Source organism: Apium graveolens, chromosome 5 (assembly GCF_009905375.1).
Source record: "Apium graveolens cultivar Ventura chromosome 5, ASM990537v1, whole genome shotgun sequence".
Lineage (NCBI taxonomy): Eukaryota > Viridiplantae > Streptophyta > Magnoliopsida > Apiales > Apiaceae > Apium > Apium graveolens.
The window spans coordinates 132,512,210-132,584,298 of NC_133651.1; the positions used below are offsets into that span (position 1 = coordinate 132,512,210).

Genomic DNA, 72,089 nt, shown 5'->3' on the forward strand with positions numbered 1-72,089 from the left:
ATTCATTTTGAGTGTCTTTCCTTGTTTTAACACCACAATCAGGATTTCCAATGATTAAGTCAGATGTATATGACTTAGTCCATTTTCTTGTTGAAGGAAGTTGACTTCTTGAAGTAGTGTGACAACCTCAACCTCGGGGTCAAGAGTTGACGTCACGAACATTAATTAAACAGAAATATAATATAACCAAACTCATAATAATTCAAATCCACGACCCCCTTACCAAAATCTTTTCCAGGTTTAAGTATGAATTAGGCTACCCAATTATTACACCACTAATTACTTAAATAAGTCTGATAAAATATAATCTTATTGTAACTCAACAGATAACATCTGGTCTGACTTAAACTACCGCATATGATCCTGATAGAGGAGGAGCGGATACTCTGTCCTGGCTACGGTGAACATGTCTTCTAGGCATCTGGAATATATATATATATATATATATATATAGAGAGAGAGAGAGAGAGAGACAGAGAGAGAGAATTTTGCAAGGGTGAGCAATCAATTGCTCAGCAGTACCAATATATGAATAACAGAATATAAAACTTTATGCTAAAAAGTTAGAGGAACATAAATCATAAATTTTTCACGTTTGAAACCAAGGAAAAACAGAAAAACTGGATATCATCAAAACAAGCATGCTCTTTAAACGTAACATCAATCATGTGCAGTTTAAATACCATAATCCAATTTTAGCATGCTATTTTAATTTCCAAATCATATGTTCCATTACAGGAACCAAAACCATTTGTTCTGTCATGGGAACCACAAAACATAATCAGATACATTGGACATTCACATATGAAGATAGCTGATCAGTTTATCAACACCGGACGACTCTAGACGGCCATCCAGAATAGGTGTTCCGGAACTTAGAGAGGAGCTAGGTCCCTATTACACTGGACTAATCGGTTTAAATAGTGTGCACAATTGACATAGCCTTTTACGCTTCCACGCTGGGCTATTACCGAATAACGGGCCTCTTACGCAACTTCAATATCTGATCCCTTTTATCCAGTTTTCAAATCCATTTATACCTATCTCTTTTAAAACAATCTTTAACACAAAATTGAACAACAAATTTTTAAACATTTTCCAATATCAATCGCAATTTAGAGATAGGTATTTCAGTAAGTTACTTTCCCCTAAAACATGATTTAAAGAGAAACATTTATAATAACAGGGGATACGTAACTCAAAACGTTCTGTTCCAGTACAAAATTTAAATCAACAGTTTATTAATATATATTATTGAACCATAAAAGATATGGTCAGAGGTACTTTCCTTGCTGAGCTTTACCTACGGAATCACTAGGTTATCCTTAGACCGACCTCGAGGCTTGGGTCTTTCGACTGGAACCTACAAAATCGAAATACCCTAAATTAGACAATCATTTATGCTTGACATATCCTCACTATCAATTCTACCCCTACGATATCAAATCTTGACCCGTATTTATACGTACTATCACAATACACAAAACAGATAGGGCTCACATTCTTGAAATTCGGTTCTATAGTTATTTTCAGAAAATGCGAAATACCGTCATTACAGAAAATAGAGTCACCGAACTCTTTTTGCAAAATATTTCACCATGATACGAAAATAGTTTTTGTAAAATATTTTATCAATATAATATTATATAATCGATTGGTATTCCCGATAATTACAGGATGCGTTCCCATATTTCAGAAATTAATTTCTCGCAAATCGAGCAGCGTTTCCTCTATTTATCGGACTACCAGTCGATATCATATCAACACAAACCAATCACAATTCACAATCCAATCATCCACTATGATTTTAATAACTATGCCCGACTAATTTACGTTTCGAAAATAATTGTATAAAATAATACTTTTATAATTGTAGGACTCCAAATAATCATCACGGTCCACCGTCAGCTCACCGAAGCTCATTGCTGATGGCGGTAAAATTCGGTGGTACCCGTTTATTTCGGGCGTCCAACACGAATTCCACCGATAAATTTCTAAATACGCAAGAAAATTAATAGTTCGAACAATCACAAAAGTTCATTTAAAATTTTCACCAAATAAAACCAATAATTCGAACTCCCAAAGGAAATGAAACAATCGAATTACATAATTCAACAACCAATAATAGCATACACACAAACGTATATACATATAAATACATGCCTGAAAAATCAAAAAATGGACAAGGCAGCAGTGATATCGGGAAGCACCGGAAAAAAAACAGTGGCAGTAACCCCAGGAACAGGAAACAAGCGGGGAAGAGGAGAAGAGGAAGAGGGAGAAATAAGGGGAGATATATAACAGAGAGAGAAAGGAGAGAATCGAGAGAGAATGCAGAGAGATTGAGATGAAGTCGCGAGGGAGAACAACAGGGGAGGGTGTTTGTGATGTGTTTTGTTTTGTTTTGTTTTTATTTATTTATATATAATCGCAGCTCAAGCCACGTATAAGATAAGTGGACACACATCAAACAGGTATTCTAAAAATCAAACACGTGTCCGAAAGGATTGATATGAACCCCCATGCAACCCACTTTCATCTCGCAATTTGCGTTTTAACGAACCAACTTACGGGTGAAAATAACCGGAAAGTTTACCAAAATAATTTTAAAATTCTCGGAATATTTAATAACTAGTAAAATAAAAATTTCAGAATTTTTGAAATATTTTTGGATTTAACATTGGACCCGCAATTAAATACAATCTGAAAATCATTTAGGGATAAATAATTGACGAAATATTATTTTATAAAATTTATAAATTCCTATAAATAATTATTAAAATTATAAAGCCATAATTTTTTTAAAGATAATTTCAATATTTATGAAAATAAATCTTCAATAAAATCCCTTTTAAAAGCACAAACAAATTAATACGACTCAGTTAATAATAAGATAAATAATTCTCGAACACAACTGAATCACACATAATTAATATTAACACAACACATAGCTGACATAATCATATCATATTTTTTTTATTTAATATTTACATTTTAATAATATAAAAATACAGATCATTATAAGTAGAACCTCCCCATGATTCATGAAGTCTCTTGTTTCATTTTTCCTTGTACCACTATTAATTCTTGATGCTCCCCTTGAATCAGTATTTCCAGTGTGCTATCAGTATTTGCTTCATCAGTATTTGAGGAATCAGAGTCTAATGGAGTATCTACTGATGTTCCTTGATTTGAATCACTTGACTCTTGATGTAAATCTTGTTGCTCCCCATTAACTTGTACTTCAATTCTCGCAGAGTTTCCAATTACACGTGGCTCATCAGAGTTTTGAGTGATGTCAGGATTTGATGTATCAAGATTTATCAGATTATCAGGATCTGACTGACTGTCAGGATTTGTCAGATTATCAGGATCTGACTGACCGTCAGGATTTAACTGTTCAACATATAATACTTTATTTTCAAATCTTAACTCTTCATGGTCATCTGCATCCTCTAGACATGTAATCTTCTTATCATCAAAAGACACATGAATATATTCCATGACCACCCTTGTTCTTAGATTATAAACTCTAAAAGCTTTTATTGATAGTGGATATTTAACACAAATGCCTTCATCAGCTTTTAGATTAAATTTTATAAGTTATTTAGTATAAGTTTTGAGAATAAAACATTTACAGCCAAAAATGTGAAAGTACTTCAAATTTGGCTTCTTTCCTATTACCATCTCAAATGGTGTTTTGTGATGCTTGTTGATCAATGTTACATTTTGTGTGAAGTAAGCAGTTTGCACAGCCTCAGCCCAGAAGTAGGTTGGCAATTTTGCTTCATCAAGCATGGTTCTTGCAGCTTCCATGAGAGTTCTATTCTTTCTTTCAACAACTCCATTTTGTTGTGGAGTTTTAGGGGCAAAAAATTCATGTTTGATCCCCTTGTATTTGCAGAATTCTTACATAGTGTTGTTTTTGAATTCAGTTCCATTATCACTTCTAATGATCTTTACTTTGTAATTTGATCCTTTTTCCAGCTCTCATACATGATCAAGAAGAATGGATGGTGTCTCATCCTTGGTGTATAGAAAATACACCCATGTGTATTTTGTATACTCATCAACAATAACAAGTGCATACCTCTTCTTTGCAATCGAAATTACATTGACCGGACCAAAGATATCAATATGAAGCAATTGATATGGTTCAACAATTGAGGATTTGGTTTTACTCTTGAAAGATTATTTCATTAACTTGGATTTCTGGCATGAGTCACATAAGCCATCATAAGTAAATATTGCATTGGGTAATCCTCTCACAAGATCTTTCTTTACAAGTTCATTGATGTTGTTGAAATTGAGATGAGAAAGTCTTTTATGCCAGTTCCAGTTGTCTTCCATATATGATATACTAAGTAGACAAATTTTTGAATTTTCAGTATTTGTAGAGACCCTGGCTTCATATAAGTTACCATGTCTGACACCAGTCATTGCAACCTTTCTATATATTTTTCTGACAATTTCATAATGTTCAGCATAAAAATTCACATGGTAACCGCTACCACGGATTTGACTCATACTGATCAGATTATGCTTGAGTCCTGCAACTAGAGCTACATTCTCAATGATGACATTTCCAAGCTTAATCTTGCCATATCCCAAAGTCTTTCCTAAATTGCCATCTCCATAAGAAACATTTAGGCCAGCTTCCTCCTTAAACTCTGATAGAAGGAATTTATTTCCAGTCAAATGTCTTGAGCATCTACTGTCCAAGACTAAAGAATTTTTTATGTTACCCTGCAATCATATTTAACAATTAATTAGTGTTTTTAAGGACCCGAACTTGCTTGGATCCTTTGGCCTTTTTAAGTTTGTTAACATTTGCAATAGAAGACTTTGAATCAGAGTTTATGCTAACATTCTTAATATCATATTTTACACATGCAGAAACAACTTGTGATTTAATTAAAGAGGGTATCAGTTCAGAGTAATCATATTACAAACTGTGATACTTTTTACATGTGTAAATTGAATGCAAAACACTACTTCAATGAAAATATGGATTTTGTTGTTTATATCTAATTGTCTATTCCTAAACTATGACTTATGAGGAACAGTATTTATCCTTTTTTTCTTCTTGCAAGCAACATCAAGATGATTAGCACTACCACAGTTAAAATAGATCTTTATAGGTGCACTAGAGATGGGTTTATATTTTTTCTCTTTATTAACACCTTTTCCATTCATATTCTTTCTAGTATGTTTTTTCTTATTTTTCATTTTAACATCCTTCAGCTTTTGCTTAAGCTGCTTCTGAGTCATTAAACCAATGTTTACTGATTTTATATGAACTGGTTCAAACTTATCAGTTTTTAAGTTTGACTTAGATGTTGATGTTGACTCTTTTTCATTAATTGACTTAACAACATCAACATTTAAGTTAAACTTAATAGGTCTTAACTCAGACTGGTTCAGTTTTACCTTCTCATCAATATTTACTGGTTTAACTTTCTCAATTTCCTACTTGTTACACTTATCATAATTAGTTTAATCATCATATCCTAATCCTGATCCCCAACAGCCATTTTCTATTAAACCCTGAGTTGTTTTTCCTGAACTAGTCCAAAGCTTAATTACATCCCTTTCTTTAGCTAGTTCCTTTTCAAGGTAAGAGTGCTTCTCTAACAGTTTCTCTTTAACATACAAAGCATCATCTCTTTCCTTTTAAGTTTCTAGCATTAAAATCAACTCAGCTTCTAGGTGATCATTTCTTTTCTTAAGATCAAGGTTTTCATTCTTAATCCTAGTATTTTCAAGAGTTTGATCCCTATAACTAACATGCGGAGATTTAAGAAACAACCTTAGTTCACAAATATTATCAATATCAAAAGCAAGTGTGGTGTGAGGTACCTTTAATTCAACAGTGTCAGCCTCAATATCGGCATTTGCCATAAGAGCATAATTAACTTCATCATCTGATTCTGATGTATCATCTCAGTTCTTCTTAATTGTAATCAAGGCTTGTTTCTTCTTAGCCCTTGACTTTATGCAGTCAGCTGCAAAGTGTCCTACTTCATCACAGTTGTAGCACTTTTCCTTTGACTTATCATATTTTCCAGACTTTGAATCCTTCTCATCAGAATTTCTCCTGTAGTTCCTCCTATCAGAGTTTGAGGAACTAGATCCTTTTCTAGAAAACTTCTTGTTCTTGAAGTTCTTATAGGCCATTTTCTTGAAGCTTTTAACCAAAAGAGCAGCCATTTGCTCAGTATCTTCACTGTTATCATAATCATCTTCAATGTCTGATTCACTTTCAGAGTTTGAGTCATTATAAGAGTTTGATGACTCAGTATTAGAATTTGCAATCATGACTTTGCCTATGGAGTGGCTTTTTCTCCTAGCTTTCTCCCTTGGTTTCTCTTCAACATTCAATGCAAGTTGTCTTGCTTTTGGTCCTTTCCTCTTGCTTCTTTGCTCCATCTCCAGTTCATGAGTTTTCAGTATGCCATAGATCTCATCCAGAGATGTATCATCAAGATCATAGTTATCCCTTATAGATGTGACTTTCAAGTCCCACTTTTCAAGGAGTGCAAGAAGAAAGTTAGAATCATCTGGATTATATTCTTTTTCTACCATTGACAGGTCATTCATTAGCTTTTGAAACTTATAATAGATTTCAGTCAAGGACTCATCAGCTTTTAAGTCAAAGTGTTCATACTCCTGAGTAAGTACGGATCTGTTGTTCTTCTTGATAGCATTGGTGCCTTGACACTTTACCTCCAAAGTGTCCCAAATTTCTTTGGCATTTTTGCATCCAATAACTCTATTGGACATTACACTGTCAAGAATGACATGCAAAATATGTCTTACTTTTGCATCTTTCATAATAGATGAAAGATCCTCAAGAGAATAGACCTTTTTATCTTTATCAATCATCTTTTCTTCTTGTCCTGGAACAACAACGACTAGTTTCATTGGCCTATGAGGACCATCATAAATCATGTTCAAATGTTTAGTGTTTGTTGCTTCCGTTATGACCATCTTTACCTTCTAAATTAGATATTTATGAATCTTCAGAATTGGAACCTTGATAGCCTCATATCTGTCCATATTGTGATTGATAGTTTGATTGGATGGTGGTGGAGGTGGGGGATTTTGTTGAGGTTCTTTGTCTTCCATCGTTAATTGACTTTAGATCTTAAACTATTTGTATATCAACAACAAGCTCTGTTACCAATTGTTAGATCCTTAATACAACTGTAGAGGGGGGGTGAATACAGTTTATGCAGACAAATCAAATTAAGTACTCAACAGATTGAAACAGTTTTGTATTGACTGATAAAAACTGATTACAAAACTACTCTCTCAAAGGATGAACAATAATCCTTGAGAGCTTCTAGATTACATGAAAGATATATCAATTCATGACACACATAGTGTAAACCTAATCTGTGCTTATATACTGCACAACTACACAATCAATAAGGAATTTAATTCTATTATAATAAGGAATCCTAAAACATATCCATGTATTGATTGCTACAAGAAGTAAAGTCCTACACCGAAATATATTATTCATATATATCCTCCTTGATATCTCCTGATTTCCATCTTGACAGATACTGATATAAGTAAATCCTGATGATAAAAACTGATCAGCAAATACTGATAGTAAATGCTGATGATATCATCACTGTCAAATACTGATATCAAATGCTAATCAATAAACTCTAATAGTTTAAATACTGATATCATCAATTTCTTCCAACAAAATCCATATAAAATATATACTAAATAATCAAAAGAGTATAAGGAAGTACCTCAAACTTATATTATTGAAGAACAAGTATCCAAGCTAAACAAAGGTATGAAAAAGATGCACCAAACCCTTGATCCCAATAAAAATGTATGTAAGTCTCTGTCTTTTCTCTACGTCGCAAACTAATAATGAACTAATAAAATCTCCTAAAATATGATGTTATATCTAATAATAAAAGTATTTTTTTATTCTAATAAAATTACAAAGGAGACTTCTAAACCGAATAGAATTCCTTTGTAAAAATTCACAGCTCTCAGCTTTTTCTTGTTTCTGGGCTGCTCCAGCTGCATTCTCCATACTGGACCATCTATGAATTAAAGAGAATTCTGTGGGATTCGCATGGATTGTAAAATCATCAAAATCGGACTTCTGGATCTCTAAAATATGGCCCAAATAGTATTTGTAGCCTATGTAGGACAAATAATACAAAATTTTCTTCTATTTTCACCCAAATTAGGAATTTTTGCTCCAAATCCTCCCAAGTATAGAATTTCCTTGTAACCTATAATAAAACATCAAAACCTATTAAATAAATATCCAAATCAATGTAAAACACAATAAATATGAGGACAAAAATAATCTAAAAATATATAAAAATACATTCTATCAACCATCCTCTTACTAAGCATTAGCACGTCCTCGGAAAAATAAGAGAAATAAAAACTAAATCCTAACTAACTAACATCACTTTTGTGGATGACATGATTGCATTGAGTATATGCAAAAAGCCATTAAACCCCTAAGCAGCCCTAGTAGGACGAGTTTTATCTCGTAAAGGTTTATAGTGAATTTACCTACAAAATTCATTTTTTCTGCTAAGTCTCAAGTATACAACCTATCATAGTACTCCACATATGTAAACTGCAATTATATAATTTTGACAGTCTTTCTAATTTGCATGTTATTTGTACACAACTATCCAAGTACACACATATTGTCTAGATAGATAAAAAATAACAAGAAATAAACATCAAAGTCACCTTTAGTAAGTAACATGCTATTGAGAGTAAAAACTCACATAACTCTCAAATCACATAAGTGTATATGTGAAGTGTATTCGCTCAACTTCAATTAATGAAGTTACACACTACCATAAGCTTGGTTGTCTACCAAATCTTCACTACTTTGAATATATGCATGTGTAAATCAAAAGGTTTCTGTTAAAGGTTGTAACGTGGCTAAAATGAAGGTTAGAAAATAAATAAATAATCTCACAAACGGCTAACTTGATAAACTAATAGAACATTATGATCATTTTTAATTAAGCACTCAATATGAAATCAGATCATGTAAAAGCTGAGCGAACTTTACAAGCACTAAGTCAAAGCACATATTACCATGTACTTTCCCATTTCATATTGTATAAAGCAATGAACACATACTCTACTTCATCTTCTCTTTTCTTATTTTTTCAAGGTCAAGTATTTCTCCAATAACTAAGGGCGGTGAAAACTCACCAAGATAAATAGAAAGTATTAAGTCAACCCTCTTAATTTCTAGTACAATGCACTTAATACCAACACATACACATAGATCGTCCCTTTCATATGATATTACACTTGTCACCCATTAGTCTCAAAGGAGTACTTGTTTTTTTCTTTTTTTTCATTCATTTTTTAGAAAACTTCACTTTTTTTCTTTCTTCATCTTCCTACAGACTTATTAAAAATGAAGTAACAAGCCAACCATGCTAATTCCCATCAAACTAACACACTGTAACAAAGATATCCCCACACTATGTATCAACCAACCCTGAAATGAATCAAAATACTCTACAAGTAAATCATGGAAAGAATAAATAAGTAGGCTCAAGCATTTAAATTGGCGATATATTAAAAAAACATGTAAAAGGCTCAAGGGGTTTCTCTAGAGATAATTCAAGAGTACTATTTGGGATAAAATGGGGTTAAATCCTAGTGCTTTTATCATTTTCATGCACAAACATATCATCTAGTTTCAATAAGGTTAAGGCAGCAACAGGGTGTTAACGAGGATAAATACACATCTTGTGAGCTTCTTTTGCATGATTAGTTGATATGTCATATCTTTATAAAATCATTTGTTGCATGATAACTCATTGTATGTGCTTGCAAAAATTCTAAACTTGAAATGCGTCTTTGCCAATGTTAGTAAGTATTGAAGCATGATTTCACCTTATGAGAATTTGAGCCTAATTTGTGGTTAGTACATCTTATATCAATCGGATTTTGTTGTTGTGTGTTGTTTATCATAAACTATGTGGTTCTAGAACTTGTTTTATAAAATTAGTCGTGTAATGATCAAAAATATTTAGTAGCTCAGAAATACGAGTGACAAATCCCCCAATGATCACAGCACTTGTACTTGTCCAATCTAGTGGAAGCTTTGCATCAAATTAGTACAACAAACAGTATTTGTAGCCCGTGTATGACAAATAATACGAATTTTCTTCTATTTTCACTCCAAAATAGGACTTTGTGCTCCAAATCCTCCCAAGTCTAGAATTTCCTTCTAACCTATAATAAAATATCAAAACCTATTAAATAAATATCCAAATTAATGCAAAACACAATAAATATGAGGACAAAAATTATCTAATATATATATATAAATACATTCCATCATCTATTAATTTGTAATATTTAAACGGTCGAATTATATATTATTTTTAGTTTACATATTATTGCCATTTTGATAGCCACAAATTAGGTAGTTAGTAAATACTTTCTTCAGGTAACTCCCTTGATGAATTTTCATAAATATATTTATTTAATGTGCATAAAAAAATTTAGTTACTCTTCTTTAATTTTGTTAAGTGGTTACATTGTTATGTATTTAATTTAATCTTAATAGTATATACTTAAAGTTGGAAGACAATTTTTTGTTGATTGCTTAATTTAAGGTTTCACATAGTTAAATGTTATTTACCTTAATTAAACATCATAAATATTGTGCTTTTTTGGTAACATTTGATTTGATTTTGATTGTTTTAATTGCTTATGTTACATTTATAAATCTATACTAAATTATGTTAGCATGTTTTGTATCTTAAAATTCATTTGTTTCCATCATAGTTGCACATGAGATATATATGAGAGGTGGGGTGAGAAGGAAAATGAGAAGGAAAAGAAGATGATGGAATATTTTGACAGAATATTATTGTACCAATTATTGGTGGCCTGTTATGGCATAAATTCTCAATTTTAGATTCAATTATATACCGTCTTATTGGCTTGTTTTGTGTTTTTATTAAATTATTTTATATATTATTTTCTTTTTTGGGGTCTAACTAAAGTTTTTCTTAGTTATATCTTATTTTCTTTTTTAACTACTTATTATATATACATTCTTCTTTCTTCTAAGAAATTATTATCATATGTAATTTCTTTTTACTACTCTTAATTTATTTATTTTTATTTTATTTGTTTTTATTTTCAGGATGGTTGGAACAATAATGCATAATTATATAACCTGGGACTAAGAGTACAAGACAACTTAATTACATACGATGGACTTTTTACAACTATTGGGAAGACAATAGATTTTATTAGGTTTGTATTGAATGCAATTTTGTAGGTTACTCTCTTTTTTTCCTCCAGTTGATTGTTGCAAGATTTTAACAAGACTTTTTTTGTGGGTTATTTTTAGGACTTTAAGTTTTTATTAAAATAAGCTTCTGAGATCATCCATGCATGACCTTTTGTTAAATGATAGACTTTGTAAATGCAAGATATGCTCTATTAATGATTATTGTATTTTCGATATAATTCGATAATTAAAATGTTGTTTCTTGTAAAAATAATAATTGCATATTTCTTTCTAACAAAATATTCTTTATGTACGTATAAATTTGTATATATATTTTGCTAAAACAATTATATAGGTATACATCTAAAAATTACAATGTAAATATAATTCCAATTATTTTATTAAAATAAATACATAAATTTCAGATTAGAAGAAATAATTAATTATTTTTTTTACTATTTTTGTATTTGAAAAATCAGTACAACAATTTTATTAAACTTGTCGATCATTCTATTAAAACTATTTTGGTGTAAATTTAATTTGAGATTATAATCGTTTTATTAATTACAGCTCATATTAAACAAAGTCGATTAAAGTAATTAATGTATGTTTCCAATCTATAAAAGTAATATAAATATAAGGCATATAAGGATTAAAAAAATGGGTAAAAGTAATACTTATATAATATAAGCTACGTAGGTTTGAAAAGAGAATATAGAATTATATATCATATAGGAATAAAAAAGAATACAAATAATATATTTGAAGTTATAATGTGATTCGAAAAGTGGTGAAATCAAAAATTGGTTAATTCAAAAACGTGAAAAAAGTACCATCGAAAAGATGTTTGCTTATCAAAAAAATATTATTATTTAATTTTTTAGTTTTTAATATTAACGTATTTGAACAATAGGTGCAATTATTCAATTAAATTTGTCATGATCATCCTATTAAACCTATTTTGGTGTAGATTTAATTTGAGATAATAATTGAATTATTAATTTTAGCCACTATTACGCAAAGTCAAAATAATTAAGGTAGGATTCGAATCTATAAAAAATAATATAAATGTAAGGCATGTAAGAATTTAAAAATAGAGAATATATATAGAATTATAAGGTGTATAGGAATTAAAAAAGAATAAATAATTATATATCATATAGGAATCAAAAAATAAAATTTTGTTTTTTAGAGTTATAAGAAGATTAAAAAATGGGTGAATTCAAAAATTAATAAAACCAAAATTTAGTGAAACTAGTATCACAAAAAAAAAGTTTCTTTTATTAATAAAAGTTATTAATTTTATTTTCGTATTGTAAAACCAAATTTTGCTTAATTAAACCAAATTTTGCGACAAGATTAAGCAGAGGTATACATTTATATCTTGTGTAAATGTAATTTTATGTTACAATATTTAACTGTCAACATCCCATATCCTTTACAAGTATATGAAGCATTCAAAGAAAAATTATTAAAAAACAATTAGTAGGGTATTCTTGATCAATGGGGTTGCAATTATATAATATATATATATATAATTGGGGTAAAAGTTATTAAAGTCAAAATTAAAAAAAAATATAATAATAACTAAATACATAAATATTAAGTATAATTATTTGGAAAATATGTTATTAAAGAAAAATATAAAATTTATTTAGGGATAAAATAATCATATTTAAATTTAATTAAATAAAGAATAAAATTTTTAAAAATTTCATATAAAAAATGATAATCACAGTTAGGGGTGAAAAGAAAACCGCACAACCAGCAAAAACCGCCCGCACCGCATCAATCCGCACCGCAAAATCTAATTTTCGTGGTGCAGTTACAGTTTGAATTTTTAATAAACCGCGCGGTGCGGTGCGGGTTATGTTTTTAAATTTTTGAAATGCGGTTCAAACCGCACCGCAATATTTAATATATATATATATAATAGTTATATTTCATGATTCCATTTATTAAGTTTGATTACATTTAACATACTAGGAGTGCTTGCGTAGTGATCATCTTGTTTCTACAAGATCAATTGTTGCGTGGTGATCATCCTATTTGTATTTCTTCAAAAATAATGAGACACATGCTACAAAACCACCTATTTAAAGTGAACTCATTTAATTGCCGAGCCAAACTTCTACATTAAATTTTACAATGAGGAATTTCTAATTTATATTATTGAAAAATATTGGCGACTTTGTTATATTATTTAGAAATTTAATTAATTTAAGTTTTGTATTAATTTAAAATTTTCGAATTTGTAATGTACAAACCGCAGTGAACCGCACCACATCGCACCGCATTTTTGTTGTGTGGTTTATGCAGTTTTTGAGGGTACGCGGTGCGGTTACGGTTTGGAAATTTGATCAAACCGCATGTGCGATTGGGTTTGCCGAGAAAAAAACCGCAACTCCCGCACGACGCTCACCCCTACTCACAGTGCATAGTACAAGTACAAATACAGTAGAATTTAAAATAAGCATTAAGCATGTTGTATACTCTGGCATGGCATGTTACAAGTAAAACATACCCCATACTGCCCATTTAACTTCACTATAGTACTAGACAGACTGGTGGTGTTATCTTAACTTTAACCCCACGAGTTGGAAAGAAAAACACACGTGGTTTCAAACCAAAATATACACCCCCACACCGCGTATATCAATCTAAGCAATATCACCCTTCTCACTAGGCCACGTCTGCTTTCTTCTTCTACCATCTCATCTGATCAACACGTCCTGTTGACCCCCCTCCCTCAATCGTCTTCCTCTCACTTTCCCCTTCACTCCTCTCACTACTACCTCTAATGCACATATATATATATATATATTCTTCCTCCAAGCCGCCATTCTCTTCATCAAACAAACAAAACATCTTATATTTAATTACAAACACCAAACAACTATATACTATCACTCCCCACTTTATCCTTGAATACTTCACTATCATATTTCTTTTACTATGGTAAAACCTATGAATACGGAATCGAGCAGCAACGATGCTGTTGCTGCTGCTCGACACAGTCATCACCGTATTACTAAATCAGCTGACTCATCCTCCTCGTCCTCGTGTAAATACACGGGGGTAAGGAAGAGGAAATGGGGCAAGTTTGTTTCCGAAATTAGGCTCCCCAATAGCCGGGAGAGAATTTGGTTAGGTTCTTATGACTCCGCTTTTAAGGCAGCAAGGGCATTCGACGCTGCCCTTTACTGCCTTCGTGGCCCCAGTGCTAAATTTAATTTTCCCGATAATCCTCCCGAGATTGCTAACGGGAGGTCACTCACTCCAGCTCAAATACAAGTTGAGGCTGCCAAGTTTGCTCATTCGGGTCCTCGAGTCGCGTCGGATCATGACAGTTCGAGCTCGTCAGGGTCAGACGAGCTACAACAGGTGGATTCCCCGTCGGCATCAGACGGGGCAACACAAGGGACCATGGAGACAGGAGTAGATAACATGTTACTGGATCAGTTCAAGACCATGGGTTGGGAAAGTAATTACAGTGTTCCGGAGTTTAGTTATTTTCCGAGTTTGGAGGATTTTCAAGATGATTTGTTTTTGAGACCAGTAACAGGTCCGATTGATAACGAAGTTGAAGAACCTTGTGATGAGTTTGGGTCGTTTCTTTGGACTTTCTAAACCAAGGAACTGCAAAAACATTTCGGAGTCATGAATTATTCCAGATCTTTTTGTTGCTGGGATAATTCACATAGTATGAGATTAGTTATTATTGTTCAGCAATAGTAGTAAATCTTACTGAATGGACAACTTTTTGTGCTGCCATTCTCATATATTATTGTTGCCAAGTCATCAAAGATTCGATTCTTTATTCTGTTATTAATGAAGATTATGACAATTATAAAAAACCACTGGGCGCTTAATACATGATACATGTGTTGGTGAAAAATGGCCGTTTATTAGTAAAATATGAACCCACATGGATCATGCTTCATTTAAAATTGAGAGGAATATATGTCAACTACCACAAGGAAAAACAACAAACAGACAAAAGAGTGTAAAACAAAAGGCTATCTGAACTTCTTTGGCCTCCTCCTTCCGTTTCCTGCATTAGTAGGTAAATAGATTTAGGTGCTGGTATTTTCAAATTTCAAATTTCAAATTTCAGTTGGTGTCTCCAATTTATTGGTGCCAAATTTCAGAAAGTTTCAGAGAAATGATGTTTTCCTACTAGATGTCTACCCTGACTGTATCAAGAAAAGACTTGAGTTTGGTAATGAAAAAGTTGTCAAGGAATTTGTAACAGCACTAACTGTTAATTGGGGGACGAAGATAATGCTCCAGAAGCTCATGGAATTCGAGCTTTGACTATGGTGGAAATGCAGAGCCGTGTACATCCGCTATTTAAATTTTGAATATGCAATTCATTGCTTCAAGTCTTCCCCAGAGACACTCTTCTGTGTTCCAAGTGTTAATGGTCTTCCTGTCATTGTTATACATCTCTTTAGCAAGAACAATACATTTCTCCTCCCTGCTTTTGGCCAGATCAAAGTTTGAGCTTTGTAAAACATCTTTATCTCTGGGAGGGCCACTACTACATGTCTAGTAACTATAGTTTTGAGGTTAAACTTGTACGCATTACCTTGAACAAGGCAAAAGATTTCGGTTAATTACGCAACAGATTGTGGGTTCCGGCATAGTTGAGAAGAGAGAACTGTTTCCATGTCAAGATTTAGTTTTGATTAAAACAAAACTGGCATAGGTTACCTGGCTGCTAAAATTCAAAATGACCCAAACATATTCATAATGTGAATTGGCAGAGCTTGGGCTCAAAGTTCCTGGGGTCAAGGAGATGGTAGAACTAGAACCTACTGATGCTTTCTCTTCTAAGAGACACGAGCAATTTAAATGTGCGATTTGCAAAATATTCTTATCAAGTGTGATTTGCTATGTCTCCTCTACGTCTTACAAGTAGCAAGAGAGATTCTGGTGATGGTTCTAGGAAAATGAAATTTAGCAAGACCCTTAATTCGTTGTCACTGTTGAATGAAGGATGGTACCAGTTAGCTACAAGAAGGCAAGATTAAATGGAATCATCACAAGTTTTAGAAAGTTTCTACGACCTACGTGATGAAGCCAACCATGACTTCATTGATGTTTCTGATCAAGCCATAAGCTCAGGACATTATCAATGGGAAGTTCGATGCTGAGAGTATCACTATATCATAATTGTGTGCAGAGAACAAATTTAACTCTACTTGAAAATGTACAAAAAAGAAAACACTTAGGTGAACAGTTTTTAGCCTAACACAAAATTTGGAGCATTAGCTCTCCGGAATCATGAAATGGAAAGTGATACACCAACAAACCACAAGAAGGTTTCAAATTCAAGACATATCAGAACATCGCCAATTTCACTGAACAAAATAAGAGTAAATTACGCACAACTGAATGTCAATTAACAAAATATCTTAAGGTCCTAATAGTAACATGTAACCCAAAGCAAAATTCAAACTAAGATCTCACTAACTAGTTGAATGAAACTAAGCCATATCTACGATATCCAATCCATAACCAAACATTCTGGAAAAAAGATCAAATTGCACATGTAGCTTCAACTAGAAGCTTCTTCGAAGCATTGTCACAAGAAGTTGGTCCAAATATATTTTCATTGGCTACGAGAGAACACGTTTCTTTTCCAACACAAGCCTACAAAATAATAAACACTCAAAGTAAGTGTTCGACATAAACAGCTTAAAACAAAATTAATTAAGGTAGGAAAGGAGACAACAATAATAATAATAATAATAATAATAATACCTTTTGGAGGATTGATATTGCATCTTTTGATCCTTCACAAGTGCCTTTGGTAAAAGAACCACAAGTACCTGTAGGATTACCGAAACTAGCAAACTTGATTTGGGAGATGGAACGACCTTGACATGATAATTCCATTGTTTTATGTTCGTAAGCACTACCACAAGCAGATCCTACTACAACTGTTTTCAAGTTTACTTGCGATGGATTTCCTCCAAATTCTTCAAACAACACCAACTCATTTACACCTGTAGCCGACAAAAAATCACGAGGCACGTGATACCTACAACAATTAAACAACAATACGCGAAACATAATTAGATACAAGTTAACATAAAAAATCACACAAACTTGTGAGAAAATAACAAAATTGAAATCAATACCATCTCTGTGTAGGCTCTCCACAACCGTAGTTACATTGGCTAGCATCATAAGTAGCACGATAATCACACACATCATCGCACCCATCTTCTGGTGCTATGAAACTTGGCCAATATCTCCCTAGATTATTGCCATTCACCCATGCATAACCTTTACCCAAACCCAACAGATCTAAAACAACCGGATCCTTTCCCAGTGGAGCTTTGAAAGTAGTCTACCATAAGAAGAGTATGTACAAACATTAATTCATCTAAAAATAAAGACAAAACAATTAAATAAGACTTGATGTACATATGAAACAATTGTTTGTAGTACCTTGTACCAAGTCATTGATCTATTTATTGGAAGAAATCCTGATTGCCATTGAGAAGCAAATTTAGATTGTTGACTATAAAGTTGATTATCAAGTCCATGCAAATTGTCTTTGTAAATCCACTGATTGTTTGACAAATCCTTGGTAATTGTTTCATCACCATTCCTTCCAACTATATACACATAACCACATACTCCAGCTCTATAATCATCAAAAAATGCCCCATAGTTCTGTATCAAAACAGAGGTATCATACACTCAGCAAAATATGAATTATAGGCATTCAACTAAATAAGGATAGTATAACAAGATTACCTTTAATCCCACGAGGGCACTAAGTAAACTAATTTGATTCTTTCCCAGCTTAAGCTTTATTGGAGTCTCAAATGCATAATTATGAATATCGTATTTACCCCATTTTGAACCTATATTAGATTGAAAATATTTCAATAAAAACTGATAACATTATCAACCATATACAACTTTCTCCAAAAGAAATTTATCACTAACCAACATATTCTCCATTGACGTATGCGTGTAATACGTGTCCAGTACCGTTGATCTTAATGCTCATATTATTGCTCCAAACGGGGTCTTTCTCATCAATGTTCACGCTTTTAAAATGTATATATTTAGGTTAGTTTATAGAAAAAATAGGGAAAGTCATATCACATTTCATAGAGCAAAAACATACTATTTTTTTTACCTTGTCATATACCACAAATAGTCACTCGCATCATTCAGAACCTTTTGATCAAGAATTTCACTAGCGTGCATTGACCCTTTTCCTTGAACAACTGCAACATCAAGATTCTCTGGTCTCCAGGCCCATTTTAAGGCACTTGGTTCATCCTCTGCTCCATTTTCTCTTTGCACCATCATTGATGTTTGAGTATTTATCTAAACAAAAAAAAATATAATATGCATTTGACAAATTGCATATATGTGAAATATTATTCAACAATCTAGGATACAAATTTTATCAAAATATTTATTTACCTTTGCAGTGTTATAAGCTTCTGTTTGACAGTCTGGGAAAATACTAACTGACCAAGCTGGAACCGTGATTTCCATATCTTCATACTTAATGGTAGCATCAGATGAAGTATTTTTATTACTAAAGAAGCAACTTGTGGTTTGGCCATTAACAAAAACGGTTCCCTGAATAAAAAAAAAATTATATACAATTATTGTAAAACTCAAGGATTCATAAAAATGTGTAACTCCTTGTAATCGAAAAGTACCTCAGCACCGTTGCCAAAATCTATCTCAGTGACATTACCCTCTGTTAGGGTCTTCTCCATTGACATCAATAAGTTGTGCAATTGCGTCGAATGCCCATATTTTGGTTGATTGAGATTGCCTAAAAATAATAAATATGAAATAGTTATACGTGTAAATGGTAATATAAACATAGAGGAGACATTTACATATATTTTTCAAATATTTTGTTGTAAAACCCTACCGTATTCATCAAGAGGAGCATCGTAGTCATAGGATGTGGTGATATAAGGTCCACCGGCAGTTCTTCCAAAGTTAGTTCCCCCGTGATACTATCATCAGATTAATTACATTAGTAAGTTTACGCAAGGAGATTAAAAACAAAGACGATGTACAGAGAACGAAAGGAGATTAAAGAAAAAAAAACAATACCATATAATAGTTCTGCAATGAGCCGCCCCTTTGATAAAAGCGAGCAACTGCAAATGCAACATCCTCTGCAGCTCGTTTTGGTCGCACGCTTCCCCAACTCATAAACCTATAAATTTATTTGCAAGTCAATCATAATTTTATTTATAAATAACATAAAAAATATAAGAAAATATAGTGATACTAACCATCCAGCCCAATTTTCGGTCCATATCTTTGGACTACTAGCATTGTTTGGGGTGAAGTCGTCACAATACCATCCATTGCATGTATTTATCTGTTTAAAATGTATACAGTTAATTTATAAGAGATATTTATCATTCTTCAACAAATGTTTTGTAAAATTATATAAAAATATAATTGAGAGGTGATGATAAAACTTACAACTATGGATGGAGCATCTTTTTGTTGACACATAATCCATGGGCTTCCGGTATCCAAAGATACTGCCATATTTGCAGCCCAATTTATGTAAACTTTTCCTGCATCTCCGTAAGGCTCCTCCACATTGCCAAATTCATTTTCTATCTGAAATGATATATGGATATCATTGACAAGTTATATACCATGATTCACAGCATACAAGTATAAGACTAGAATGCACTGTAGTTTAGTTTTTATCTAAATGTAATATAGTAGAGTTGTGCCAGATTGTTGTTCCTCTTATAACCTGTTGTAGTGCATCATTAGCTTGAATGAAATGAGCAAAGTTTGTGGATAGGAGTGTGATTGCAGCATATACTTATGGAAGTAACATTAATATTTTGCAAACCCGGAGAAGCTATACATAAATATGAGTATAAGAATGACTTGGATCTACAAAAGATTTGGAATGACAGAATATGTAGTTATAGTTGTTTATACCAAGGATGATTTGCTATGGTGCCTTCTAGTATCTAGTTTGAAAAAAGCATATTATGTTGTTGATGTTATTTGCTCATTCAATCTGAAGCTAAGGAAAGAAAAAGCAACTTCATTGAACTATCAAAGTTACTGTACTTGAGGATTTGCATTATATGTGTAGCTTCAATCTTACTTATATGATGTCAGACAAACTTCCTAAATATTAAGACAGAGGCTATTGTGAATATTGGGACAGCGGCCAGCATTGTCTTGTCATTGACGATCAGGTGGAATTTAACAGTGGAATTCCGGTGTATTTTGATGACTGAAAAATAGTTACAGGTGCTCAAAAGTGATAAAAAAACAACCAAACCAAAACTTCTCATCAAATCAAACTTTCATATATTTCATCTTTTATTAATTATAATGCACACTTTAAAAATGATTAACACTTAACTTTCGATTACTACTCATCTACTACAATCGATATAATGCATAGAACCAAGTAGCACTACATGACCAACTGTTAGCTACTACATGATATATCAAATTTAATCTTAACGAACACTGTTAGTGAAGTTAAACAAGAACAAAAAAATATTAGAAAAGAGATCGAGAAGGAGAAAAGAACCTGTGTGATAATAATAGGTCCACCTTGCCGGGCAAAGAGTTTTTCCGTTTTGGCCATATCAACTATCAAAGTTGTAAAATTTTGCATCTCGTTCTGAACAAACAAATAAAAATTAAAAATCAAGGCCTGTGGTAATAAAATACACAAATTTAAGCAGAGGCCAACAAAGAACGATACAATACCATAAATACAGCGTTGGCAGTCCTAAACTTAACCCCTTCCAAGTTATGCAGCCACACAGGAAATCCACTTAAATCATAAAAACCAAAAAAAAAACAGTTAAATTCTTGCATGAAGCAGCTACTATACATCAATAGAAACAAACATATATAAAAGTTATAAAGTAATACCCAAAATTCCATTCTGCACAAACATATGGTCCGATCCTCAGAATAATGTACATTCCTTCGTCTCGTATAGTTTTCAGAAATCTCATGAGATCCAAATTTCCTGTAAAATCATACTCACGTTGTTGAGGTTCATGAGCATTCCAGAAAACGTAAGTTTCAATTGTATTTAGACCTCCCGCTTTCGCTTTCTTAATCAAATCCGGCCACATCTACACGTACAAAATTATAAAACAACATTAAATTCTTGTTAATATCTTAAGTTAGACAGGATAAATATCATCAACACTACAAGAAAAAAGTGATATAAACAACCGACTTAGGACTAAAATACGTAAATAGTATAAAACGAACATAATACCTCAGGTGTGCTCCTTGGGTAGTGAATTGAACCTGAGATGAGCAATTTTCTTTCACCATCAATGATAAAGGATCGTGAATCATATGTAACCTCAATGCAATTACAAATACTAAGTAGAGATAGTAAGACAAGAATTAAAGTTCTTCCACCCATTTTTACACTACTCAAGAATAAACTACACGTACATATGTTTTGTAACGAGTTTATGTGAATATATATATGGCCGGATAAATGTATTGCTTGCGGTTTAGTCTTTTGTGGATAATGATAAGGATTAATTAAGAACATAGATTATCTAGTTAGTTTTGGATTGTAACTATAATTGCAGATATTTTGGAGCTTCAAGTCCGTATAATGTGTTATCAGTATCTACTATCTACAGATATTTTCGTATACTCGCAGTCTGATACAACTAGAACTAATATCTTAGAAACCTAGTTTGGATCAGTGTAGAACTTACTATTGAAACTATATATATAATTCTAATTATTATAAATCTAATTTGAAATATTATGAAGTGATGTTCAAAACAAAGAATCTAAGCTGACATGTTAGCCCTACGAGAACTATCAGTACCCTTACTTAATTATAAATTTTATTAAAACAAATTTTATATTTAAAAGATAAATTTATGGGTTTAATTTTTTCCTAACGATACCTTTTTCAATTCTGATAGACTGACACAGCCCCGATCCGTACATATCTTCTCACCGCCATTCAACGATATAATCCATCCAAACTAGGGAGTTATATATACATCCATACTCATATACACTTTTCTAAAACCACAATAAAAATAATTCGTCAAATATATCAATGCATCTAATGGGCCAAAATAAAATGTGTTGCTTTAGGATTAAATTAAACATCTATAGTATCGATATCATATTATACTATATTATAATAAAAAAATTAAAATTTTGATAGTTCGGTTAGTTAATTTTAAATTTCAATTAACATTGAAGTCAACATTCAATTATAATTATAATTAATATTGAAATCAACTTTCTCTATTAATTTAATATCAAACTCTAATACTATTCTAAATGAATTCAACTTCTTCTACCAATTGAAATTTTAATTGATATATTGAGATCTATATTATTCATTGATTTTGAAGTCAACTTATTTAATTTTTATTTATTAAATTTTAAAATCATCTTTACTATAACAACCAACTTAATCTTTATTTAATCAAGCTATGAAATAAATATTATAATATCTATTTTATATATATATATATAGATACACACACTACCATAAGATAACATAAGATAATCTATTGCTCGGTATAATTGTCTCAAGATTAAAAAAAATATATTTTTCATCACGGTTAAAAAAAAATTATATTATTTATTCAGACTAAAATAAAATTTAGAGAAAACTAAATATAATTAGTTGAATTTAGTTGGTATAATGTGTTTCACGTTAAGAGAAAAAAATTTCTATTGATCCGGGAAAAATAAAATAATATATATTATTTCATTCAGGCTATAAAAAGAATTAAACAATTAATCAAAATTAAAATCAAAGTATAATTCTGTCAATTAGAACAAAATCATGTAAACTATTATCACGCTTAAAAGAAAATTATCATATTGATCCAAGTTACAAAAAGTCAAAATTAAACTAAAAATAGTTAAACAAATTTTGTCGGTATAATGGATCTCGGGTTGAAAACATGATTATGTAGATTAATGGTCCGGTATAAATCAAAATTAATATCAGATTTAACATAATTCGTATACTATAATTTTAACTAAAACTTAAATTTTAATTAAAATATAATTATCTTTTATAAACACACATTAAAATATTAATACAGTTTACCTTCTTCTCCGATCAGCCTAAACCCTTCACAATTAATTTAAACAATCGGCGACTTATACAATTTGACATTGATCGAATAGCTCATGCACGCTTAAGTTTGAACTCCGATTATTTACTAATTATTTATGTTATTTTTTACTTAATTATTTTGTAACACATATTTACCTTAAAAACAAAGATTATTTTTTACTAAAAAACAAATTATATATTTCATATTTTTTCAATTAGAACACCCGTGTTTTCAAATATGTTAAATGGCGTTTTTAATTCTAATTACTAACTAACAAACATAATTTGTATAGTCATAACAACAACTTTGTTTTCGAACATATTTATTATAATTACTAACAACTCCTATATTTTTATTTTAATTAGCGTATGATTAATTAACTTTTTCAACTAAAATAGTAATTTTTATTTTTTTTCAATAAAAACATCTCATTTCAATAAATCTCGCATTATTCTCCATATAAATAATGTCTTCAAATCTTCAAAACAAATACTATGCCTGCTAGCTCCAATGAAAGAGATGTGTCCTAAGTCAAATCATGTATGAGGATTTAGGAATAACTTTTATGTAATATATTTTGATTTCATTGATATTAATAAAAGACTTGTTTTGTTTTTATTGCGGGCTTTATCTATTTTAAGTGTTTAAATAAGATATACCACAGTTTAGAGTAAAACTTTTTATGGATTGTGATGAGATCATAATAATGAGACCTAAAAGATGATAATTCTAAACTTAAATAGTTCCTGGTCGTAGAATTACTAACTGGTAATTAATAATCTGTAAAGATCGGTACATATTATGTTTGCTTCATTATGAAGGCTGTCTGTTCTCATAGATATTTGTGTGGTGACACTATAGCTAGTATGTAGGTGCTTATTATAAAATAAGTTCACTGAACATGACTCACACAGCTGAACAACTGATGGAGTTCACTCATGTATCAGCAGTTGTTCACATAGTGATAGTTGTACAAGTATCCTTAGACTTGAGGTCATCATAGTCATCTTGTGTACACTGAACTATATTTTGGTTTAGTACTTAGTCTCTTGGGACAATTATAAGGGCTCTACTGGGTATAAGGATTTGTACACGAAGATAGTGTATGATCAATAAAGGATCTACCTCTTCCAGTGAAGGAAGAGAATGTTCAATACTGATCCACTTATGCTAGTTCAGGAATTTCTGGCCATAGTGAATGAAATTAGAGAGGAGTTTCTAATTTACATTAATTAGAACTAAGCATAGTGAATGGGAAAGCATATGATTAAATAAGATAGGCTTGACACAAGTTCCATGCCTTGTATTTAATCGTGACATTGCAGGGTAGAAGGAATTGATTGTACAGTAACTATTCACTGAATGGGTTCTTGGTATTCTAAGCAGTGAATTCGTATTATCCGGATAGTCGCGATATGCTGAGAAGTATCTCTCACGATGTAGAATAAATATGATTAATTAATTAATCATATTTAATGAATTAGAGAATTTATATAAATAATGATAAAATAGTTTTATTATTATTTATTTCTACTACCGGCTTAATATTGAACCTACAGGGTCACACCATAAAAGAGAATGATTTAATGGTGGAGGAATTAATTAAATTATGGCTGATAATTATTTATTTATGTAATAAATAATTAATTGGCAAATTTAATAATTGATTAAATGAGATTTAATTAATTATAAATTAATTAAGAAAAAGTTCTTAATATTATTAATTAAGAATTTAATTTTTCGAAATTAAATCAAGTGAGAGAATTATTTCTAAAGTGTTTAGAAAAAGGATTAATAATTAAAAGGTATTTTAATTATTAGTTAATTGGTTAATAAGAATAAAGGGTTAATAATAATAATATTTTATGGGAAAATTTTCAGCTGAAAATTTTGCCTATAAATATACTATTATAAACCCTAATTTTGCCTCAACCTAAAAAAGTTAAGAAAACCCTAATTCTCCCACCCCTTCCTCCTCCATCACATTGATCTCTTGGTGGATACCGGTGGAGTGCTTCACACTTGAGGAGCAGCTCTCGGGATCTCCGCTCGTCGTTCTTGGATCGCTTTTAAAGGTTAGAAACGATCCCATATGATTTAATCACGATTTGTATGCCTTTATATGGATTTTATATCAAGAAAATTGTTTTACCATGCTTCCGTGATGTATAAAATCCTACATCCAAGTCATGAGTAGGGTACTTTTGTTCATGTGGTTTCAATTGTTTTGACGCATACGCAATAACCTTATCGTGCTGCATCAGAACGCATCTGAGTCCTTTATGAGAAGCATCGCTATAGATTACGAAATTCCCTTGATCATCTGGAAGTGACAAAACAGGTGTCGTGATTAATCTTCGCTTCAATTCCTGAAAACTTTCATCACATTTATCATTCCATATAAACTTTTCATTCTTCCGTGTAAGCTTCGTCAATGGTGTTGCAATCCTTGAGAAATTTTGAACAAATCGGCGATAATATCCCGCTAATCCCAAGAAACTTCTTACCTCTGTTGATGTTCTCGGTCTTTCCCAATTTGTAATTGCTTCAATCTTCGCTGGGTCCACTTTGATCCCTTCATTACTAACTATGTGTCCTAAGAACTGAACTTCCTGTAACCAAAACTCACACTTTGAAAATTTAGCGTATAACTTTTTCTTCCTCAAAATCTTCAAAGTGGTCCTCAAATATTCTGCATGATCCTCTTCTGTCTTTGAATAAATCAAAATATCGTCTATGAACACAATAACAAACTTATCCAAGTATTCCTTGAAAATTTTGTTCATCAGGTCCATGAATGTTGCCGGGACATGGGTCAATCCAAATGACATCACTAAGAATTCATAATGTCCATACCTTGTCCTGAAAGCTGTCTTTGGTATATCTTCTGCCTTAATCTTTAGTTGATGATATCCCAATCTCAAATCGATCTTGGAGAAGTACTTGGCTCCTTTCAATAGGTCAAAAAAATCATCAATCCTTGGCAATGGATACTTGTTCTTGACTGTAAGCTTGTTAAGCTCCCGATAGTCGATACACAGTCTCATGCTTCCATCCTTCTTTTTGACAAATAGCACTGGTGCACCCCACGGGGATACAATGGGTCTGATTACTCCTTTTTCCAACAACTCTTGTAATTGCTTTGCTAGTTCCTTCATCTCAACGGGCGCCATTCTGTACAGGGCCTTGGATACCGGTTCCGTTCCAGGTGCTAAGTCGATCGCAAACTCAATTTCTCTGTCTGGAGGAAGTCCTGGTAACTTATCGGGAAATACATCTGGAAATTCATTGACTACTGGAATATCTTCAAGTTTTGCTGGCTCCTGACTTCTATCAATCACATATGCAACGAAATGCTCGCATCCCTGTCGTAGTAACTTTTTGGCTTGGATCATCGTTAAGAACTTCTTTGCTTGCTTCTGGCCCTTAAACGTTACTATTATTTCGTCTGGCGTCTTCACCATTACCTTCTTATTTCGACAATCTATCTGGGCATCGTGCTTAGATAACCAATACATTCCTAAGATAACGTCAAACTCTCCTAACTTAAATGGTATCAAATCTACACAAAACTTACTACCAGCAATCTCAATCTCACAATTCCCACAAACTTGATTAACAGATACACGTTCTTGATTTTCTAATTCCACAGTCATTATTTCATTTAAATACTCAACTGGACAATTTAACTTACTAACAAAATCTTGTGAAACAAACGATCGAGTTGCTCCCGAATCTATTAACATTTTGGCACATAAAGAATTCACATTAAGCGTACCTGCCCCAACATCAGTATCCTGGATAGCGTCCTTTACAGACATATCAAAAACTCTAGCCCTTGGAGTCTCATTCACTGCTGGGGTAGGTCCCATAATTCTCAATGCATTACTGACTGGGGCTGGTGTCTTGCAATCCCTGGCTATATGTCATGGCTTCCCATATTTAAAGCATGTAAATCCAATAGCTGGAACCTTAACTGCTGGATTCCAGATAGGCTGATCCTTGTTTGATGGCTCTCTCACTGGCTGATTGCGGCATTCCCTCGAATAGTGCCCTTTCTGATTACACTTGAAACAAACCACATTCAACTTATTACAGACTCCTCCATGTTTCTTCCCACATACCTGACAATCTGAAAAAGTTAGCCTCAACTGATTTGGCTGATTCACATTGACTGAACGGTTGCCCTGACCTCCGTCGCCTGCATTTTTCTTCTTAAAATTAAAATTTCTTCTTGGCTGAAACTTGCCTTTCTTAAAATTTGGAAACTTCCCTGGTTGTGAGTGTCCTTCATTTCCTTCAAACTTCCTCTTCTTACTTTCCTTTTCCTTCTGTGACATCTCGCTTTCTGTCTCTGCAATCATTGCCTTATGTATAACTCCTGTATACGTATTCGAATTCAAATATGGCTACCTTCCCTCTAATCCATGGCTTCAGACCTTGCTGGAATCTCTTAGCCTTCTTCCTATTAGTATCCACATATGACGGCACATACCTTGACAATTCTTCAAACTTACTTTCATAATCAGCTATCGACATATTTCCTTGCTTTAGCTCTAAAAACTTCAGCTCCATCTGATCCTGAACAAACTGGGGAAAATATTTTTCTAAAAACAATTCCTTAAACCTCTCCTAAGTAATAATATTTGTACCTTCCAATGTCTTCACAGTCTCCCACCAATAGGTGGCCTCATTCTTCAAATAATAACTTGCAAACTCCACTTTCTGTTCTTCCTTCACTTTAACTGAAGCAAACGACTTCTTTATTTCCTTTAACCAAACATTCGCTTCAATTGGATCTAAGGAACCCTTGAATTCTGGTGGGTTTACCGCCTGAAAAGTTTTGAAAGTTACCTGGGGATTAGTCTGTCTTTGTTGTTGTTGAGTCAGGTGAACTGTTTGTTGGGCCAAGATTTGGAGAATCTGGGCTATTGCTGGGTCTATGGGTCCTGGGTTTGCATTCTGGTTGGTATCATCTAGGTTGTTATTGTTGTTGTTGGTTTCTTCATTCTGGGAGTTGGTGCGAGTATTTCTTCTAGGAGGCATTTTCTGTAAAGAATCAAACAACTTATTTAGCCTTTAAATCAAATCCTTTGCATAAAAGAAAAGTTTTGTAAAACAAAAATATCTCTTTTTGAAAACAGTTGTAACAGTTAAACTAAGTAAATTGCATGCTTCTTTACAGAATATAAACAATTAAGGGAATAGAGTATATGGTATCACAGGGGTATAACTGGTGCAATAAATAAAGTAAAGTAAAACAGGTGCAGTAATGTAAATGACAATGCTGGAAAGGAAAAGGTACTGATATATATAGATCAAAAGTTTTAGGTAGTACAAGCGTTAAAATGCTTCGGAAGTAAAAGCAAAAGGGTACAACAAACCTACTCACTAGTCAGCAGATCTAGTCTATAAATACAACCCAAAAGTCTACTGATATATACTACACACTACTGTACATACTAAACAACCACAACAGCACTGATCATCATCTCCATCTCTGTGCCTCTAGCTCAGGGCAAGTCTGGTCCTTCAATCTCCTCAAGCTCCTCCAGAACCCACTTAGCCCACTCCACAAGAAAATCAGGGGTGATATCCTCATGAGTAGCCTCAACAATCCTCACAACAGCTACTCTCCGAAATACCTGAAGTCTCTCTCTAAGTCGCCTCTCACCACTCCCAACCTCTTTGGTACGCATAATATGTAATAGCTCCTGAATCTGACCCCGTAGGAATCGCTGTTCCATAAGGCAAGCCTCGAACTGATGATATGGGACATGATAGGAAGAGAACTGAAAAGGTACACCTGTAACTGAGTGACCAGTAAAACCTGAATCAGCAGGTGGGGGTCCTCTGATAGGTGGCCTCATGCCTAGGGGTGGAATGGCCTGTAATGGTACGGGCTGCAACACAGGTGGAGGTAAAATAGCCAACACTGATGGAACAACAGGACATAGATCTGAAGATGGTCCTCCAACTGAGGGCTCTGAGTGATCAGCTGATACGGGAATGAAAGAGTCGGCCATCGCTGCTATCTGAAATCATATCGCAATATAAGAATCTCGAACCACGACGCGAATCATACTAATATCTGTTATACTGTAACACTCAACCTCTTAACGTTCTATCTTTCTATTTCTTACTTCTATTCCTAACCCTCTACCCATTCCCGCCAATCTAGGCTTGTGTCAGTGACTTATAACCTGTAGCTGTGATAACAAACCTTTGGCGCCCTCCAAACCCAGGTCAGAAGTTTGGGGTCCACACACACACACACCTTATTTATAACCTGCTTATAACAATAATAAAGATAATAATAATATACAGTGACCCTACTTACCAACTACCACGGACCGCAACAGGTTAAAGTATGCACACAAGCCACACACACACACTTATATTACAAACACCCAAATCCCAACTATTCAAACTTACAACTGAATATTAAACATTATTATAAACTTCATAAACTTAAACTATTCCAAAAGCTGTCAGCTAACTTAACTCGATCAACTTGGACCTCTAGCTCTCGCACTGGATTGGGGATCTTCACAACCAACAGGTTCCTTCTTAACTGGAAAAGAACATAAACAACATCGCACAAATGAGCTAACTAGCTCAGCAAGTCACATTGACAAGACTGAGAATAATGATCATCAAGTGAAAAGAGTTATGGTATCAAGTGAACAATGAATAATAATTTAGAATTGGACATTACATTTTCATTTTTAAAAACCAAGGTTAGGCTGCTGATCAGTCACGCACTAACCTCGAGTAAGGCACACAGCTCTGCTCTAATTACTGGATCCAAGGCACACATTGGCCTAACTTGACCACGAATCTGGTCTGACCACGAATCTGGTCCACAATTTTATAAAACAATCCAATTCAAACATAATAATAGAATAAATAATGTAAAGCAATAAACAGAATCATAAGCAACATCGGATGTCCAATAATGAGATTGTTTCAATCTTCACAAAGGAACAATATGGCAATTTCAAAGAATGGCTGTCAGGTAATGAAAGAATTGGATAACAAAGGAATCAAAGTTTCAAGGTTATAAGGATTTGATCTTTCAAAGCATAAGGTACAATGGACTGAATATGTAAGCAATCTGATTCAGTGGTTGATATTTAGTTTGTATGTATTTGTGGAGTAGTATCGTATATCTGTGGTTCGTATTCGGGTATACAACAATCAATGGTTCAGAAAGAATAAGGTTTACGGTTCAAAGATCAATATTTGGAATCAAGGTTTAGGGTTCAATGCTTCAAAGCACTTGCAATATAAAATAGGACTATCAATCAACTACAATATATCTCGAGAAAGTTCAGAACACTTGCCTGGTACTAGCTTGCTATACTTCACTAACTTTCAATCACAACCGTCTACTCCTCGACTATCTGCTTCCCTTTTATATGTCTTTCCTCTTCTGCTCACATATCATAAGCATCTATCAATACTCAACTCATACGATTCTATTCGGTATACACTTTTATCTACCCTTCGTTTTATCCAAATCCGACTAACGGATTGAAAGTTATGCTATAAACAAGTAAATACTAATCACATAGACCGACAATCCTACAAACAAGTTACATATAACACGTAACACGTTAAACAATCAATGAAATTCCATTTATAAAGAAGTCTCGGGTCATAAACAGGCTTTTGGGTATTTAATATGATTTTTAAAACATTTTTCGGGATTAAAATGGGTCGTTGGATCAATTTTAAAGTAATAAACAGTGTTCAGTTGGCCACATCTGGCTTCAAAATAATTTTCTAATAATTATCGAGCCTTGAAAACAATTTAAAACAATATTTTAAAGCTCGAAACTATTTTTCGGAATTTTTAAATCATTAATAAATAATTAACTCTAATTAAATAATTAATTAAAATCCATTAATAATTAATTAAATCAATTAATCAATTAATTTTCGAATTAATTGACCAATTAACTAATTAATTATTAACTAAAATTAATTAACTAATTAAATCAGATTTATTTTTGAATTAAAAATATTTTTTTGGAATAAAAATATTATTTTTTGGAATTTTCAAAAATTAAAAATGGATTTTTATAATTAAAATAAATAGAAAATATAATTTTAAAATAATTTTAAAACAGGAATCCAAAATATGCAAATTCTGGAAACCTAGGGGACTAAACTTCATCATCTACAAAAATACAAGGGCTAAACTGTAATTTTGCAGTTCACCCCGCCGGAAAATGACGGGTTCGCCTGAGAACTCTTCTCCGACACCGTCACACCTTCACAACCTCCAGATTACATCTACAATTCACAAGGAACATAAACCTGAAATCAAATTTCACAGATAACCCTTGGGTTGGCCGGAAAATGGCCGGGAAGTTCGCCGGAAAATGGCCGGGAAGTTCGTCGGTTTCCGGTGACCCGACGTAAACTTCAAAACACAACTCCCTTCGATTCAGGGATCCTCTATTAACGAGCTATACACCAATCGATTGCAAATTTCATGAGCAAAAAAACCCACTATACCTCAACATCTAATAACCTCTAGAACAAAAAGGCCTAAATTTCAATTAAGAACATTCATACTGGTTATAAACCCTAATTTTAAAATTCAAAAATTAAACTCAAATTTGAACATGTTATTGAACTGCAAATCAGTCATATGACATATCAAAATCATCAGGAAAACAAGCTCTGCAACATGCAAGCATCAAATCATTCAAACAATCATCCGTACAAAAATTCATATTTTTAATCAAAATAATTCGAAAATAAATAAAATATATATAAAATCAACCTTTGATTCTGCAGTAAAACGAGTTCTGGAATCTGATAGTACTCCTCAAATCCTTCGATTTTGTTACTCGAGCTTTGAAAACAGAGATCACTAACACCTTCAAAAGCTGGTTTGATATTCAGAAGATTATATGAATATATGAATTTTCTCTGTAATATTCTATAATTACTGTTTACAAATGATTTTTGGTACGAAATAAAATACGGTAAAGGCTATTTATAATTACGGAAAATTAGTATCCCGTTGGATCATTTCGGATATAAAATGGTACGTTTATTTATAAAAACAGATCCAAACGGTATCGGTTTTCGGAATAATTATCCAAATCAGTACAATTTGTATTGCGGTCTTGGTCTCAGCGCCTGGTTACACGTATTACGAGGTGATAATTTTAATAGGTTTATAAAAAGATCCCGTTTATCGAAAATACGAGTTTTATTGATTTAGCGAAACGAATATTGTATCGAAAATATTGCGCGGGGACCCACGCAGGACAAACTGTACGCCGGATCGAAAATGTCGAAATATGGAAAATGCTCGGAATATTACAATTGGGTTAGGAAGGAGTTCTCGGAAGAGTTTCGGGTTATAAAAACGTAAAAACGGGTGACGTCGGCTGGTTCCCGATTGTATAAAATAGTTTATAAATACTCGGAAAAAGAATTTATAAAATCCATTTATTTCCTATAAAATCATAAATCAACATAAAAATAAATAGGAAGATATGACAATTATTTATATTTTATTTTGGACATATAAAAATTAAAATACTCAATTGATATTATATTTAAACATCAAAACACATATACCACTTAACAATTAATTCACAGAACAAATACCGGGCATGCAAAATATTTATTTATTAGAAAAATAATTACACGATATATCCCAGATATTACACTATGCTAGTGACACGGCTCTAAAATTCGATGATTATGAGGGCTAGTTTACGCCCTCGCGAAGACCAACTCAATAAGTCATCTATGTGCTCCGGAACGTCCATAACACTGTTCTATATTCTATGTATCACACCAAAGGGAGGACCTAAGATGTTTCATTGCTTGGGGCTGAATAAAATATTGACTCTTAAATTTTTTTTATCAATATAAAAAATAAAGGGAATTTGTCAAATATACCAACTTTTGGATAATTATTTGCAACTCTACTACCTTACTTAAAGTCTTGCAAATTTACTACCTTTTTAAATATACAAATAATTAAATTACAAAAATACTATTCCCCTACCCTCTTTATCATGTTCATCCTTCCTCACATCATCTTCCTCCACCACAACCTTTTTCTCAACCCTCTCCTCTTCCTTTATAACCACAACCTCCCTCTGCCGCCGACACCACCACCGCCATCTCTGCCGACGGCACCGGCGCCGAAGCTCCCTCCCAATTTCTTTCCTTTCTCTCTCAATTTCTTTCCCTTCCTCTCTCTTTTTTAACTATCGCTGTCGTCGCCATAGCTACCACCACCACGGTTGTGGCTCCGCCTCTCTTCTGCAAAACACACATGCACATCATCATCCCATGCTATCTCTCTTCTCAATCTCCCTTCCTCCCTCCTGCCCTCTCAATCTCTCTCCCTCTCGACCACAAACACACACATAACACCAATTAATAACAACACCCTCGCACCTTACAACCTCCCTCTTCTTCCTTGACCGTCTTATCCGAAATCACCGTCACCACCGACGCTCCTCCCCCAGTCGGTGTTGTCTTCATGTTTTTGGTTAAAGAAAATTGATTGCTTTTAGGCATTTTTTGCTTCACTTTTGGTTGATTTTATTGTTACTTTGTGATATTAGTATTGGCCCCGCAGGGGCACTCATTTTTCGTCATTTGCAACCACGTGAGCATCTTATCTTGCAACTAAATGTTATTTTTAACAGATTGTTTCAAATTTATATTTGTGGTTGCATATATGGTTGCTAGCAATTGCAGATATGGTTGCAAATGCAACCTCCGTATTTTTGCAAATATTTTTTGAAAGATAGTATTTTTGCAATTTGTTTTAAAAACTGACAGTATTTTTTCAAAAAGTTTATAAATTTAAGGTATTTATGAGAAAAACCCAAAAATAAAATTGTACACCACCCAATGATCTCAAATTCTATGATTTAATGCATAATTTAAAACCGGGGGAATTCTATGAATTTTTATTAAACTCTATTTTCGATATCATAATTTTCTAAAATCAATCGATCAAAGTATTTCGAAAAATAAATTTAATAATTTAAATAAGCAACGAGAAGTCACATATCTCAAAATCGATTACACATTGAATATCAATACACAAACTATGCTAAAATTTATTTAATAAAATTAGTCAATTACTTTGTGACAAATTTGTAACATTAACAACGCTTAGGGAGCCATAAATCATATAAAAACTAACGATTATAAACTTTACAACATGATACTTGTATTTTATTAACACAATTTAATTATAAAAAATAACCAGACCGTGAACAAAGTCAATAACCTAAACTTGCATGCATGCGTTTAAATCCACCTAGAAGTACCATGCACATACACATAATTATTTAAAGAAATTACTAATATTTAAAGGCTAATTAATTCAAAATTTCAAGTCACTTTACTAGTAAATATACTGTATATCTATTTAATAATAATAATTTAAATTATATTATCACATCCAGCATTCAAAAGAATAAGTTATATATATATATATATATTTAATAAAGTAGTAAGCGGTACGAAAATTCTGAATAGATAGGGCATCATGACTTGATATAATTTATGCATTTAACATCAAATTCCAATAGTAATTTATTTGATTGTACTAGGCATGGCTGCACAAACATCATGTAACATTTTCAAAGTAAAGCAGGATAACACGTAAAACTTATTTCACTTTCTCAAGCTTGACATGGACGACTATATATAAAGCAAAGCATGCATGTTAAATAAAATTAAATAATGAGCATGGCACACGTACAATGATACAAAACATGTATACTATAACAACATGCACTTCTTGGACTATTAAATATAAGCCAAAATTAAAATAAAACATAATTTACTAATCACAAATATATTAAAAATGTTACAATACAAAAGCGCAGCTAACGCTAGTCCAAAAGTCAATATACTCCATAACTTAGGTCCTCAATCTTTAATGCTATCCAACTCGAATTTTAGAAGAAACCTGAAATTGAAAGAATGAGCTGTGAAGCCCAGCAAACAACTACCGTCCAATGGCTCAAAATAATATATTTATATTTTTTCAAAACACAGCTTAGACATGCGACACATAACATAGATCACTTTGGATTGCACAAATATTCGATAACAAAAAATCACACAATATATTTTCTATGATAATGATCAAAACGATTCACACAACATGTTCTATAATCCACATCATCATAATTCTTAATCAATCAATAAATCTTAATAACAAATTCTTATCTTTAGTCGCACAGTCATAAATCATAACTTATGCCACACTTTGCCAGTGACCGATATCTTATACTTTATGCCACACTTCCTAAGTGACCGGGTTCTTATTCTTCTTCGATGGGGGACTAGTTTACGTCTCTCGTCAAGTGCAACGAAAGCTTGATAAGATATCGATGTGTTTTGGAACATGCGCAAACTAGTTTTATGTTCTAAATATCACATTGTCCAAAAACAAATTTTAGGTATTTATGAGAAAAACCCAAAAATAAAATTGTACACCACTCAGTGATCTCAAATTCTATGATTTAATGCATAATTTAAAACCGGGGGAATTCTATGAATTTTTTTAAACTCTATTTTCGATATCATAATTTTCTAAAATCAATCGATCAAAGTATTTCAAAAAATAAATTTAATAATTTAAATAAGCAACGAGAAGTCACTTATCTCAAAATCGATTACACATTGAATATCAATACACCAACTATGCTAAAATTTATTTAATAAAATTAGTCAATTACTGTGTGATAAATTTGTAACATTAAGAACGCTTAGGGAGCCATAAATCATATAAAAACTAACGATTATAAATTTTACAACATGATACTTGTATTTTATTAACACAATTTAATTATAAAAAATAACCAGACCGTGAACAAAGTCAATAACCTAAACTTGCATGCATGCGTTTAAATCCACCTAGAAGTACCATGCACATACACATAATTATTCAAAGAAATTACTAATATTTAAAGGCTAATTAATTCAAAATTTCAAGTAACTTTACTAATAAATATACTGTATATCTATTTAATAATAATAATTCAAATTGTATTATCACATCCAGCATTCAAAAGAATAAGTTATATATATATATATTTAATAAAGTAGTAAGCGGTACGAAAATTCTGAATAGATAGGGCATCATGACTTGATATAATTTATGCATTTAACATCAAATTCCAATAGTAATTTATTTGATTGTACTAGGCATGGCTGCACAAACATCATGTAACATGTTCAAAGTAAAGCAGGATAACACGTAAAACTTATTTCACTTTCTCAAGCTTGACATGGATGACTATATATAAAGCAAAGCATGCATGTTAAATAAAATTAAATAATGAGCATGGCACACGTACAATGATACAAAACATGTATACTATAACAACATGCACTTCTTGGACTATTAAATATAAGCCAAAATTAAAATAAAACATAATTTACTAATCAAAAATATATTAAAAATGTTATAATACAAAAGCGCAGCTAACGCTAGTCCAAAAGTCAATATACTCCATAACTTAGGTCCTCAATCATTAATGCTATCCAACTCGAATTTTAGAAGAAACCTGAAATTGAAAGAATGAGCTGTGAAGCCCAGAAAACAACTACCGTCCAATGGCTCAAAATAATATATTTATATTTTTTCAAAACACAGCTTAGACATGCAACACATAACATAGATCACTTTGGATTGCACAAATATTCGATAACAAAAAATCACACAATATATTTTCTATGATAATGATCAAAACGATTCACACAACATGTTCTATAATCCACATCATCATAATTCTTAATCAATCAATAAATTTTAATAACAAATTCTTATCTTTAGTCGCACAGTCATAAATCATAACTTATGCCACACTTTGCCAGTGACCGATATCTTATACTTTATGCCACACTTCCTAAGTGACCGGGTTCTTATTCTTCTTCGATGGGGGACTAGTTTACGTCTCTCGTCAAGTGCAACGAAAGCTTGATAAGATATCGATGTGTTTTGGAACATGCGCAAACTAGTTTTATGTTCTAAATATCACATTGTCCAAAAACAAATTTTAGGTATTTATGAGAAAAACTCAAAAATAAAATTGTACACCACCCAGTGATCTCAAATTCTATGATTTAATGCATAATTTAAAACCGGGGGAATTCTATGAATTTTTTTAAACTCTATTTTCGATATCATAATTTTCTAAAATCAATCGATCAAAGTATTTCGAAAAATAAATTTAATAATTTAAATAAGCAACGAGAAGTCACTTATCTCAAAATCGATTACACATTGAATATCAATACACCAACTATGCTAAAATTTATTTAATAAAATTAGTCAATTACTGTGTGATAAATTTCTAATATTAAGAACGCTTAGGGAGCCATAAATCATATAAAAACTAACGATTATAAACTTTACAACATAATACTTGTATTTTATTAACACAATTTAATTATAAAAAATAACCAGACCGTGAACAAAGTCAATAACCTAAACTTGCATGCATGCGTTTAAATCCACCTAGAAGTACCATGCACATATACATAATTATTTAAAGAAATTACTAATATTTAAAGGCTAATTAATTCAAAATTTCAAGTCACTTTACTAATAAATATACTGTATATCTATTTAATAATAATAATTTAAATTGTATTATCACATCCAGCATTCAAAAGAATAAGTTATATATATATATTTAATAAAGTAGTAAGCGGTACGAAAATTTTGAATAGATAGGGCATCATGACTTGATATAATTTATGCATTTAACATCAAATTCCAATAGTAATATATTTGATTGTACTAGGCATGGTTGCACAAACATCATGTAACATGTTCAGAGTAAAGCAGGATGACACGTAAAACTTATTTCACTTTCTCAAGCTTGACATGGACGACTATATATAAAGCAAAGCATGCATGTTAAATAAAATTAAATAATGAGCATGACACACGTACAATGATACAAAACATGTATACTATAACAACATGCACTTCTTGAACTATTAAATATAAGCCAAAATTAAAATAAAACATAATTTTCTAATCAAAAATATATTAAAAATGTTACAATACAAAAGCGCAGTTAACGCTAGTCCAAAAGTCAATATACTCCATAACTTAGGTCCTCAATCTTTAATGCTATCCAACTCGAATTTTAGAAGAAACCTGAAAGTGAAAGAATGAGCTGTGAAACCCAGCAAACAACTACTGTCCAATGGCTCAAAATAATATATTTATATTTTTTCAAAACACAGCTTAGACATGCGACACATAACATAGATCACTTTGGATTGCACAAATATTCGATAACAAAAAATCATACAATATATTTTCTATGATAATGATCAAAACGATTCACACAACATGTTCTATAATCCACATCATCATAATTCTTAATCAATCAATAAATCTTAATAACAAATTCTTATCTTTAGTCGCACAGTCATAAATCATAACTTATGCCACACTTTGCCAGTGACCGATATCTTATACTTTATGCCACACTTCCTAAGTGACCGGGTTCTTATTCTTCTTCGATGGGGGACTAGTTTACATTTCTCGTCAAGTGCAACGAAAGCTTGATAAGGTATCGATGTGTTTTGGAACATGCGCAAACTAGTTTTATGTTCTAAATATCACATTGTCCAGAAATCGGGTTCTAATTCTTATACATGAGTAAGATTGGGGATTTTCGAACAAATTGTTATCTTATTAATCACATATCTATATCATACTTATAACAACTAAAGAAATATTGGAGAACGTATAATCACACATAATATGGAATGTTACATAATATACGGAGCAACGAATATTTCTTAAAGAGCACGTATGCAAACAAATAATATAGATCAACAGAAAGTTACTTACCTCAATCATGAAAATAGATAATTCATATCAGAACACATATTCAATCAATAGTAACTCATCAATAACTGCACAACTTATACCTCGAATATCTCCACGATTTCAATTCTGTATAGATCTATTTTTAGCCTTTTTGAATCTCTAAACAATGCTTTCTTGGAAAACACAAAATATGAAAGTTGTGGAGAACGAAAAGACCTTTCAAAAAAGTCAAAAACCAAAGAATTTTGACTTACGATAAATTTTCTATGAATTTTACAAGACACTGATTTTTGTGTAGAAAAGCCCTACAAATTTTATGAATAAAAACGAGGAAGACAAATATGATGTATTTATAACGATACAAAACCCTATTTCTTAACGTACAAGTTATCCATATTACAATCTTATCCAAATTTTAGACTCATTAGTCTAATTCAGTTTTAATATCCTAATCATTATCAAATTTTAATTCTTTTAATTCTTTTATTCTTATATTATTGTTATTATGAAAAATACGGGATATTACATATACGTAACTAAGAAATCAGAGTGAAAGCTTCACGTACCTCTCGAGTGAATCGAATGAATATTTATGTATGAGTCTTTTTATTATCTAGTGGGGTTCTTATATAGGCACACGAAACCCTAAACTTAATAAGGTAATTTTAAATCTTGGTGCTAAAGTTTCTCCAACCTTTTTAAGTAATCACTAAAATTAAAATGATCTATACTACAAATATCAAATTTATAAAGATTTTGATTTTCTAAAATAGTCTTACACTTTTTCCACTGAAAACAAAACTTATCACAAATCAATTAGCTTGCACCAAAAGTTTTCGGAATATTCTAAATTAAAATAAAATCATCTAATAATAAAAACTAATATCTAATAAATAAATAAATTAAAATTCACGGATTTTATATTCTTTCCTCCTTAAAAAAATTTGGTTCTCAAATTCACAAAAATAAAATTAAATAAGTCATGTAAGAAAAAAATCCATACCTTAATTGCGATAGTTTTTATGATTTCCCGTGAGCTGAAACACAAGTCATTTTCCCATCTTGTTATTTGTTTCCCTCCTTGGTGGAGGATTGTTAGGATATTGAGTAATTTTGTGTCCGACATTCCCGCAATGAAAACACCCGCCTTTGTTCCAATGACATATGTGTGTGCATGGTTCCTACCATACCTAATGCAATTTTCTTGGTTTTCTTGACCACCAACTTGATCGTACAAGTGTTGTTTCTTGAATGATCCCCTTGAAAAGATTGTCCACCGGCTTGAGTGAACCGTCTTTTATTCTAACTACCAGTTGCCATCTCAGATTCTGCCAAACCTCTCTCGATCACTAAAGCCTTGTTGAAGACTGCCTCATACGGCTGATGTTCAAAAAACGCCACAGAGTTCCTGATGTCGCTTCAAAGTTCCTCTTCCAATCTTCGTGCTCGGCTACTCTCATCTTCCACTAAGGTCGACATGTACTTCGCAAGCTCTGCAAATTCTGCTTCGTATTTAATAACAGTTCTTCCACCTTGCTGACGCCGAATGAAGTCCCTCTTTTTTTGCAAACGAATTGTTCTCGAAAAGTACTTTTCCTCCAAAGCCTTCTTGAATCTTTCCCAAGTATACAGTTCAGAATTTTCTTTAATATTTTCCACCTCGTTCTTTCTCTTTTCTACGAGCCACCGGTCATAAGCACTTTCTTGCAATTGATACACAGCTAAGGTGACCTTCGGCTTCTCAGTGCTCCCTAGAAGTCCGAAAGTTTTTTTTCATCTCTTGGATCCACATCTCGACGATAGCCGGGTCTGTTGTTCCATCAAAAGTTGGTGGGTTCAAACTCTTGAACCGAGAAATGATGTTTTGCTTTGGTTGCTGATTTACAGGCACAACAAAAGTTTCGGCCTGCTGGTCAACATTTCCTTCTTTCCCATTGTTGCCCTGATTGCCATTGTTGTTCTGATCCTCTCCGGCCATTTTTTCTAAAATACACGAAATAATTTCTAAACTTATAGTCGATGATCAAAAAGCACAAAAGTCAAAAACGTCAAACAATCACACAGAGAAATGCCCTAAAATCGAAAATAATCTATTTACTTAAAAGTTCGAATCTGTACGTTAGTATACAAGATCACATCCTATGAAATTTATAAGTCCCATACCTAAAATACTCCGAAGGATAGCCTTCTCTTGATACTAACTGTAACAAACTGTAAAATCCCGACTTTTTAGACTATTAATTATCCTTTTTTTTGTCGGAGAGATATAAAATCTCGAAACATAGATTGTATCGAGATACAAAATAAAGAAAGGAGTTTCCTTCATACAATAAAGTTTATCATCTAACCGAAGGTCATGCATGATGGCCCCGGAAGCTTAGATAATAACGTCTTAAGGTCTGAAGAGAGAACACCCGAATAAATAAAAGAAAATTATGATCACTTATCTGAAGTATATGCTCAAACAGACTACTTGTAGATTAATCCAAATCTTCGACTTTTAAATCTAGTCCACCTAACATCCTGTTCAAGGACCATACCTGAATAAGATAACAAAAAAAAATTAGTCACTTAAATAATTATAAGATAGGTAGAAGTATTAACATTATGTAAAAATCTAACCAAAGGGAATTCATTTGGTAAGATACATGAAAATATTTGAATATGTTTCAAATATTGATATATTTTAACTTTCATGACCCTTGGACATTATTAAATACTGACATATGTTTAATCTATAAAATGCTTATTATAAAATAAAACATTTTTAAATTATAAGTTCGATATGCCCACTACCATAATATACAACGGTATATGCCATTAAACCCAATTTGGTACAATAATACCTCTTAAAAGGCATAAGACAATGATATATACCATCAAACCCAATTTGGTACAATATTACCTCTTAAAAGGCACAAGACAGTGATATACACCATCAAACCCAATTTGGCACGACTTTACCTCTTAAAAGGCACAAGATAATAAATTATATATATATATATATATATATATGAATCAAAACACAAATATAATGAATTAACACAAAAATACAAAAAACTGGCAAAAGTTTTAAATACTAAAACTTTAGTAATTAAAATATAATAATAAAGCCTAATTAAAACTCAACACAATCAAGTCAGATTAAAAGAAAATAATGCATTAAATCTGAAAATAAATTTCAAACCCAACCTGCAAAAATTAAAAGCAATTGATATCCACTTACCTAAATAGGCAGTTACAAAAATATAATTAAAGATAGATAAATAAAAATTAATCTAAAAAAGAAACCATTTAAATGTCTAGAAAAATAGCCTTTAATCAAAGTACTGAATGAAATTATCATGTAAAAATAATTCCAATAAATTGCCAAGATTATTGTAACTCCACTGATTAAATTAGTCATAATTGACTAATTAATTAATACAAAAATAAAAATAATCAAATAATATACTAATTACCATTCAAAATTCAAAGATTCCTTACCTTAGAAATTACATCAAAGAAATATTTTAAGTTATGTAACTTCCTAGTAAAGAAACAATTATGACAACAATATATGTAGCATTAAAAACTCAGTTACGGAACATAACTAAATTACCAAAAATCTAACCAAAATTTAGCACAACTAGATGCAAATATTTGATATAGAAAGAAATGACAATAATTAAACATTATTTCTACAAAAATAAAATCAAATATCCTTTTAAAAATTAAAATTCAATCTTGACCGTGAAGATACATAACCGAAAATAATCAATGACAAATAAAAGAAATTAAACCTAATTACATTGATACCTTTGATTACAAAGCCAATAGATTATGCACAAATTAAGAAACTGAAAATGCATGCCTTAGATCTTGACTAACACATCACGACAAACTAATTACTAGCAAAATCACCATAGTTAGATGCAATAAACAATAACCTAATACAAAAAGAATAACTATAACAATATAAACTAATCCATAGAAAAATGGTGTACTTGTCATGAATACAGAACAAAGACATGTGCATATACACTTCAAAGTGTTATACGAATTCACCTAAGACACAATATGTATACCTATGAGAAAGGAGGAATAATACTGAAGCCAAGGAAGAAAACTTCAGCAAGGCTGATAGACCAATGAAAAAATTTAAATTGAAATATTTAGTACAAGAGAGTACAGAAACGGGAAGAACACTAACTTAACACACTAACCAAAATAATTCCTCTTGAACAAAACCAAAACAATTAGAATAGACCAAGACCCATCTTCATAATAATGTTTTTACATATTTTAAATACACAATTTAAATAAAATAGATGCTTATTCAGTAATTAAAAAATGTCCAAAAGAGTCAAATCAGCAGTCAAACTTATTAAATTAAAAGTTATAAAATTGGAGTCAGAACTCCATAAATCTGATAAATAAATGTCTAGCAGATAACTCAAATTTATTCGAGAAAATGATAATGTCCGTTCAAAAGTAAATAGCATGAAAATCCATACAGTTGACATCCTTAGCTTCTAAAGCCCAAACCTGAAATTTGTTAAGACAACGAGCTACAAAGCCTGGCAAGCAACCATTATTTGATGGCTCTAAAATATCATTTTCAATAAGTTCAAAATTTCTGAAATCTTAATTTGATAAAATATTCTAAACATAATAAAAATATTATATTCCCATAGTTCTAAATTACGATCGCACTATGCCAGCGACACGGCTCTATAATTTGATGATTCGATGAGACTAGTTTACGCCCTCGTTAAGACAAACTCAACAAGGCATAAATGTGTTTCAGAATGTGCATAAAACTTGTTCTATATTTTATGTATCACACTACACAGTGATCGGGTTCTATGATTCAATGCATAATTTAAAATCGGGGGAATTCTATGAAAATTCTTTTTTAGGTAGTAGTTTTGATATCATAATTTTTTTAAAATCAATCGATCAAAATATTTCGAAAAATAGATTTAATAATTTAAATGAGCACGAAATGTCAGTTACCTCAAAATCGATTACACACTGAATATCAATGCACCTACAACCCTAAAATGTAATTAATAAAATTAATCAATTATTATGTGACAAATTTGTAACATGAACAACACATAGGCAGCCATAAATCATATAGAAATGAACAAATATAGACTTTACAACATGATCCTTGAATTTCACTAACACGATTTAATTATAAAAATTAACTAGACTAGGAACAAAATAAATAACCTAAACTTGTATGCATGCGTTTAAATTCACATAGAAGCACCATGTGTATTGTAATATCCGGGATATCGCATATAATTATTTTATCAATAATGATTATAATGTGATTTTTGGTGAATTATCTGATGATTGATGTTGTTATGTGAATGTTTATATGTGGTATGTTGGATATATTTAAGATGTCATGTCTAATATGTTTCATGTTTAGTTTTCAGATCTTAACTAACAGGAAATATCAGTTCTTACTGGAATCAGGACTTACTGGAAGTAAGGACTTAAGGATATCAGGAGTTAGATTATCAGAAGATAATATCAGAAGATGAATATCAGAACTTAAGTACTGCAGGACTAACAATTAAGGAAGGAAGCTGATTTACAGGAAAGAAGATCGAGACTAATACAAGAAGAAGATATGCATGGAAAGAGTTAGAGGACTAGAATAATTATATAAGATATCTGATTGATATATTTTAGGAGACAGAATTATATTCCATATCAATTAGAAGTTATCGTGTAACTGTGTGTCTATATAAACACAGACATAGGTTTACTCTATAAGAGTTACGATCATCGAGAAGATTATACATTGTAACCTAGCAGCTCTCGTGATATTTGTTCATCACTGAGAGAGAACAGTTCCCTGGTAACAAAGTTTATTATATCGAATACATCTATTTTCTGTTACTTGTATTTTAAATCGATTTGATTGTATTCTATACTGTATTCAACCCCCTTCTACAGTGTTATGTGACCTAACAAGTGGTATCAGAGCCTATATGTTAACACACATACAGTAAAGATCCAAAATAATCATGTCTGAAGAAGCAGAAAATCCAACCAAGCCCGCCAAAACTGAAGAAACTTCAAAGACTCAAACCCACAGTCGATACGAGACTCTCAGGGTTTCCATGCTGAGAACTTCTGAGTATCCCATATGAAAAGTGAATATGGCTATGTTTCTGGAAGCTACAGATCCAGAATACCTTGAAAAAATTTATGAAGGACCACATAAGCCAACCAAGCTCTCTGTTGTAGTTGCAGATCAGCCAGCAAAGACCATACCAAAGGAGAAAAGTGAATACACAGCTGAAGATATCTCATCTATTGCCAATGATGCAAAGGTAAGGCATTTGCTGCATAGTGCCATTGATAATGTCATGTCAAATAGGGTAATTCAATGCAAGACTGCAAAGGAGATATGGGATACTTTGGAGACAAGGTGTCAGGGAACTGATGTAATCAAGAAAAACAGGAGGACTATACTCACTCAAGAGTATGAGCACTTTGACTCAAAACGTGATGAGTCATTAACTGACTTATATGACAGATTTGTCAAACTCTTGAATGATCTGTCACTGGTGGACAAGGAATATGACATTGAAGATTCAAATCTAAAATTCCTTTGAGCTCTTCCTGAAAGTTGGGATTTGAAAGCTACTATTATAAGAGACAACTATGCTCTTGATGAAACTACTCTTGATGAGATTTATGGAATGCTCAAGACTTATGAACTTGAGATAGATCAAAGAAGCAAGAGACATGGGAGAAAGTAAAGGGCAGTTGCTCTTAATGTTGAGGAGGAATTCCCCAGAGTGGCTGTCTCAAAGAAAGGAGAAGGAAAGGCTCTCATCATAAAGTCTGATTCAGAATCATCAAGTTCTGATGATGATGATTCAGAAACTGGAAGTCTACCTGAAGTAGATGCTGATGAAGAGATGATGAAGTTGTGTGCTCTTATGGTGAAGGGTATCACAAAGATAGCCTACAGGAAATTCAGAAGGGGAAAGAAGTTTTCCAGGAAAGGTAGAAGTTCTGATAAGAAGAGCTTCAGAAAATCTGAAGGCAAAGGAGGAAAGTTTGACAGAGGAGATTACTCATATGTCAAATGCTATAACTGTGGTGAGAAAGGCCACATATCTCCTGACTGCAAGAAAGGAAAGAGTGACAAAGGCAAGGCTCTTATCACAAAGAAGAAAAGCTGGACAGACACTTCAGATTCTGAAGATGAGGAGAACTATGCCTTGATGGCAAATGCTGATAGCAGTTATGATGCTGCTGAGTTAAAGGTACCTCAAACAACTTATGCCTTTCATACTGATGATATTACTGAGTTAAGATTATATCTTAAAACCATGTTTATTAGTTACAGAGATTAAACTTTAACATGTGAGAGATTAACTTCTGAAAATCTTGCTTTTAAAAAGAGGAATGATTATTTAGAAAAAGAGTTAGTCATGTTCCATCAAACTTAGAAAGAAAGAGATGATGCCTTTTTTGTTAGAGATGAAGTGCTAAAAATGAATAAATCTCTAAAAACTGAGTTAGAAAAGGAGAGAGAGATTATCAGGACTTGGACTAACTCTGGAAGAGCAACTCAGGATATACTAAGTAGTGAAAACTGGAAAGAGGGCTTAGGTTATGGAGATGAGAAAAGTGAAAAAGGAACTGAACAAGTTAAGCCAATTATTGTCAAACAGACTACTAAGCCAAAGGTAAATCCTGTTAAATTTGTAGCTAAAACTGTAAAGTCTGATTCTGAAAAGATGAAAGATATTGAGACAGAAATGAAATCAGAGCCAACTTCTGACAAATTAGAATAGGATAAACCAACTGAAGTTAACATAGGCTTAATGACTAAGAAGCAGCTTAAACATAAGCTGAAAGAGATTACCAGTGTAAACAAGGTAAAGGTAGCTAGGAAAAATAGGAATGTAAAGGAAGGTGTGAATAAAAACAACAATTATATGCCTGTTCCTAATGCTCCTAGAAAGAAATGCTATAACTGTGGAAACTCTAACCATCTGGCTTCTTTTTGTAGAAAAAATAAGAATATTAACTCCTTACCTTCTAAGTGAGGAGTTAAAAGTCAGTCTGTTAGGTTTAAGCCACAAAATCCTTATTTTCATTGTGGTAGTATATGGTATTCCATTTATACTTGTAAGGAATATCATAGTTTGTACTATGATTATTATCAGATAAAATCTTCTTTGAAGAAAGTTGCTTTAATTCCTACTAGTGTAAAGTATGATGCAAAGTCTGATATTGTTAATACTGATAAGAAAAATGGTAGCATAAACTCTGATGTTAAATCCGCTGCAAATGTTAACAAACTTAAAAAGTCCAAAGGATCCAAGCAAGTATGGGTCCTTAAAACTAACCATTAGTGGTCTTTGTGATTGCAGGGCAACAGGAAGAACATCCTACTTATGGATAGTGGATGTTCAGGACATATGACTGGAAATAAAGCCCTGTTATCAGATTTTGTGGAGAAAGCTGGCCCAGGAGTTTCTTATGGAGATGGAAATATTGGAAAAACTCTGGGATATGGCAAGATCAATCTTGGGAATGTCATCATTGAAACAATAGCTCTAGTCTCAGGATTTAAACATAATCTGTTGAGCATAAGTCAAATTTGTGACAGAGGTTATCATATGGATTTCTTTGAAGAACACTGTGAAGTTATAAGTAATTCTACAGGAAAAGTAGTTCTGAAAGGTTACAAGCATGGTAACATTTATGAAGCCAGACTTTCAACAAGTACTAATGGTTCTGCAATCTGTCTGTTAAGTAGAGCATCAATTGAAGAAAGCTGGAATTGGCACAAGAAACCCTCTCATTTAAATTTCAACAATATAAATGAACTTGTAAAGAAAGATCTTGTGAGAGGACTGCCAAAAATAGTATTTGCTCCTGATGGCCTTTGTGATTCATGTCAGAAGGCAAAACAAAGAAAATCTTCTTTCAAGAGTAAAACTGTAACACCCCCAAATCCGGGGTCGGGGATCCGGGTTGTCACGAGTTCCATTTCCCTTAATAACACCCAATCTTAATAATTACTCAACTACTCTGTACTGTGACCCCACAATAAACACACACACCACACGTTATAGTCTCAGAGATGAACATCCAAAAATAACCACAAGTCATTTTATTCCACAATTATCTGCCAATACACCTTAAAAGGTTTTCTGAATAAATTTACATTTCTTTGCCATTATTACAATTCATAAATATACATAAATCTGGTACATTAGAAGTTGAAAGCCTAGCCTATTGGTAGCTCCTACCTCAGCTACGGCGGCATAAATGCTTCTACAAAACTGCGGAACGTCTCCTAATCGCTTGCGAATCGGGAGCTTGGTCCTGTTCATCCTTTCTATCTCTTGTTGTGTGATGAAAGAAGAAAGCAAGGGTGAGCAGCAAGCCCACCAAAATAATATGTATAATGATTAATAGTATATGAGCCTTCTCTTAGTACTCATGAAAGTCTTGGTCAAAAGAAATGAACCAAGTTGATCTTTTAATGCGATGAAGTCGCAAAATATTCAGTATATATATATATACATATATACTTTTCAAAATATTGGAAGTCCTCTTCCATGCATAATATACACAAAGTCCCAGTGTATAACTGTATAAAAAAAATATCGTTGCAAGGTGATCTCATATATCTAACCTTGTCTCAACGTTTTTCTGAAAATCTTTGTCATTCATAAGACAATTATTAATTAGATATAAGTTTAAAAGATGAAGTTACAAGATACCCCAATATACTTATATCTTTCCCAAATACTACTTGAACTACCACCGTTCAAGTTATAATTAGCTTCAAAAGTTCATCACATAGATGAGACTATAAGACAAGATTTGAATAGATTAAATCTTTAAAATATTATCAAAATAAAATGAAGTTACGAGATACTTCATTTGATGTAAACATCATTTTGAAAACTTGACCCTGCCAACACTCAACAATCGCCCAACCGTAGCCTTTCTATCGAAGTGCTCTGGGTAGTGTTGCAGAAATTATCCAATTGGATGATGAACTCATTACGGGAGTTTGCCGCGCCAGGAAGACCACTTACGATGATCAGTCGTAGTAGTACAACCCCACCATTTTCTACATGTAGAGGAGAACCTATCGGATTTACTTGTCAACCGAACACTGAACTCCTAAGGAATGGACCGCCTTAGCGGAACTTCCAGGCCATTTGGGCCAATATAATAAGGCTGGGCCGGCGCTACTCGGCCACTTACGCCACTCCTAGTTCAGATGAAATCCATGACTCTGAAACGTAAAGCTCGTTCCCCCTTTCCCCAAGTAGAAACTTGTTGATACGGCTCCACCAAGAAGTCGTATCTAGTTGGAAAGGAGAACTCACCGATATTTCCCAGGCGATGCCTGTTAATGGATTAACTTGTTCCAAGAATTTTACTTCCCGAGTGTTGGGTAAGTAATCAATTCATTTATCAAAACAGCAACCTTGTTGCGAATATAAAACACACCACAGAGCCGGATCCCTCAGATTTTTGAGCGAGTATTCAAGTCCCCTTCAAAAAGGAAGATCTTAAATTTGAAAACGAGTTTTGAGATCCGCTCTAACCTTTAAAAATCATTTTGAAGACTCGAAAACACTTTTAAGAATGTTTGGAGTGAAGCTGATTTAATGAAGTAAATCAGTCCCCAGAATATTTAGAAAATGTCTGAATATTATTATTTAAATAATATTCCCATAAAGAATAATCTTTATAAAATAATTGAAGTAGAAGTATTAAAACTTATACTTGAAATGAGTATTAAATAACCAAAGATATACTTATATGAAAGTACTATCTTTATTTGAATAATTGAAAATAAGTTTGATTATTGACACCTCATTCTTTAATAAAATAAAGAATATATCTCAGCAAATAGTCGGAGTCATAGATCCTCAAATGAATATTCAAAAATATTCATTAAATAATATAAACTGAGTCATAATCCCTCGAATGAATATTCAAATAATATTCAGATAATAAAATAAAAGGAGTCATAAGTCCTCGAATGAATATTCAAAATAATATTCATTTAATAAAATAAAGAAGTCATAAGCCCTCGAATGAATATTCGAATAATATTCAAATAATAAAATAAACTGAGTCATAAGCCCTCGAATGAATATTCAAATAATATTCAAATAATAAAATAAACTGAGTCATAAGCCCTCGTATGAATATTCAAATTAATATTCAATTAAGTAAAATAAAGGTATCGAATAAACCTTATTCGATCAATAGTTTTAAAAACTATATCAATATATATATATAAATATATATATATATATAATATACTCGGGAACATCGACTCCCGGTTTAGAAATATGTTCACCTTTTATCCCCTATACTAAGGGTATACGCAAATTACCGCTATCCTCTAGCATAGGTATTATCAACTGAATCAACAATTATATATGGAAAGAATACGAAACAGGCATGCATATATATATATATACCATAGCAGCATGCTTCAATATATTGCAACATTTGCTAATTAACCAACATGCATCTATCGCAAGATAATGCAAATACCTATATACATCACAACAACAGTTATAACTGGTAGAAAACTTGCCTGAGCGATTGGGGGTTACGAATGGCTCGGGACGAGTCTGGTAACCTATAAACAACAAGTAAGTTGGAATTAAACCAAAGTCACTTGTAAATCTATTCTTTAACTAACATAGACTCTAACGCTTGTTTTGCGCTTACTGATTTGCTTAAGTCACCCGGGTACCCTCGGCTCCACCATTTTTAATAATTTAACCTTTACGAGTTCTAAGGCGATTCCTTCGCGAGTGTCTTACCAATTGCCTAACACACTTACCATAAATGTTTCATGCATTAATTAACCCTTTTTGGTCTTTAACCTATGTTTCAAAGTAAGGCGAGGGGAAAAGTTTTGTTCGCGAAACGCCGTTACTTGAAACGGTCGTTTCTCCTAAACCGTGCATCGGAATTGAACGAACTACATATCAAAACGAAGCTCGTAACATGAGCTATCTAAACGTGGCAGTGGTCATATCTAGCAGGGTGTTCTCGGGTCCTAATGTTATGCACAAAAACAGTCTAAAGAAAATCGGACGTTACGACGGTTATGTTTACGCGATTTCCCAATTTAAAACCATTCAAAACCAACCCAATTCAACCTCAAATCCAACATACAACCAACATCCATCCTTATCACATCATAACAACCCCAACCAATTCAATTTTAACATTCATACTTATGCCTAAGCTTGAATTTAACTATACTACATTCTTTTAACCAAAACAACAAGATTTACCAATCCGATTCAATACCATTTCAAATCCCAAACTCTAATCACAACAACAAGCTACAATATCACCCTACTAATCAAAATCATCTTATAATACATAGGAATCTAGGGTTTGGAGATGGTATACCTTCCTTGAAGAGTGGAGAATCAAGAGAATGGCTTGGAATCACCCTTAAAGTCCTTATCCAAGCTTAATCTAAACAAAACTTCAAGAACACAAATTTTAGTTCTTGAAAACACTATTCACCATCTTCTTTCATGATTTATAGAAAAAGATTGGCTTGGAATTAGAAGCTTAAACTTATAGGAAGTATGTAACTATCCATGGGGAAGCTTAGATAATTACCTTGCTAAATAGTAAGTGGAGGAGCTTGGACTTTCATTTATTAAGAAAAGCACCCGAGAGCATGAAGAAGAAGAAGAGAGATTTTTGTGTTTTGTTTGGTGAAATGAAATGTTTTGGCTTGGTTGGTTGATTTTTGTGTTGTTTTTTGTTAATTACCTTGTTGCCCTTGATTTTGTGTGGTTCTCATTCAACCACACCTCCTTCCTTCCCATGTCATGCCTATGTCATGTTGTGATGTCATCTTTCCCTCCTTGTCCTCCTCTCATTGGTTGGGTGACATCACTCCCTCTAATCCCTTTGCTTAACTTCCTAATCGTTTGCCTAATGACCGCTGGTCTGTTATACGGTTCGCTTAACTTTCGTTCTCGTTTATCGTTTGAAGGATCATACCCGGGATCTTATTACTTAGGTTCCCTTAACCTTTCTCAGTACATTATATTCCTTTTTATGATCCTCTATTATAATCCTTTAATTTAAATCCTTTTTATCCTGTTACCTTATACTCAATTCTTTCCGCATCTAGGGTATTTCCGGGAAAAACCAAAGTGTTCGGAATTGGATTCTGACGATCTTTACATACACTTATATACTACATAGAGTACTAATAATATCCCAGAATATCCATATCAGAACCCCTACATAGTGTGGCATGAAAAGTTTTCTCATTCAGCAAAAACACTATTCATAAGGGTTTCAAAATTTCCCAAAAATTGGGGTTATTACAGTCTCCCCTCCTTAAAAGGATTCCGTCCCGGAATCAGATAGAAAATGAATGGGGATACTTTCTTAGCATTGCACTTTCTAACTCTCAAGTCAATTTTCCCACATTGTGGTTGTGCCGCAAACTCTGACTAGCATGATAACCCTTCTTCTAAGCACTCGTTCCTTTTCGATATATAACCCTTCCTGGTTGCTCCATATAGGTTACGTCTGGTTGCATGTCTATGCGCTCATATGCCCCTATTATCTGGCATCCGGATTACACTTCCTTAACATTGATACGTGAAACACGTTATGACTTGCTACATGTTCAGGGGTAGGGCTAGCTCATATGCTAACTTCCCAATACGTCTTAATATATCCAAGGGTCCAACAATTCGTGGGCTTAGCTTTCCTTTCTTTCCGAACCTCATCCATGCTTTCCAAGGGAATACCTATAACAACACTAGGTCCCCTACTTCTTATTCTTTATCCTTTCGTGTCAAATCAATATACTTCTTATGTCCATCTTGGGCTATTACCAGCCGTCTTCTGATTAGATCTATTATATCCTTGGTCCTTTGGACCACTGCTGGTCCGAGCATCTTGCGCTCTGCAACTTCATCCTAACATAAGGGAGATCGACATCGTCTTCCCTCAAGGATCTCATAAGGCGACATCTCGATAATGACATATGATCTATTGTCGTAAGAAAACTCAATTCGCGTTAAGTGATCATTCTAAATTCTTTCAAGTCTATTGCACAGACTCTCATCATAGCTTCTAGCATTATAGCTTTTGCTTCTCAATACCCATTCTTTTCCAGTTCGTAATCGCTGCTACCTTCCGTACAGAATACTATTCTTGATATACCTTTACTCGCTAGAGTTTTATAACCTCTTAATAACCACGTCAACCTTAGTATCACGAATGCGTTAGAATCGGAATACCGCCATACTTGGTACCACTTCCTCTCCAGCTTCCTCCATCTTCGAAAGCTTGGTCCTTCATATAGAAGTAAAAGAATTTATTGAGAGATCACTATGATAATGAATACTTGTTCTATTGCATAGTTAGTACAGAAGGTGGCCAGCCTTTAGTACTTGACAAGCAATTAAACAACATGTGATATCCTACTAGGCTTCTATCACACAGATAGATAGTCATTCGGCAATACCTCCCCTTCTAGAAGGGTTGTTCTTCTCAGCTTATATAAAATGAAAAGAAAAGAACGAATTGAAGAGAATTGTATATATGAAAAAAAATATACTGCCACAAAATATCTGGCTTGGAGTCTACCTCTGAACTATAGAGGTTTGTCATAGGAGACCAAAACATATGTGTATATATATCAACATCAAGTATTATCGCATCGCATTTTGCATGCTTAAATATTTTTGCTATTCCGTCCATCATTCTATGGACCCATGCTCTTCCTCGAGCTTATACTCAATCACCTTTGAAACTCCCTCGACATCGAATATCGAATCTGGAATCTCATTTTATACATCATCGTTACTAGAATTATATGCTTGCACCGCAACCTTCCTCATATAGTAATACGACTCTCTATTGATAAGAAGGAATAAGTGTTCAATAGGTAGATAATCTACTTAATTAGTTTATCAATGATAACTTATACATCACCACAACCCGATTAGTGGTACTTAATCTCAACATCCATTCCAATACAACTCTCACGGTTGTAATCGACTCTTTACTCGCAGAATCATTGCTGCCTTACTATGGTCCACCACTGACCTATTGTAGTCATTCATTTTCCATGAAGTCTTAATATCCAACCATACGGAGTCCATACATGTCGTATCAAATCCTTCTAAGGAGGTAACATAATCACCATTTCTGATTCATGAAGAACACTCCTGATCCTGACATACATACATGACATGAAGCAGATAAAATTGCAGAAGAGTTTCGCTCAAAGCAACGATAGCAGGTTAATACCATTCTTAATCATATGCCTTCAATAGAAGACTCAACTCAAAGGTTTGTTTAGTCCTTTTTGAAATATGGTCCTGGCTTATCTTAAGATAGGACCTTCTAAGATAGATAGCCCGTTCATTGCGATTACACGAATTAAACCTTTACCAACTACTATTACGGTTGGGTATTGCACAGTCATCAGAAGGAATGTCAATCTTCCAAACCATAATACAACCTTCATAGCTTTAACCATCATCACTGTATTCTTTTGGCACAAGCGCCTATAATTATCCTCTTACCTTTAAAGTGTCGGCCACCTCTTTGGCCTTTCCTGATAGTAAAATTTCCTTACAGTCAATGTCATCTTAACCACTTTCACTAATTTTCTACCCCATTTCAATCACAGCTTATGTGAAGATGTTTTCCTTAAAAACTGATGAGTAAAAAAAAATCACCATTTTTACACAAGTTATTGCCTCAGTCTTTAGAGGTTAATCACTGTCGCGACTGACTCTCAATTGTACTTAGAACATCTTTTATCATAGGTCCTAATTGCCCTGACTAATTTCGACCTTTACTGGTTCGATCCATACTTTCTCGTGGTTTAACACGTGCCCCACTTGGCAACATTATAATTACGCCATATTTCCTTCATCAAAATTTCTGTTCTTGAGAACTTTGAATATTACCTTTCTCCTTGTAAAACTTCTAAGGTTATCCTTAAATCTTTCATCAGGTACACCCTAGGCACAGGGCGTATCAAGATACCATTTATTAATACCAGAATCATAATCTATATACTTCTGAAAAATTTCTCCACTGATCCTTAAAGGTTATTCTTACCTTAATCCTTCATTCTATACTATCAAAACTCATACTGTCCCTATTAAGGGTGACATGCCAACCTTTATGCAGTCCCCTAGGATTCATTTTAAGTTACCAATGTTCTATCCTTAATTCCACCTTTAAAAGGTACCTGCATCCTTCCATGGATAAATCAAGTCATATATCCCTGAAAAGGGTGTCTTATTCAATCATTCCCACCTCGATAGTCTATACATAATTTCATAATAGCATTCTTATTCAAATTGAGGTCAATCAATATGGCCTCCAAAAGATAACAACGGTTATCCGCTTTTCTTGCCTAATCTGGTAACGATAACAAGGATGTTCTGGAAGATATTGGTCGTGTTCAACGCGAACTTCTTCTTAATAATTCCTTATTTACTTTTGTTGTTTATCTCAACAGTCACCTCAATGTTGGGATATCTTTCATACCTGGCGTCTCCCTTTCTGGGTATCGAGCCACCGGTCTTACACTTCACATTCTTGAAGGTCACTTCCTTCATCCAATTTTCCTAATTTCTTACTTCCTTGTCTCCTCAATCTATCCGCGTCTCATTATTTATCCTTCGAACTATTTCAAGGTTTCCTCGAATCCTCCCAACTTACAGGGGATAAAATATATGTATCTCTTATTCCTTCAATCATCAACTTTAACTCATGGTGAATCACCCTCATCCTGACGATTACATACTTTTCTATTTCTATTGCTACGAGTCTTTAGGGTTTCCTCATACCCAACTCCCTTATCATTCCTCAAACTCTATTGCCTTTATATTCCTTTCCACTTCAGTTTCTTTTTATTTTCCTTTCTCTTATCATTATTTCATGAACCAACACAACAGAGCATTAATTTCAAACATCCCGTCATTCTGGATTCGTGTCCTCAGAACGAATCTTGATAACTTTTACAACTTAGATTCATAATTCATCATACTCGTCTGCCTTTGTTCTGACTCTAAAGCTTTTACACTATCTCCATAACCTTGGGAATTACTTTTCCGAAAACAATTGACTGAACTTAAATCAGTTTATTATAATCTCTTGCTTCGTGCCTTTCTTGGCCTTTCACCAGCGGGTGGTCTCTCTCTTAGGAGGGTAAGTGACAAAAACAGTCTTTTGTGATTCGTCAATCATTTAGAATCTCAAATGATTCCTCTATTTCCTTTATCCAGGCTCTTGCCTCGACTGGGTCAGCTTGTTCCTCGGAACTCTGAGAGCTTAACGACTTAAAGGTCCTGAAAGAATTTCTCACCGCATTGTTTCCTCAGGGTGGTGGTTGGGGATAATAGTCTAAGTTCTGTCTAGAAAGGTCCATAAATTGTCGTATAGGAGTGCCGTCTCGGGTCTCCTTTCCTTACTCGACTTTCTGTTTCCTTAGTATGAAATGTTTCATCCTACTCCCCATAATTGGGGTCATTTTTTTTTTTTTTAAAAAAAAATCCTCATTTTCCACTACATTATGTCATGGGTTCCTTCTATCTTGATGGCGACCTCCCTGACTATCACGTTCAGTGTTTGCTCTAAATCTTATTCCTCCAACTATGGCTCTCATCTAAGTTCTCATCCTTACGCTCTTGAACTTTTCGGAACCCAAATTCTATAGGAATACCTCATTATTCCCTTATCATCTTTCTCGGTATTAATCTCATATTTATTTGTTGGCTCTCTGCCTTCATTCATCACCTTTCTCTGGCACCGTATGCTCTTTTCCAATAATTCGGTCTCTATTGCAATCTCAAACAGCTTTTCGGTACCGGCTCCGGTTACCTTCACTACTATTTCCAAAATCTCTTATAAACTCTCCCAAAGACATTATCATCTTGAGTCTCTCCTTTTTACTAAGGGCATCAGCCACCACATTGGCTTTCCCCGAATGATAAAGAATCTCATAATCGTAATCCTTGATTAGCTCTAACCACCTCATTTGGCACATGTTGAGCTCTCTCTACGGGAAAATGTACTAGAGTACTTATGGCTTAGGTAAATCTCGCACTTCTCTCCATACAAGTAGTGCCTCCAATCTTTAGGGCAAAACTATTGCCACGAGCCCAAGCTCATGGGTGGGGATATCGAATTTTATATTCCCTTAATTATCTTGACGCGTACGCGATTACCTTACCGTGCTGCATAAGCACGCACCCTAAGCCCTTGTGCGAAGCGTCACTATACTTCACAAAATCTCCTTTTCCATCCGGCAATGCCAGCATAGGGGCCGTCACCAACCTTTGCTTCAGTTCTTGAAAGCTGTTCTCGCATTTCTCTGTCCATTCAAACTTCTCAGTCTTACGAGTAAGCCACGTTAAAGGGGGCTACTATCTTTACAAACTTGAACGAACCTCCGGTAGTGATCGACCAATCCTACCTCTGGTAGTCGACCTAACCATGGTCATCAATTCATCAGTGGTCCTTTATTCATTCTTATCAGGATCCTCCATGGGATCCTCCTCAGCAACTGTCCCTTCTAGGACAACATCCTCAACCGCTACATCCTCAATATGAACATCATCCGATCCCGCGTTAGGACGCTCTATCGGATCCATAATCTGATCTCCAATAAGTAATAAAACATCATCGCGTTGTTGCTCCTCAACCTTAGGGTTCGGAGTCCCGCTACCATATACGATAACGAACTACGCTTCTATCACGATATTTATAAGGGTTCCCATAAGGGTTTTAACTGTCAGTACTACGTTAGGTAGCCCGACTATGAACTTGGCAAGAGTTCTTATTATCTTAGTGAACTTATTATCTTAACGTCACATCATCTCTGAGGTTTATAACGCTTAGCTCTGATACCATTTCTGTAACACCCCCAAATCCGGGGTCGGGGATCCGGGTTGTCACGAGTTCCATTTCCCTTAATAACACCCAATCTTAATAATTACTCAACTACTCTGTACTGTGACCCCACAATAAACACACACACCACACGTTATAGTCTCAGAGATGAACATCCAAAAATAACCACAAGTCATTTTATTCCACAATTATCTGCCAATACACCTTAAAAGGTTTTCTGAATAAATTTACATTTCTTTGCCATTATTACAATTCATAAATATACATAAATCTAGTACATTAGAAGTTGAAAGCCTAGCCTATTGGTAGCTCCTACCTCAGCTACGGCGGCATCAATGCTTCTACAAAACTGCGGAACGTCTCCTAATCGCTTGCGAATCGGGAGCTTGGTCCTGTTCATCCTTTCTATCTGTTGTTGTATGATGAAAGAAGAAAGCAAGGGTGAGCAGCAAGCCCACCAAAATAATATGTATAATGATTAATAGTATATGAGCCTTCTCTTAGTACTCATGAAAGTCTTGGTCAAAAGAAATGAACCAAGTTGATCTTTTAATGCGATGAAGTCGCAAAATATTCAGTATATATATATATACATATATACTTTTCAAAATATTGGAAGTCCTCTTCCATGCATAATATACACAAAGTCCCAGTGTATAACTGTATAAAAAAAATATCGTTGCAAGGTGATCTCATATATCTAACCTTGTCTCAACGTTTTTCTGAAAATCTTTGTCATTCATAAGACAATTATTAATTAGATATAAGTTTAAAAGATGAAGTTACAAGATACCCCAATATACTTATATCTTTCCCAAATACTACTTGAACTACCACCGTTCAAGTTATAATTAGCTTCAAAAGTTCATCACATAGATGAGACTATAAGACAAGATTTGAATAGATTAAATCTTTAAAATATTATCAAAATAAAATGAAGTTACGAGATACTTCATTTGATGTAAACATCATTTTGAAAACTTGACCCTGCCAACACTCAACAATCGCCCAACCGTAGCCTTTCTATCGAAGTGCTCTGGGTAGTGTTGTAGAAATTATCCAATTGGATGATGAACTCATTACGGGAGTTTGCCGCGCCAGGAAGACCACTTACGATGATCAGTCGTAGTAGTACAACCCCACCATTTTCTACATGTAGAGGAGAACCTATCGGATTTACTTGTCAACCGAACACTGAACTCCCAAGGAATGGACCGCCTTAGCGGAACTTCCAGGCCATTTGGGCCAATATAATAAGGCTGGGCCGGCGCTACTCGGCCACTTACGCCACTCCTAGTTCAGATGAAATCCATGACTCTGAAACGTAAAGCTCGTTCCCCCTTTCCCCAAGTAGAAACTTGTTGATACGGCTCCACCAAGAAGTCGTATCTAGTTGGAAAGGAGAACTCACCGATATTTCCCAGGCGATGCCTATTAATGGATTAACTTGTTCCAAGAATTTTACTTCCCGAGTGTTGGGTAAGTAATCAATTCATTTATCAAAACAGCAACCTTGTTGCGAATATAAAACACACCACAGAGCCGGATCCCTCAGATTTTTGAGCGAGTATTCAAGTCCCCTTCAAAAAGGAAGATCTTAAATTTGAAAACGAGTTTTGAGATCCGCTCCAACCTTTAAAAATCATTTTGAAGACTCGAAAACACTTTTAAGAATGTTTGGAGTGAAGCTGATTTAATGAAGTAAATCAGTCCCCAGAATATTTAGAAAATGTCTGAATATTATTATTTAAATAATATTCCCATAAAGAATAATCTTTATAAAATAATTGAAGTAGAAGTATTAAAACTTATACTTGAAATGAGTATTAAATAACCAAAGATATACTTATATGAAAGTACTATCTTTATTTGAATAATCGAAAATAAGTTTGATTATTGACACCTCATTCTTTAATAAAATAAAGAATATATCTCAGTAAATAGTCGGAGTCATAGATCCTCAAATGAATATTCAAAAATATTCATTAAATAATATAAACTGAGTCATAATCCCTCGAATGAATATTCAAATAATATTCAGATAATAAAATAAAAGGAGTCATAAGTCCTCGAATGAATATTCTAAACCTTATTCGATCAATAGTTTTAAAAACTATATCCATATATATATATAAATATATATATATAATATACTCGGGAACATCGACTCCCGGTTTAGAAATATGTTCACCTTTTATCCCCTATACTAAGGGTATACGCAAATTACCGCTATCCTCTAGCATAGGTATTATCAACTGAATCAACAATTATATATGGAAAGAATACGAAACAGGCATGCATATATATATACCATAGCAGCATGCTTCAATATATTGCAACATTTGCTAATTAACCAACATGCATCTATCGCAAGATAATGCAAATACCTATATACATCACAACAACAGTTATAACTGGTAGAAAACTTGCCTGAGCGACTGGGGGTTACGAATGGCTCGGGACGAGTCTGGTAACCTATAAACAACAAGTAAGTTGGAATTAAACCAAAGTCACTTGTAAATCTATTCTTTAACTAACTTAGACTCTAACGCTTGTTTTGCGCTTACTGATTTGCTTAAGTCACCCGGGTACCCTCGGCTCCACCATTTTTAATAATTTAACCTTTACGAGTTCTAAGGCGATTCCTTCGCGAGTGTCTTACCAATTGCCTAACACACTTACCATAAATGTTTCATGCATTAATTAACCCTTTTTGGTCTTTAACCTATGTTTCAAAGTAAGGCGAGGGGAAAAGTTTCGTTCGCGAAACGCCGTTACTTGAAACGGTCGTTTCTCCTAAACCGTGCATCGGAATCGAACGAACTACATATCAAAACGAAGCTCGTAACATGAGCTATCTAAACATGGCAGTGGTCATAATCTGGCAGGGGGGTCTCGGGTCCTAATGTTATGCACAAAAACAGTCTAAAGAAAATCGGACGTTACGACGGTTATGTTTACGCGATTTCCCAATTTAAAACCATTCAAAACCAACCCAATTCAACCTCAAATCCAACATACAACCAACATCAATCCTTATCACATCATAACAACCCCAACCAATTCAATTTTAACATTCATACTTATGCCTAAGCTTGAATTTAACTATACTACATTCTTTTAACCAAAACAACAAGATTTACCAATCCGATTCAATACCATTTCAAATCCCAAACTCTAATCACAACAACAAGCTACAATATCACCCTACTAATCAAAATCATCTTATAATACATAGGAATCTAGGGTTTGGAGATGGTATACCTTCCTTGAAGAGTGGAGAATCAAGAGAATGGCTTGGAATCACCCTTAAAGTCCTTATCCAAGCTTAATCTAAACAAAACTTCAAGAACACAAATTTTAGTTCTTGAAAACACTATTCACCATCTTCTTTCATGATTTATAGAAAAAGATTGGCTTGGAATTAGAAGCTTAAACTTATAGGAAGTATGTAACTATCCATGGGGAAGCTTAGATAATTACCTTGCTAAATAGTAAGTGGAGGAGCTTGGACTTTCATTTATTAAGAAAAGCACCCGAGAGCATGAAGAAGAAGAAGAGAGATTTTTGTGTTTTGTTTGGTGAAATGAAATGTTTTGGCTTGGTTGGTTGATTTTTGTGTTGTTTTTTGTTAATTACCTTGTTGCCCTTGATTTTGTGTGGTTCTCATTCAACCACACCTCCTTCCTTCCCATGTCATGCCTATGTCATGTTGTGATGTCATCTTTCCCTCCTTGTCCTCCTCTCATTGGTTGGGTGACATCACTCCCTCTAATCCCTTTGCTTAACTTCCTAATCGTTTGCCTAATGACCGCTGATCTGTTATACGGTTCGCTTAACTTTCGTTCTCGTTTATCGTTTGAAGGATCATACCCGGGATCTTATTACTTAGGTTCCCTTAACCTTTCTCAGTACATTATATTCCTTTTTATGATCCTCTATTATAATCCTTTAATTTAAATCCTTTTTATCCTGTTACCTTATACTCAATTCTTTCCGCATCTAGGGTATTTCCGGGAAAAACCAAAGTGTTCGGAATTGGATTCTGACGATCTTTACATACACTTATATACTACATAGAGTACTAATAATATCCCAGAATATCCATATCAGAACCCCTACATAGTGTGGCATGAAAAGTTTTCTCATTCAGCAAAAACACTATTCATAAGGGTTTCAAAATTTCCCAAAAATTGGGGTTATTACAAAAACCGAGTCATCAATTCTTGAGCCTTATCACCTACTGCATGTTGATCTATTTGGTCCAGTCAATGTCATGTCTATTACAAAGAAGAAATATGCTATGGTTATAGTGGATGAGTTCACAAGGCACACTTGGGTGTACTTCTTGCACAAGAAGACTGAAACTGCATCTACTCTAACTGATCATGTCAGACAGCTGGATAAATTGATCAAAGATTCTGTTAAAATAATAAGGAGTGATAATGGCACTGAGTTCAAGAATTCAATCATAGAAGAGTTCTGCAAAGATCATAGAATCAAACAGGAATTTTCTGCACCTGGAACTCCACAGCAAAATGGAGTTGTAGAAAGAAAGAACAGGACTCTTATTGAAGCTGCACGGACAATGCTTGATGAAGCAAAGCTACCAACCTATTTTTGGGCTGAAGCTGTGCAGACTGCTTGTTTTACACAGAATGCTACACTTATAAACAAGCATGGAAAAATACCATATGAGATGGTGAAGAAAAAGAAGCCAAATCTGAAATACTTTCATGTATTTGGTTGCAAGTGTTTTGTTCTTAAGACTCATCCTGAACAGCTGTCAAAATTTGATCTAAAAGTTGATGAAGGAATTTTTGTTGGATATCCACTTTCCATAAAAGCCTTCAGAGTCTAGAATTTAAGAACAAGAGTTGTCATGGAATCTATCAATATCTCTTTTGATGATAAGAAGATTACTGGACTTGAAGATTTCGATGATCATGATCAGCTGAGATTTAAGAATGAAGATTTAAATTTTGATTTTGTAAATTCTGATGACTTAAATCCTGATCATGTAAGCTCTGATGGATTAAGTTTTGATGTCATTGAATCTGTGGTAACAACTCCAAAGGAAAATGCACCTGTCTAGGGGGAGCAAGCTGAAGAACCTACCACAGCTCAAGACTCTCGAGAAGCATCAGAACCTGTCACTAGCTCTTTAAGTTCTGATTCGTCTAGTTCTGATGAGCCAAATTCTGATAATTCTGGAAACTTTGATTCTTCAACTCCTGAAAAATCAAACTCAAATTCTGAAGTGTCAGAGAGCATAACTACAGGGGGAGCATCAGAAAATGCTGATGGAGACATCATGGATCATGGGGGAGGATCCAGTTCCAGAGATCAACTTCCATTTGCAAGGAAGTGGACTAAAGCACACACACCTGATTTAATCATTAGAGAGCCTGAAGCAGGTGTTAGAACTAGAACTGCAACTTCAAATGAATGTCTCTATCATTCCTTTCTATCTCAGACTGAACCAAAGAAAGTGGAAGAAGCTCTTCAAGATGCTAATTGGGTGCATGCAATGCAGGAAGAGTTAAATGAATTTGAAAGAAATAAAGTCTGGACCTTAGTGCCAAGACCAAAGAACAGATCAGTTGTTGGTACAAAATGGGTGTTCAGAAACAAAACTGACAGTGATGGCATAATTACAAGGAATAAAGTAAGACTGGTTGCTAAAGGCTACTCTCAACATGAGGGTATTGATTATGATGAAACATTTGCACCAGTTGCTAGATTAGAAGCCATAAGGATCTTTTTGGCTTATGCTGCTCACAAGAAGTTTAAAGTCTTTCAAATGGATGTGAAAAGTGCTTTTCTCAATGGAGAATTGGAAGAAGAGGTATATGTTGAACAACCTTCAGGCTTTGTAGATCCTTGTTAGGTCACACACACACTGTAGAGGGGGTGAATACAGTGTATAGTACACTCAAATCGAACTTAAAGAACTTAAGTAACAGAAAACAAACTTTATTGAATCAATAAACTCTGTTACAATATGGAACTGTTACCTCTCAGTGATGAACAAATATCACGAGAGCTGCCAGGGTTATATAGAATAATAACTTCGATAATGATAACACTTATAGTGTAAACCCTATGCCTGTGTTTATATACTACACAGTTACAAGATAATCGCTAATTGATATGGAATATAATTTTGCTTCCTAAAATATATCAATCAGATATCTTCTATTCCAAGTATTCCATTCTTCACGGAATTCCTTCTTCATGCATATCTCTTCTTATGTTTATCTCGATCTTCTTTCCTTTAATCAGCTACTGTCCTTATCTGATTGTCCTTCAGCACTTAAGTTCTGATATCTATCTTCTGATGATTATCTCCTGATAATACAAGTACTGATATCCTTAAGTCCTGACTTCCAGTATAAGTACTGATCAACAGTTAAGTACTGATCTATCCTGTTCACACAAGATCTGAAAGCTAAACATAAAACATATTAGCCATGACATTATCAAATATATCTAACAATCTCCCCCAACTTGTAAATTAACAAAATATACAAGTTAAACAGATATTTGATGATGTCAAAAACATTAAGTACAAATGCATGAGAAATAGACTAGATAACTACAACTTACAGTCCTTAAAGTTTTACCAATTTCAACTTCTGATAACAACTTTAATCTGTATAAATATCAGAATTTAAGCAGTTGTAGATCTTCGACTTGGCTTCATCATCTTCTGATCTCTCTAATGTCAGGAGTTGTTCTGAGATAGTTCTTCAACAAACATTTCTCAGCATATCTTAGTTCATCAATCATTCTCCTTTTAACACCTTTAAGCTCTGCAGTATCTTCACCAGTGTGAAAAATTGCAGCTCTGAGATCATTAATCTTTGCTTTCCTTAACTCCTGATCTAGTCTTATAACATAAGCTTTGTCAGATTCAAGATTGAATTCAAGTCCCTTAATACCAAGATACGTTCTGATCTGTGCAGTATTAGGCTTCATATCAACAATATCACCATTGTGATCTCTGTACTTTGGGACATATCTGCTGTCAGACTTAACAGAATAAAACCTTTTCTGTCTCTGAATCTGTTCTTTTAAGTAGTTTGCAGCAGTCTCTGTTATTCTGTCATCCACTTGAAGTAAGAAAAGTACATGCTCCAATTCTTCAAAATACTTCAAAGGAATGGCATTTTGTCTTATATGATAAACCCTACCATCTGTCATGAAATACAACATGATGTATTCTTTTAAGTAGGTATGATAAACCATCTGTACAGATTCCAGTTGATTCAATCTCTCAGGAGTTGCTCCAATACCTGGTTCACTCAAGGAAGTTGGATCATCGGTAGTGTTGTGTACTCTTCTTTCATCAACACTTCCCAATCCAGTTTTATCTCTAGCTTCCTTTCCAGTAACTACTCTTGCTTCAAAACCACTTGGAGTAGTCTTCAAAGATTGAGTCTGTTTTGCTTTACTGAATCCTGGTAGGAGTGTTTTAGATCTATTTTCTGATATCAAGTTAACTTGAGCACTGTCAGAGGTTACTTGCTTCTTCTGAATATCAGAACTTACAATTTCTTGACTCTGAACAACTTGAGCCATGTCAGAGGTTGTTTTAAGAACTTTTCTTGAAATCAGAGCAAGATCATCTTTTCCATCAGTAATTTCTTCTTCCTCAGGAGGTACATAAGGCTTGATAGGTTCACCAACCTTTTCTTTACCCTTGGATCTTGGATCTATCTGTGGTTGTGATCTAGCCAAAGTTTCTTCAGTATGTATCCTTTCTTTGATCACAATGCCTTTAGGTTTTGGAAGTAACTTTTTACCAGAAGCTTCAGATTTAGATGTGACTTTCTCTGATTTAAGTCTGGCTTCTTCTTCCTTTAAACTTTCCAAGTCCATCCCTGGATTTTCTTGAAGAAATAACTGTCTTGACATTTCCTCATCAAGATCTAGAAGTTCATCAGAACTTATCCTTTTACCAGCAGCAGAACTTATTCTTTTCCCAGTATCAGAACTTGTTCTGTGACTAGCTTGTCTTGATGTAAACCTTCTACCTTGACTATAACCACTACCCATTCCAGAGTTTCCTTGGTCATTTTTTCCATCATCCTTTCCTTGCAGTGTCTTGTTGGTTTTGCATTTGGACTTAATTACCTTCTCCCCCTTTTTGGCATCAGCAGGTAATAAAAGAGAGATAAGTAGTTCCACTGAGGTCTGGATTTCAGTAAGTTGCGATTGCTGAGAAGCTTGATTTGTCAGAATTTGATCAATCTGAGCTTGTTGCTTCTCTTGAGTTTTCTCAATATAAGCAACCCTGTCAATGGTAGGTTGGAAGAACTTTTTCTTATCAATTTTCCAAACTTGTTCCTGTTTGATAAAGTTCTCCTGAATCTTGTGTAGCTCTGCATGAGTGTTAGAATGAAGACCTTGTAGATGTTTAGTACTCAATGCAGTGACTCTAAGCTGGGTTTTAAAATCATCAGAATGTAACATTTCATCAGCTTTAGTCAAGTGCTCAGCAAGATGTAAAGCATTTGGAACACATGAAACTGAGTTCCATTCCTTAGTCCACTTCTGACCTGCAGGAGTTTCACTCCAAGGTACTGGTGCATCCCTGATAACAAACTCCTTTACCAGTTCAGACTTAGGAAGAGTCAGTGGAGGAGTATATCCTGAAGGACCTGCTTCATCAGCATCTACAGTTGTAGTAGCCTCACCAGTATCTCCAACATTTGCAGCATCAGAACTTAGAGAATCAGTATCTTCTAATAAAACAACAGTGTGAGTAGCAATGGAGGCTTCAGCATCCTCTAATTGCTGATCTGATACTAAGTTCTGATCAACAGCCATATCCTGATGCTTACCTAAAATCTGATCATCAGCATCTTGATGCAGAGAAGGTGTTGGTGATAACTCAGGAGTTTGAACAGCATCAGTAACAGGTGTTGTGGAAGGATTATTTGCTGTTGGAGCTTCTAAGAAAAGTATTTCAGGCACAACCAGGTTCTGAATATCAATTTCAGCACTTGTGCCTGGATCAACAAGAGACACAGAAGGTGAATTAGCCTTGTCAGATACAGCTTCCTGAGATGGAGTTGATGGAGAAGAAGTGACTGGAGCAAATTCCTTGTCTTGTGAGATCAGAGATTCCTGATCCCCTTCCTTAGCTGCTTCCTCCTCATCATCTGAAACTGGCCTTTGTGCCCTCTGTTTCTTGTACTTTCTTGTTGATTTGGATTCCTTGGGAGTTTCAGGAACTGTCATACGTCTAAGCCTCTTGAGAAGCCTAGAACCCCCAATTGCAGAATCCTTCTGAGAAGTTGCCTTCTCAGCTTCATCTACCACAGGTTCTGAAGAAGGAATCTGATCCTCAGAATTTGATTCATCTCTCAAAGTAATTCTCCTCCTCTTTTGAGGTGTTTGCGGAACAGTCTTTGTTCTCTTTGGCTTAGAGGATGTACGCTTCACAATAGGTGCTGAAGAAGAAGGTTGAGCAGTCTGTGAAGTGGAGAGATAGGATTTGAGATAAGTTCTGAGGGTAGGTTGAGTAGAATGAGAGGTAGGTACTGAGGTTGATGGATTTTGGGTGGTTGGAGGTGGTTGAACATCAGAGTAAACAGATCTATAGGTATCAGGATCAGCATTTACCAGGATCTGTTTTACAGACTTAGGAATCTGTAATGGTCTAACCATTTTCTTCTTAGTATCAGCATTTACCAGATCATTAAAGTACCTTTTTGCAACCTTAAAAGGTGGGGTTTGGGTGCTGACTAACTGAGGTTCATCAGTACAATAAGTGTAAATAAGTTGACAGAATCTAGCAAAATAAACAACATCTCGATCCTCTGTCATCCTATCCCCAATAAAACCAATTAAAGCAGTTGCAAAATCAAAATGAGTTTGATTGATAATTGCATACCCGATGTGCTGACTCATAATGGGAATAACATCAAAATTTGAACATTTATTTCCAAAAGCTTTGGTGATGCAATCAAAGAAGAAACTCCATTCTCTTCTGATATTAGCCCATTTCAACTGTCCAAGTTTCGTCAGACTCTTTTCATATCCCAATGCAGTCATAAACTCCCTAAGGGCTGAGTCCTCTGAAACTGAGAAAGTACAATCCTCTGGAAGATGTAAAGCCCTGCGTAATGTACCAGGAGTGACTACAAAAGATGAATCACCCACTTGGAAGATAATACTAGGAGTTCCACGGTTACCACCATCATCAAAAACGCCAGTCCTCCAGAACCTCAGAACTTGTTGACTTGAAAATAATTCAGGCTGAGTTAAGGCATACCCAACTTCACTATGTGCAAGAAGATCTTGCACAAAGTGCAATTCAGAAGGAGCTTCAGCATGATCAAGAATTGCAGCATAGTTGTTTGGAACAAACTTAGCTCCATCAATGATTAAATCCTTTGGTGCCATGTGAAAAAAAAATTAGAGTTAAGTATGCCTGATAGGTATTTGATATAATATCTGTATGAAAACAACAGAAATAGTAAAGTAAAGGAGAGTAAAAGTAAGAAGAGAGATAGAAGATGAAGAAATTAAAAAGATTAAAGAAATCTTCTCTCTGCTGTACTTATATAAAAAAATATTACCGTTGGACACCTGTCAGACATGCAGTAATAACGGATAGTTACTGGGCTCGAGAAAACAGTAATCATGACTTACCCATTTGCCGAGTTTCAAGGAAAAACTGTTCCATTTATCAAGGGAAACAATTCAAATTTTAACCCGTTATCACTGATTGAATTATTTGTCACTGCAACATTAATATTCAGAAAATAAATCATGTTAAAAATGACCGAGATAATGTCGATGAATAAGTGCTGACAGAGAATCAGAACTTAACTAAAAGTACAATTTAAATGGTCATCAGAATATCAATCAGGATTTATCAACTCAAGATAAAATAACTCAGAGACACAATCTTGAAGTAAAAACAGTTTTCATTAATATATCAAGTCAATACATTTATGAAATGGAAGTTACATCAATACTTATACAAGATTTTCCCTAAGCTTCTAATCCTAACATCAACAGCTTTAGTCCTGGCTAAGAAGCCTGACAAAGCTGAGGATGAAGAAGAACAGGAAGAAGATAAGATTAAGTCATCTTCCTCTTCATATCTTCGACGAACAAGATGGCGAGTCGTATGATTCGCTCTTGCTGACGGATAGCTTCCCGCCTTTCCTCCTCCAGGCACTCCAGATGGCGATGGTAATCCATCTCGAAGAATAGAAGGTGAGCCAGCACCTCCTGTGGGACAGAGTCCCAGATCTCCTCAGGAATGGCTGTTATATGCCACTCCTGCTGCCACTCGGCACAACTGAGCTCCATTGTGAAGGTTTATGTGTTCAAAAACATGTTGTATCGAACCATTGTGTTTTTGACAGAAGAAGGAGGATAAGTGTGTGAGAAGAATGTGATGGAAAGACTGATGTGAAGTGGTTGCTTATATAGGCAAGAGAATGCCAAGAGATGCAAAGATATTTAATGCTGACAGGTAGAATTAATTCTACCTCGTCTCCCTAGACTTTGAAAAAGAATAACAGTCATTGGAAAGAGGAATCATGGTCTAGACCGCACAAGACACAAGAAATAGTGGACTGTTCAAGTATAAAACTATTAATCCTAATCATAGTGACTATTAATCTTCCACTTCAACATATTTGAGTACAAACTGAGACTGTTATCAAATTTTATTCAAAGATAAGCCAAGTAAAGGATTAGACTGAGAAATCAGAACTTAGACCTATACCAGAACTTAACAGTCATCAGAACATAATTTCTTAACTCGAAAAAGGAATGCCCATCTTAGTAAATCCTCATACAAGTTCTGAGTTATGGACGTCAGAACTTAATCATCAGAACGTGTAACTTAGAACTTGTCCTCAGAATTTGTGCAATAAGGACACACTGACTGTTTATCGAAAATAACATAGACCACCACAGAAATTTTCATCATTCAGATGGAGTGATTAGTGTGTGCATTAAGCTAAAAACAGACAAAGAGTAAAGTCTGATTCACTGCAGTACATCTTAGAAATAAGGCATAACTAAAATTTTGCTAAAGATCTGTCATTGTCCTGAAACCGACTGAAGAATGAGTTTATGCTTGAGTCCACCTCAACTATTTTGTGCTAATTTTATGCATCTTTTGAAATTCTATTTTACAGTGGCTTCTCAGTGTAAGTGAGTCACGACTGTTTATCAGAATTTATGCTATTTTCAGAGTATTTCTCCAGTAATCATAGAGTGTGAAAAGTCACCAAGAAAATATTTTGCTTTTCTGATGCATATTTACTTAATACCAGCAATGCACTTGGGTCGTCCCTTCCACATTTTTACTCTAGATCTCAAAGGAGTACCTGATTTTATTCTTTGATCTTTTTGCTTTTTCTTTTGATAAGAGAGGTCTATCAGCACTTAGTGCATTCAGCAGTTTTACTAGTATCAGAACTTAACAGATGAGTAGCATTATTCTAATTTGTGACTTAGTAATAAGATATACAAAGTGAACTTAACTAAGCTCAATTATCAGAATTTGCTAGTGTCATAAGATTTCCACTGAAATAATTACTTCTTCCATGGAATCATTTGTTTATTGAAGACTACTAGGTCAGTATCTAGCACAGTTATCCTCATAGGATTGAATAATTACTGAAACAGACATATCACTTATCAGAGTTGAGAAATATATATCAGACAACAGTCAGTACTTAAAAATATTTAGCAATTAAGCATAGAATACACAATGAGATTAATTCTGTAAATACTGAGCATAAAGTCTGATAACACAGAATAAGTTTAAGCAGATTTAGAGAAGGAACCTGAAACCATTCCAAGTTCATTTACCAATCTTGTAAAAGTAGCTTCACATAATAGTTTTGTGAAGATATCTGCCAACTGTTGATCTGTGGGAACAAAATGCAATTCCACTGTACCCTCATCCACATGTTCCCTGATGAAGTGGTACATGATGCTGATGTGCTTTATTATAGAGTGTTGAACTGGATTACCTGTCATAGCAATAGCACTTTGATTATCACAGTAAATAGGGATTTTGAAATATGTTAACCCATAATCCAGTAACTGATTCTTCATCCAAAGAATCTGTGCACAACAGCTTCCTGCAGCAATATACTCTGCTTCTGCAGTTGATGTGGAAATTGACTTTTGTTTCTTGCTGTACCAAGAAACCAATCTGCCTCCAAGAAATTGGCAGCTTCCACTTGTGCTTTTCCTGTCAATTTTGCAACCTGCAAAATCTGCATCTGAGTAACCTATTAGTTTAAAATCTGATTCTCTAGGATACCATAATCCCAGAGCAGCTGTTCCTTTAAGATACTTAAAGATTCTTTTTTACAGCTGTTAAGTGAGGTTCTCTTGGATCTGCTTGAAATCTTGCACAAAGACAGGTAGCATACATGATATCAGGTCTACTAGCAGTTAGATAGAGTAGAGAGCCAATCATACCTCTGTAGTCAGTAATATCTACTGATTTACCGGTATCCTTATCCAGTTTTGTTGCAGTGGCCATTGGAGTGGATGCACTTTAATAATCTTGCATTCCAAATTTCTTTAGCAAGTTTCTGGTGTACTTGGTTTGACAAATAAAAGTGCCTTCCTCATTCTGCTTGACTTGAAGGCCCAGAAAATAGCTAAGTTCCCCCATCATACTCATCTGATATCTTGACTGCATTAGTTTGGCAAACTTCTTGCAAAGTTTGTCATTTGTAGATCCAAAAATGATATCATCAACATAAATCTGGACCAGAAGTAAGTCCTTTCCATGATTGAGGTAGAACAGTGTTTTGTCTATTGTCCCTCTGTTGAATCCACTTTCCAGAAGAAACTGAGCTAAAGTCTC

At 33.7% G+C, this 72,089-nt stretch overlaps 2 protein-coding genes across 2 annotated transcripts; one reads left to right on the plus strand and one right to left on the minus strand.

Moving 5' to 3' along the window:
* Positions 1-14,072: 14,072 nt before the first annotated feature.
* LOC141724510 (ethylene-responsive transcription factor ERF017-like) lies at positions 14,073-15,095 on the plus strand. The gene has a single exon (XM_074526678.1). The coding sequence runs from the start codon at positions 14,231-14,233 to the stop codon at positions 14,903-14,905; it is 675 nt and encodes a 224-aa protein (XP_074382779.1). The 5' UTR covers positions 14,073-14,230; the 3' UTR covers positions 14,906-15,095.
* Positions 15,096-16,590: 1,495 nt separating this feature from the next.
* On the minus strand, positions 16,591-21,869 carry LOC141724509 (beta-galactosidase 15-like). Its single transcript, XM_074526677.1, has 17 exons — positions 21,567-21,869; positions 21,209-21,417; positions 21,041-21,107; positions 20,859-20,951; positions 19,769-19,912; positions 19,573-19,661; positions 19,388-19,493; positions 19,200-19,287; positions 18,979-19,097; positions 18,734-18,895; positions 18,441-18,634; positions 18,245-18,348; positions 18,050-18,159; positions 17,738-17,965; positions 17,425-17,636; positions 17,045-17,324; positions 16,591-16,933 (listed from the first exon to the last, which is right to left on the minus strand). Exons 1-17 carry the CDS (start codon positions 21,852-21,854, stop codon positions 16,820-16,822), a joined length of 2,607 nt encoding a protein of 868 aa, XP_074382778.1. The 5' UTR covers positions 21,855-21,869; the 3' UTR covers positions 16,591-16,819.
* Positions 21,870-72,089: the final 50,220 nt, after the last annotated feature.

Excerpts from the sequence above, each read along its gene's own strand:
- LOC141724509 (XM_074526677.1), bottom strand. The coding sequence starts at position 21,854 with ATGTTCTTAATTAATCCTTATCATTATCCACAAAAGACTAAACCGCAA. Across the intron at positions 19,494-19,572 it reads ACCGAAAATTGGGCTGGATG|GTTTATGAGTTGGGGAAGCG; the intron begins GTTAGTATCACT and ends ATAAATTTATAG. Across the intron at positions 18,160-18,244 it reads CGTCAATGGAGAATATGTTG|GTTCAAAATGGGGTAAATAC; the intron begins GTTAGTGATAAA and ends AATCTAATATAG.
- LOC141724510 (XM_074526678.1), top strand. The coding sequence starts at position 14,231 with ATGGTAAAACCTATGAATACGGAATCGAGCAGCAACGATGCTGTTGCT.